The sequence below is a fragment of the Macrotis lagotis genome, chromosome 1, assembly GCF_037893015.1.
Source record: "Macrotis lagotis isolate mMagLag1 chromosome 1, bilby.v1.9.chrom.fasta, whole genome shotgun sequence".
Lineage (NCBI taxonomy): Eukaryota > Metazoa > Chordata > Mammalia > Peramelemorphia > Peramelidae > Macrotis > Macrotis lagotis.
The window spans coordinates 191,981,795-192,053,883 of NC_133658.1; the positions used below are offsets into that span (position 1 = coordinate 191,981,795).

Consider the following 72,089-nt stretch of genomic DNA (forward strand, 5'->3'; position numbering starts at 1 on the left):
CTATTCTTGATCAAAATTGAAGGTGATGAGAGAGAAATCATATCCTTGAGGAGAAAATAAAATATTAGAGATAGCAAAATTATGTGGTATAATAGACTTATTTTTTTAAAAAAATTAAAGGTAATAGCCTTTGGTTTTTGTTTAAAACCCAGATACAGATGGGATTCTCCTTCACAGGTAAACTAAAATTGTCCCTGATTATTGCATTGATGAAATGAGCAAATACATTAAGGTTGATCATCAGACCCATTCTGCTGTTAGGATGTAAAATGTTTTTCTAGTTCTGCTCATCTCACTCAGCATCAGTTCATGTAAGTCTTTACATGCTTCTCTGAAATCCATTCCCTATTGTTTTCCGATAGGACAATAGTGCTCCATAATGTACATATACCACAATTTGTTCAGTCATTCCCCAACTAATGGGCATTCACTCAATTTCTAATTCTTTGCCACAACAAACAGAGATGCTATGAGTATTTTTGTACAACTGATGTTTGTACTCTTTTTTATGATCTCTTCAGAGCAAAGACCAAGTAGTGGTATTGCTGGGTCAAAGGGTATGCACATTTTGTTGCCTTTTGGGCATAATTCCAAATTGCTCTCTATACCAACAATGTATTAGTATCACAGATTTCCCACATCCCTTCCAACATTGATCACTGTACTGTACTTTCTGGTCATATTGGCCAGTCTGAGAGGTGTTAGGTGGTACCTTAGAGATGCTTTAATTTGCATTGTTCAAAGTAGTAATGATTCAGAGCAATTTTTCATATGATTAGGAATAGGTTTGATTTCCTCATCTGTAAATTGCCTTTTTATATCCTTTGGCCATTTGTTAGTTGGGAAACGGCTTGTTTTTTTTTTTTTTTTTATAAATTTAACTCAGCTCTCTATATATTTTAGGAATGAGTCCTTTATCAGAAATACTAGTTGTAAAAATTATTTCCCAAATTAATACATTTCTTTGATATTGATTACAGTGGTTTTATTTGTGCAAATGCTTTTTAATTTAATGTAATCAAAATTATCTAATTTGTTTTTAATGATGTCCTTCGTGTCTTCCTTGTCATATACTGCTTCCCTTTCCACAGATCTGACAGGTAAACTATTCCTTGATCTCATAGTTTGCTTAGAAGATTATCTTTTAAGTCTAAATCCTGTACCCATTTTGATCTTATTTTGGTATAGGGTGTGAGATGTTGATCTAATCCAAGTTTCTGGACACTATCTTCTAATTTTCCCAACACTTTTTATTTAAGAGAGAGTTCTTAACCCAGAAACTGGACTCTGGGTTTATCAATCATCAGATTACTCTAATCATTTTCTATTGTCTCTTTTTCACCTAATCTAATCAATTCCACTGATCCACCACTTTATTTCTTAGACAGTATCAGACAGTTTTGATGACTGATGCTGTTTAATATAATTTTAGATCTGGTAAGGCTAAATCACCACCTTTTGCATTTTTTCATTAAATCTCTTAATATTCTTCACTTTTTGCTTCATATGAATTTGGTTACATGTTTTTCCTAGCTCTTTAAAGTAATTTTTTGGAAGTTTGATTGGTAAGGCACAAATAAGTAGATTAATTTAGGTAGAATTTTCATTTTTCTTATATTAGCTCAGCCTATCCATGAGCAGTTGATATTTCCTCAGTTTTTTAAAATCTGATTTTATTTGTATGAGAAGTGTTGCTACTTTGTCTTGCCAGTGATATAGATATATATAAATGCTGAGGATTTATGTGGGTTTATTTTATATCCTGCAACTTTGCTAAAGCTGCTAACTATTTCTAGTAATTTTTAAGATGATTTTTTAAAATCTTAATAAATTGAGTCCAGGATTTTTTTGTATACTCAATGTGTTCAGGAAGCCCAATATTTCTTATGCTGTATCTTCTGGATCTATCTAGGTCAATAGTTTTGCCATTGAGGCATTTTTCATTTTCTTCTATTTTTTCAGTTTTTTTTGCTTTTGTTTAACAGATTCTTGTTGTCTCATGAAGTAAATAGATTACAAAGATTCCATTCTTTTAGAGAAGAAGTTTCTTCATTTATCTTTTGCAACTGCTTTTCCCATTGGTCATTTCTATTTTTGAAGGAGTTTTCCAGTTTTTTCTACAATTTTATGACAATTAAGAAATACAGCTTAAGTTTCAAGAGTCATGAGTCATTGGGGTTGACTAGGTTGCACAGTGGGTAAAGCACTGGCCCTGAAGTCAGTAGTAGCTGAGTTCAAGTGCAGTCTCAGACACTTAGTAATTACCTAGCTTTGTGGTCTAGGGCAAGCCACTTAACCCCATTTGCCTTGCAAAACATTAAAAACAAAAGAGTTAAAAGTCATGTGGTCATTTCATCATAAAGTAATTTATAAATAACTATTTAACTGTGTGTCACCTGAAATTTTGATGTTTCATTTTCTTCTCTTCTGCCATATTGAACAATAGGAAACTCTCTACAATGCTCAAAAATGCCATTATTCTGAATGTCTCTGAGGAAACCTCATCTTTGACAACTATTGAAAAGAATAAAAGTCACTTGCTACTAAAATAGTTGCTAAATGGATAAAGTAGTTAACTATATGTATTAGTCACTTAAAATTGTACCAAGAAAATGTTAGTAGTCTATAAAATAAAAAAACTGAACAGAATTGTCTGGATGTCCACTAATCTCAGCAAACTGATTGACAGAGTGCTCCAAAGACTATGCATATATTTTGATTATCAGCCAATAGAGAAAATCCAAGTACTTGCCCACACTTGGTCCCCAAATAGAGAATATTTACAAATTTTCAGATGAAAGTCTAGTTGTTTCTTCATCTCCTTCATCTTCCTCCTCCTCTTCACAATCTCCATCTATTTGCTGTTCAAGTCCCTCTTTTGTAATCATTTTTGTAATCATTTCATAATAATTCCTATTTACACTAATATGGGGGGACCAGTTGTCCTCCCATCTGTCACTATCTCTGTCTGAATGGTGCTTTCCACCTTAGCCCTCAGTTCCATTATTTCCCAGAGTTCCTATTTTCTCCATCCTTGCATTTCTGTTTCTCACTGTCTCCTTTTCCCTCACTGTAAGATTTCTGTTGTTTTTGGCCTCAGATTACTCCTCTTTCTTTAAGACTGCTTTTGGTCCTTTTTACTCATGGATGTAGAGAGGCCAGAAGGAGTCAATGAAGCCCACAGTGGCAGTTAGATTCTGTAGGAACCAGAAATGGTGTCTTCCTCCAGTGATGAGCCAAATGATCAGGAACAATATGCAGTAAGCAATGACAAAAAGAAGGATGCTGGCTACAAAACAGCCTGCTGTGACACTGAGGTAATAAACCCCTACTTGCATCTCTGCTGGCCACAGGGGGAAGAGGGTCACTGCTACTACTGCTATCACAAGAACTAGTCCCATGGCAAATGTTTTAAAGTGGAGGTCATAATTCCACACATATACCTCATTTCTATCCTACAACATTTGGTCTTCATGTGGATCAAGTTCAAATATTTTTTTGGTTTCTTTTTTGGGTGTTCCTGATGTTTCCTCCTTTTTTGACTCTTCCTTTTCTCCATGTATTTTTTCTTTCTCTTCTTAGTCTTTTCATCTTTTAGATTTTCTTTCTTGCTTCTTTTTTTCCCTCTTATCCACTTTCTACCATTCCTTTTTCTTTCTTTGTCTCTTTGTCAAGTTTCACTTTCATCACCTTTAATGCTCAGTGAAAGAACTGTTTATTTAAAAGCCTATTACAAGAGGGAACCTCCAGATGGAGCAGTGGATAGAGCACCTTCCCTGGAGTTAGGAGGATCTGAGTTCAAATCCAGCCTCAGACGCTTAATAATTGCCTAGCTGTGTAACCTTGGGCAAGTCACTTCACCTAATTGCCTTGGAAAAACAAAAACAAAAAAAAATGCCTGTTATAATAGTCAACAACAGGCTCTCAGGTTATAAACAAAGCTTGTTCTCCTTTCTAGGCCTTTGCCCATTTGGAATCTAAAAGACAGTCTACTGCTTTTGATAACAAATTAATCGACTTGTTACCCATCATATTTGTGGATTTTGTGGGACAATTGAAGTGAAGATATGCGGCTACTACCTTTTCTTCATTGGATGGTTCTCCAACTTCCTTATTCCTCAGGGATTTCCTTTAGGGAGTCTGGCCAAGTTAGGATCCTGGAGTCCCTGGCATTCCCCAGACTGAAGGGCAGAAGGTCAGACCAAAGGGCTTTATCCTGGGAAGCAAAGTTGCATCCATGTTCTGGGGGCCGAGGCCTCTCTGTAAACAAATTGGGGGAGGAAGCATTGCTCAGGTGCCAAAGTGACTGAGGCCTGAGGTGGAGGTGAAGGGGGTGTCCCTTGAGCATGAAATGAGAAAGGAGAGGGGGAGAAAGTGAGACTGGATCTCAGAGAACAGCCATTAGGCAGAGGCCACCCCACCTCTCAGCACTGGAAGAGGGGTCAGGTCCTGGAGGACACCCTATAATTTGTGAGCTTTGAGCAGCAGAGCAGAGTGGGGGGTAGCACAGGGCCCCATGCACCCCAGACCATGCTTAACCAAGCCCATATCATATGACATGATCCCACTGGAGGGCCCCCTCCTGCAACCTTCAAGCTAACTTTCAATGGACTCCCCTTTCTATTAGCCTTCCTTCCTTTTCATAGGATCTTGTGTTGGGTGACTGTCGGGTTCACAGACTTTTGGTTTTGAGATACCTAGAGATTATGGTCACTGGGCTTTGTAACTCCAAGTGGGCCAACCAGTATGGGGTGCACAACACTTTCTCTAGAGTGTATGTGACCTTGATTTGTGGCCCAATCTCTAGGCCTGGGGGTGGGGGGGGGGGGTTAGCATCTGGATTAATTTAGCACAATGTGGGCTGTGCCCTTGTGCTATATATTTAATGTCCTTATTCTACTGAGAGAGAGCTGCAGTCTCCATCTGAGCCTGGGGGAGGGGGGGGGGCTTTTCAGTGCTTGTTCTGGGAAGAATCACTTTCTCCCACAAGGATGGAGTAGATGGAACTCAACTGGAAACTTGGGGACTCCCCTGAAAATATGGGGCTCACAATTCACAATCTTGGTCTTCCAGGCCAGTGGAACTGACCAGACTGATGTCTACCTGCCAGGCCAGGCTGGAGTGTTCCTGCTCTCCACTCCCACAGCCAAAGCTTCTGCAGTTGTTCTCAGGTTAGTTCTAGATCTCACCCCATCACCTCTGCACTGGCTCTCTGATCACTGTCCCTGGCTCACCCTGTTCCTCTGATACATACCTTGCTGGTAGATGTTCTTCTTCTCTATTCTTTGGATTATATAGATCCAAATTCTGTTAAGGGGCTGAATTCATATTAGTTCTGAAGGAATGCCAGGAGACATTAGGATAGTTCCTGACTTCCCTTCACCATCTTCTCTCCAAGTTAATTTTGAAAGGATACTTCCAGGGTAGAGACAAGATGGAAGTACAAAACTAGCCTGTTACTAAAGGCTTTCTTAAAGCTATAGATACCACCAAAAAATACCCAGTGAATAAAGTTCTCAAATCAAGACATAAAGAAGAATTTTCTTTAAAGATCTGTCTCTTTGAGAATAAAAGGGAAGTAAAGGACACCACAGGCAGGAGAGTGGGAAAGACATTGGGAGATACTTAGTCACAGAGCAATTCAAGTCTCAACTCAGTAAATTGACTTAACAGGAGGCCAGCAGAGAGGGTCCAAATCCCAGACAAAATCTGAGCCCTGGGAACACTGGGTCAACTGGCAGCACTGACTTGGGAACAAACCACTGCATAGGCAATAGCTGGACTGTATAGGCATCATCTTGGCAAGTGATCTGCAAGTCTCTAACAAAAATGCTTGGTACTAGATTCCCTGTACACCAAGAGTAGAGCTCAGCTATCAAAATGAGCAAAAAAATGAAAAAAGAGCACTAACTATAGAAAGATGCTATTCATATGGGTATGATGAAGTACTATTTCAGAAGAAGAAAGAAATAAAAAATTACAAATTAATCTCAAATCCAAAACCTAATAGAATGGCTCAAAAACAATTTTAAACATCAAACAACTGGGGAAGAAGAGAAATTGAATAATAGAAATGGGAGGCATGCAATAAAATTATAAATAGTTGATTGAAGAAATCAATCCCTTTAAAAATATAAATGATCAATTAGACAAAAGAATATAGCTCACAAAAAATAAAATTAGCCAATGAAAAAGTAATGAGACTTAATTAAAACTAAAATTAATCATTTTGAAAAGGAAACACAAGAGCTACCTAAAGAAAATAAAGTCATACAAATTGGACTTGAACAAATGGAAAGTAATGACTCTGAGAAAAAAATCTCCATCAGACAAAGCCAAAAGCTTATATAAATAGAAGAAATTGTGAAGTAACTTTTAGGAAAAACAAAAAATATGGAAAATATATTCAGGAGTGATAATTTATGAATTATTGGTCTGCCCTAAAATTTCAATAAAAAAGAGCCTGTAAAATATCTTTCAGGAAATTATCATATCTAATATCATAGCAAAAGAAGATAAACTAATTCTTGAAAGAATGAACAGAAACTCTAGAAAGAGATCCTAGAATAAAAACCCAAGAAATATTATAGTCAACTTCCAGAATTCTCAGTTGAATTAAAAAATACTTCAAGCAGTCAAAAAGAAGAAATTTTAAAATCAGGATACCATATTCAGAATTACACAGGATTTATTTCTTTCATAGGATCCAGAATATGATATTTTAGAGGGCAAGGGACCCTGGATTACAACCAAGAATTTGCTACTCAGCATATTCTTTCAGGGGAAAAGATGGATTTTTAATGAAATAGAAGACATCCAAAACTTTCTCAGAATAAAGACCAAAATTGAAAAGTAAATTTTATACACAAATATAAGACTCAAGAAATGCATAAAAAGATAAGTGTAAACAGGAAAAAAACAGTAGTCAAGGACATTAAATTGTATACATCCCTAAAAGGGAAAACATTATTTTTATTTCTTGAGAATTGTATTTCTCTTAAAATAGGTAAAGAAGTTCATTTAAGGAGGTGGAGTTAAGATGGCAGAATAAAAGCAAGTACTCCCATGAAATCTCCCCCCAGTCCACTCCAAATTCTTTCAAATAGTGATTCAAACCAAATTTTGACATGACAGAACCCATAAAAAGACTGAATGAAAAAAAAAATTTTCAGCCCAAGAAAATTTGGAAGATTCAAAGGAAGGGACTTTTGCACTGGGGTTAGAAAAGGCCAGCAGCATAACTGCCAGAATGAAATGATTACATCCCTGCAGGAGTAGATTAAGGGGTGCCTGGGCTTCTAGGAGCACCTAGGTCACTGGCAGTGCTTTCCAAACGTTTCAGCCCAAGAACATCTTGGAAGGTCAGCAGGAAATCTCTGCTATACCAGGATGAGGGGGAACCCAGTGCAGTGGGCCTCAACAGAAATGCAACCCCAGTGAATCAGGAACATGCTTTGGAAGTCACCTAGCAGATGCTTCCAGAATGCTCAACTCACAAATGTTAAGGGATTTGTTGGAGATTACTGAGGTCTCTTTCCTTTCCCTGAAGTATGAATTTATTGCTTTGACCATACTGAAATACAAGTCTCAGTTTGGGATAACTGTCCTAAGTAAAAGCGCAGGACAACAGAATTACAGCCTATAGTGGAGCAGGGACTTTCCTCACAGTTCTGGAGCAGAAAAGAAGCCTTGTGGTTACCCTCAAACCAGAGCACAGGCCAAGTGAGCAGTCAGAGCCTCTCATAAGACCATGGAAGAAATGAGAAATTGCAAGTCCCTTGGAGGGGTATCCCTGAAAACATCTGCAAAAATCCCCAAAAGTTTGATAATATGTCCTATACCCTAGAACCAGAGCTCCATCTTAAAAGAGTAAAAGTCAAGTCATAGATAGGGGGAAATGAGCTAACCAGGAAAAAAATCCAACCTCTAGAGGATTAAAGTACATACTCATAACATAACAAAGTAAAACTTCTGTGTCTACAACAATAAAGAAAAATAGGAATTGGTCTCAAGCTGTGGAAGTCAAAAAATTTTGAAAGTCAAATAAGGGAGGTATAGGAAAAGTTGGGAAGAGAAATGAAAGTGATGCAGGAAAATCCTGAAAACAAACTCTGCAGCTTAGTGAAGGATATACCAAAAAATACAGAAGAAAACAGCATCTTAAAAATCAGTTTGGTTCAATTAGAAAAAGAAGTCAGAAAGGTCAATGAGGAGAAGAATACCTTAAAACAGATTTGGCCAAAGGAAATGGAGATACCAAAGCTCTCAGAAGAAAATAATTTCTTCAAAGGTAGAATTGAGCCAAGAGAAATTGATGGCATTGTGAGAAATCAGGAAAAAAATAAAATAAATCCAAAATAATGAAAAAGTAGGAAAAAATGTGAAATATCTCATAGAATTTGTTCATGGAAAGGAATAACAGATCCAGTAGAGATAATTCAAAATTTATTGGACTACCTGAAAGTGATGATCAATAATAGAGCCTAGACTTTCAATTTTCAAGAACTTATCCAGGAAAATTTCTCTATCGTAGCAGCAGAAGATAAAAAAAAAATCAAGCAATCACCTTCTGAAAAAGATCACAAAATGAAAACTGCCATAGTAGCCTAGTATGAGAACTCCCAAGTCATGGAGAAAACATTGGAAGCAGCCAGAAAGAAACAATTCAAATATCATGGAGCTACAGTAAGATTTAGCAGCTTTAACATTAAAAGAGAATAGGGTTTGGAATATGATATTCTGGAAGGGAAAAGAACTGGAATTCCAACCACGAATCAACAACCCAACAAAAATGAAAATATATTGTCAGGAGCAGAAATGGATATTCAATGCAATAGAGGACTTTCTAATTTCCCTGATGAAATGAGTGTAGTTAAAGAGAAAGTTTGAATGTCAGGAGTGAAAATAAAGAATGGAGGCATGAATACTTGCAAGATGTCCCCCCAAACCACTCCAAATACCTTTCAATAATGACTCTAATCAAATTGAAGCATGGTCAAACCCACAAAAAGATTGAGTGAAAAATGTTTCTAGGGGCAACTAGGTAGTGCAGTACATAGAGCACTGGGTCTGAAGTCAGGAGGACCTGAGTTCAAATCTGGATTCAGACCCTTAATATTTACCTAGCTGTGTGACCTTGGACAAATCAGTTAAACCCATTGCCATGCAAAAGCCAAAAAGAAAGTTTCTAGTCTAAGACATTTTGGAAGATATGCAGAAAATGTTTGTTTCACCAGTGTTGGAAAGGGCCTATAGTTCAGTCCTACTGCACTGGAATGAACCAGCTCCAGTCATCCATCTGTGAGGTTTCTGGGTCCCTAGGGCACTTGGATCCATGGAAATTGTGGCAGTGTCCAGAACTCTCTGTCCAGGGACTACCAAGGACAATTGGGGAACTCAGCAGATAAACTCCACTGTACCAGAGTGAGAGCCAAGTCCAGTCCAGCACAGGTCTCAGTGCAGAATTAACTATGGGAACTAGGAGTATGCCTGGGGAACCACGCGGCAACTGCTTCCAGAGTGTTCAACCCATGTAAGGTAAGGGGATCAAGGAAGATTGTTGCTTTGTCTATTCTCATATCTAGGTTGCAGACTGGAGTCCTGCCCTCCCCGCCCCAAAAAGGATTAAAGTACAAGAGAGCTCAGTGCCAAAGCTGAGCACAGACTCTCTTCATGGTTCCAGGGCAGAAAGGAGAGTTCAGGTTATCTATAAACCAGAGCACAAACCATGAGATCCATCAGAATCTCTCATAAGACCCTTGAGGAATTGAGTTCCCAGAGCTGGCCCTGAAAATAACTTCAAAAACCCTTAAAAACTTGGGACAATGTGTCCTCCACCAATGAAGCTGGGAGAATGAGAAAACACAGAACAAAAAAATATGAACAAAGACATTTAATTGATCATATGGAGAATCAAAATACAACCTCATAAAATAACAAAGTCAAAGTTTCTGGATCCAGAACCACAAAGAAAAATATGAATTGGTATCAGGTTATGATAGAGCTCAAAAACTATTTTGAAAATCAAGTAAAGGAGGGAGAGGAAAAATTGGGAAGATAAATGAGAGTGAAGCAGGGCAATCATGTAAACTGAGTCAGCAGCTTACTGAAGGAAATAACAAAAACAATGAAGAAAATAGAATTTTAAAAACAAGTTTAGGTCAAATGGAAAAAACAGTCCCAAAGGCCAACAAGGAAAAGAATGCCTTAAAAATCAGAACTGGCCTGAAGGCAAAGAAGAAACAAATGCTCTCTGAAGAAAATAATTTCTTAAAGTGTAGAATAGAGCTAAGAGAAACTGATGACTTTGTAAGAATAGAAGAAACAATAAAACAAAACCAAAAGGATGAAAAACTAGAAGAAAATGTGAAATATCTTATTGAATAAACAACTGAACAGAAAAAACAGATCCAGGTAAGATAATTTAAAAATTAATGGACTACCTGAAAATCATGACTAAATCCCCAACCCCACCCCTCCTCAAAAAAAAAGCTAAACATAATTTTTTTCAAGATATAATCCCCCCCAAAAAAAATTGTCCAGATATACTAGAAGCAGAGGGAAAAACAGATATTGAAAGAATTCACTGATCACTTCCTGAAAGAGATCCAAAATGAAAATGGTTACAAATATTCTACCCAAATTTCTGAATTTTTTCAAGTCAAGGAGAACATATTAAAAGCACTCAGGTAGAAACAACTCAAATATCCTGAAGCTACAGTCAGGATTGCACATAATTTACCAGCATCTACATTAAGGGCTTGTAGGGCTTGGCATATGATATTCTGAAAGGGAAAAGAATTTGATTTACAATAAAAAATCAACTAACCAGAAATAAAAAACTGAACATATTTTTTCAGAGGAAAAAATGGATATTCAATAGAATAGAGGACTTTCAAACTTTTGTGATGAAATGATTGAGATGAACAGAAAGTTTGATTTTCAAGTATAGGCTCAAGTGAATCATAGAGGGAGATAGTAAGGGAAAATTATGAGGGAAATAATGGATTTGAACTGCTTGTGTTCCTTAATAGGAAGATGATACTGTTAACACACATGATTATTTCAATTTACTAGGGTAATTACGAGCATTTATAGACAAGGCACAGAAGGGTATTGAATTAAATATAATATATTAAAACCTGGAGTCAATTGATGACAAAGCACTGTATTGGGAGATAGGGAAAGAGAGGATAAATGGGGTAAGTTATTTTATATGGAAGAGGCAAGAAGTAGCTTTTGCAATGGAGTGGAAGAAGGAGAAGGCGAAAGGGCATGAGTAAACCTTTTTTTCTCATTGGAAGTCGCTCAGAGAGGAAATAATATACACACTCAACTGGGACTAGAAATGTCTTACCTTAGAAGAAGATTGGAGAGGAAAGGAATGGGAGAAATAGATGGGGCAGGGAAAGAATGTTGTTGATAGAAGAGAGGGAAGATTGTGGGAGAGGATATTTGGATTCAACAGACTTTTGAGGAAGGACTGGGTGAAAGGAACAAGAGAATAGAATAAATGGGGTGGGGGAATAGGATGGAAGGACATACAGATAGCAATAGCAACTGTGGGACAAAAAAGCAATTTCTCTGATGGACTCATGATAAAGAGTGCTTTCTAATACAAAGAAAGCACTGATGATGTCTGAATACAGACTGAAATACACACTTTCCTCACACATTATTTTTCTTGAGGCTTCTCTTTGAGGAATGGAAATTGTGTTTACTTTTACAATATGACTATTTTAATAATACTTTTCTTGCTTAAACGTATTTAACCTACACCAAGTAACTAGTTTGCTTAAAGGGGGGGGAGTAGCATGGGAGGGAGGAAGAAAATCTAGAATTTATGGATTTTGATGTAAATGGTAAGTCTTACTTTTGCATTTAGCTGGGGTAAAATAGGTAAAAAGAAAAAAGGAAAAATTAGTAAAAGAAAAAAAGTAAAATATCTTCAAAAAAGAAGAGAAATTTTTATCTTCAAGTATAGCACTCAGGTGAAGCACAGAGAGGGAAGATGGGAAGGGCAAATCAAGAGGGACTTAATGATGTTGAACTACTTACATTCCTGCATGAGGAGATGATACTGATAACTTATATGAACCTTCTCATTTATTAGGACAGTAAGAGGGAGCATATATAGACAAGGTAGAGGAGGGCAATGATTTTCATGGAATTAATGGGGGGAGAAAAGAATATACTGAGAGAAAGGAGTGGTATAATGGGGAAGTTATTTCACATAAAAGAGGCAAGGAAAAGCTTTTACAAGAGTGTAAGAGGGGAAAGATGAGGGGGAGTGAGTGAACTTTACTCTCATTGGATCTGTCTCAGATAGGGAATAATATAAATACTCAATTGGGTATAGCAATCTATTTTACCGTAGAGGAAAAAAAGGAGAGAAAAGGTAAGGGAGAAAGAGGGTGAGAGGGGATGTAGGTGATAGAAGGGAGGGAAGATCATGGGAGGGAGTAATCAGATAAAACACAATTTTGGGGAGGGAGAGGGTGAAAGAGAGTGAATAGAACAAATAGGGGTGAGAGGAGAATAGGACGGATAGAAATACTGCTAGCACTGGTGACTGTCGGAAAAAATTTTATTTTTGTTTCTCATTTCCCAATTGATGGATGATCAGGAGATATGAACAGTTTTGAGATGGGATTATCAATGCAATCTAAATATTTTTTGAACTGTTACCTCACTCTTGATAGGGGAAATATAGATTAAAACAATTCTGATGTACTATCTCATATCTATTGGATTGACTATTGGGACAGAAGGAGAAAATGATAAATGTAGGAGTGGATATGGGGAAATTGAGACATCGATGCATTTTTGGAGTAGCTGTGAAATGATTCAGTAATTCTAGAGAGTGGTTTGGAGTTTTAACAAAGGGTTAAAAAATCATGCCTACCCTTTGACCTATCAGTGTGACCAAGCTTATATTTAAGAAAAGAAGAAATATAGGAAAAATATTTAAATGCAGCCATATTATAGCAGCGGGGTGGTGACTGAGGGAATGCCCAGCTGGTAAGGGTAAACAAATGGTGAAATGTGATTGAGATGAAATGCTATACTTCTATAAGAAATGATGAATAGGATGCTCTCAGGAAAAACATGTGCATGAGTAGGTGTAATGGGAAATGTACCTTATAAAATGTAACAGCAATATTGCAAGATGATTAGCTATGAATGACCTACCTTTTGTCAGTAATGCTGTTATGCAAGAGAGCAAGCTTGGTGTCTGAATACAGAATGAAGGATATTTTTTCTTTTTTACTTTATTTTCTTGAGCGTTTTCTTCTTTGAGGGATGGAATTTATGTTTACTTTTACAACCTAACCCCTGTACCAATGATTTTCATAGTTATGCATTTTAAAATACACCAAGTAGCTTACTTAGTCAATGAGGGGAAATGCAGTGGGAGGAAGGTAGAGAATTTGGAACTCAAGGTTTTGGAAGTAAATGTTGAAACTTGTTTTTGCATGTAGCTGGTGGAAAAATTTTAAAGTCAGCAATTTAAAAAAACACACTTAGAAAAAAACGTATGGATAGGCAATAATCATGAATATGGTTAGCCTTTAGTCAATACCTATGGAAATGAGGGTTGAATGTAGTTGAAGGGATTATACTTAGAGGATGTGGGTATAAATGAGTCATGAAGATATGCTGAGAATGAAGACTAGGAATTTATTTAGAGGAAATAGATATAAATATGTCATGAATTGATGCTATTTATGAGAGTTCTATTTTCTATTGTGTTAGAGGGAAGGATAGTATTTAGAGTCTTTAAATAATTAAATTGTGAAATGATCTTGCTTTACTAGACATTTAGTTAATGAGGATTGAGCTATAAAAGGGAGCTTCAGAGACTGTACTTAGTGAGGCTAGACATAAATAGGTCATGAAATAATATTGATTTATTCTATATTGTTTTTAATAAGGGTTGTACTATAGGGACAGAGGGAGAAAGTGTACCTGATCCTTTAAAGTATGTTGTAGTGATATAATGGAAGTAATATAGGGAAAGAAGAAGAGAGTGTACTCAGAAGGACTGAGCTGAAATAGATCATAAGTCAATTATGCTTTAATTTGATTTTTTTAGCTATTATTAGTGGGAGTATATTAGATCAGGTGGGTATAAATGGTTCATGAAATGACTTTGCTTTGCTTGATACTTTAGCTCATGATCTCTGTATGTCCATAGAAGTACATGTAAAGAGAGTATGGAACAAAGTGATTATAATTTGGTATTATTTATCACACTTGAGAAGTGTTTTGTAATGGAAAAGAAGAGGGGAGAACACTTAGATAGGAACTATGAGGCAGCATTGCTTATCAATCCATCCATCAATAAATCAATCAACCCTTGAGAAAGGTACTCCTATCTGTCTAATAAAAGGAGTATAATTTGACAACAGGGTTTAGGGTATGAGTTAAAATAATAAATACCTGAAAAGAAGAATTTTACTAGGAATTGGCTTAGGCATTTGAGGATAAATAACACCGCATAAAGAGGTAAAAAGACCGATATAGTAGAGGGAAAGAAGAAAGGTTATGAAAACTTTGTAAACCCCATATTCATCAGATTTGGGCCAATTAGGGAATAAATAAATAAATTTCCAATTTGGTTTAAAAATCTATCCTATCTTATGCACCCAATGGGATAACATCCAAATTCTTAGAGAATAAGCTGAAAGAACTACAGGAAGACATAGACAGCAAAACTCAATAGTGGGAGACCTCAACCTCTCACTCTCACATCTAGATAAATCGAATCATAAAATAAACAAGAAAGAAATTAAGAGGTAAATAAATTGTTAGAAAAACTAGATATGATATACCTATGGAGGAAATTGAATGGGGATAGAAAGGAATATACCTTTTTTCTCTGCAGTATATGGCACTTATGCAAAAATTGACCATGCACTAGGACATAAAAAACTAGTGTTCTACTATAGAAAGGCAGAAATTATGAATACATCTTTCTCAAATCACAATGCAATAAAAGTCACATGAAATATAGCACGAGGGAGCTGTAGAACCAAAACCAACTGGAAACTAAATAACCTCATTTTAAAGAATGAGTGGATCAAAAAAAATTATATAAAAATTAATCATTTTATCCTAGATAATGACAATAATGAAACAATATAGCAAAACCTATGGGATTCACTCAAAGCAACTGTCAGGAGATATATTAAATCTTTAAATGCTTACATGAATAAATTAGAGAAAGAGGAAATCAATGAACTAAATATGCAACTAAAAAATTAGAGAAAGAACAAATATACCAAATTAGAAATTCTAAAAATTAAAGGAGAAATTAATACAATAAAAAGCAAAAAAATATTGAATTAATAAAGCCAAGTGTTGGTTTTATGAAAAAAATAATAAAATTGATAAACCTCTGGCTAATTTGATTAAAAAAAGAAAGAAAGAAGAAAACCAAATTGCTAGTATCATAAATGAAAAAATGTGAACTCACCACTGAGGAGGAAATTAAAGTAATAATTCAAAATTGTTTTGCCCAATTCTATGCCAATAAATTGGAAAATCTAAGTGAAATGTATGAATATTTACAAAAATATAATTTACCCAGGTTAATTGAAGAGGAGATTAAATACCCAAACAACCCTATCTCAGAAAAAGAAATTCCACAAGGATGCCCATTAACACCACTACTATTCAATATCACATTAGAAATGTTAGCTTCAGCAATTAGAAAAGATAAAGAAGTTGAAGGAATTAGAATTGGGAAGAAAGAGACAAAACTCATTCTTTACAGATGGCATGATGGAATACCTAGAGAATCCCAAGAAATCATGCAAAAATTACTGGAAACAATTAGCAATTTTAGCAAAATGGCAGGATATAAAATGATCTCTCATAAATCCTCAACTTTTCTATAAATGACTGGCAAGATAAAGAAGGAAGAGCTAGAAAGAGAGATCCCATTCAAAGTAACCTCAGGCAATATAAAATACCTGGGAGTCTATTTGCCAAGGCAAACTCAGAAACTTTTTGAAAACAATTATAAAACACTTCTCACACAAATTAAATCAGATTTAAATAACTGGTTAAACATCAACTGCTCATGGATAGATAGAGTTAATATAATAAAAATGACAATTCCATGAAAGCTAAACTACCTGTTTAATGCTCTACCATTCAAAATTCTAAAAAAATTAGTTTAATGAGTTAGAACAAGTTGTAAGTAATTTATATGGAGAAATAAAAAAGTCAATAATTTCCAGGGATTCAATGGAAAAAAGTGCAAAGGAAGGGGGCTTAGACCTTCCGGATATAAAATTATATTATAAAGTTTCAGTCATCAAAACTGTCTGGTATTACCTAAGAAATAGATTGGTGGACCAGTGGAATAGAATAGGTGCAATAGCAGGAAATGATTTTAGTAATCTGCTATTTGATAAACCCAAAGAGTCCAGCTATTGGGATAAAAACTCTCTCTTTGATAAAAACTGCTGGGAAAATTGGAAGTTAGTATGGAAGAAACTTACATTAGACCAGCACCTTACACCCTATTCCAAGATAAGATCCAAATTGATACAGTATTTAGACATAAGAAACTATATTATAAGCAAACTAGAAGATCAAGGAGTAGTTTCCTTGTCAGATCTATGGAAAGGGAAGCAGTTTATGACTAAGGAAGAAATGGAGAACATCATTAAAAACAAACTAGATAATTTTGATTACATTAAATTAAAAAGCTTTTGCACAGTCAAAACCACTGTAACCAAGATCAAAAGCAATGTGAAACTGTGAAACAATCTTTACAACTAGTATTTCTGACACAGGAATCATGTCTAAAATATACAGAGAATGGAGTCAAATTTAAAAAAAAAAAAAGCCATTCCCCAATTGACAAATGGTCAAAGGATATGGAAAGGCAATTTACAGATGAGGAGATCAAAGCAATCCATAATCATATGAAAGATTGCTCTAAATCATTACTTATTAGATAAATGCAAATTACAGCATCTCTGTGGTAGCACCTCACACCTCTCAGCCTGGCCATTATGACCAGAAAGGACAATGATTATTGTTGAAAGGGTGTGGGAAATCTGGGACACTAATACATTGTTGGTGGAGTTGTGAACTCATTCATCCTTTCTGGAGAGCAAACTGGAATTATCCCCAAAGGGCAACAAAAATGTGCATACCCTTTGATCCAGCAATACCACTACTAGGTCTATACACTGAAGATATGATGAAAAAGGGTAAAAACATCACTTGTACAAAAATATTTATAGCAGCCCTATTTATGATGGCAAAGAATTGGAAATCAATTAAATGTCCTTCAATCAGGGAATGACTTAGCAAACTGTGATATACACACACACACATGTGTGTGTGTGTGTGTGTGTGTTATGGAACACTATTGTTCTATTAGAAAGCAGGAGGGACAGGAATTCAGTGAAGCCTGGAGGGATTTGCATGAACTGATGCTGAGTGAGATGAGCAGAACCAGAAAAACACTGTACACCCTACCAGCAACATGAGGGTGATGATTAACCTTGATGGACACGCTTATTTCATTAGTGCAACAATCAGGGACAATTTGTTGCTGTCTGCAAAGGAGAATACCATCTGTATCCAGATAAAGAACCGTGGAGTTTGAACAAAGTTCAAGGAGTATTCCCTTCAATTTAAATTAAAAAAAACTGCTATCTTATTGTCTGATCTTGCTATCTCTTATATTGTATGTTTCTTCTTTAAGGATATGATTTCTCTCTCATCACACTCAATTTGATCAATGTCCAACATGGAAACAATGAAAAGAATGACAAATCACTTAAAATAAATAAAACAAAATAAATAAATAAACACATAAATACAAAAAATCTTTAATTAAATAAATATCTATCCTCTCCAACAGGGAAGTAAGGAGAACAATGGGAGAAAGGGAGAAAAGGGACTGATAAATGGGTAGTTAAAGGTCAAAGTAAAAGTGAAAATTTAAATTGAAAAGAAATGTTAAAGGGGAAACATTTGAAACAGAGAGATATAAACAGGGTAAAGAAAAAAAGAGCTTAGCAAACTATATTAAGCTTTAGTAGAATTAAGAAAATCATGGGTAGCAATCATGATCTCAGACAATAAAGAACAAAAATAAATCTTATTAAAAGCATTTAAAAAATGAACTACATATTCTTAAAATTACCATATGCTATGAAGTAATGTTATTAGGCATATATGTACCAAGTTGTGTCACATCCAAATTCTTTGAGATGAAAGTAAATGAATTAGAAGATATTGTCTATAATAGAGGAGAACCTCATTCTACTTCTCTTACAATTAGATAAATTTAAAGCAAAAATAAACAATAAGAAAGTTATGTAAGTGAATAGAATTTTAGGAGTCTTAGATATGATGAACCTTTGGAGAAAAAGGAATGGGTATAGATATAATTGTTTCAAATAGATTTTAGTTGATTTTTTCTAAGTTTCTCTAAGCATACCATCAGAAGAGTGAGAGATTTGCTTCCTCATTGCCAATTCTAATCCTTCAATTTCATTTTGTTCTCTTGTTGCTAAAGCTAACATTTTTAACACTATACTGAATAATAGTGATAATAATGGACATCTTTTTTTGATCCTGATCTGATTGGAAATGTTCCCAGTTTATTTACATTTTATATAATGCATGTGGATGATTATTATTTTAAGGACCATACCATTTGTTCTAATACTCTCATATTTTTGATAGGCGATCTTAGCATAGTCCTGGCTTCTCTCTGCCATTTTGGCCAGAAGTTCCCTCAATTTTATTTTTTTAAAGAAATTTTGCCCAACTTTGTTTTTGAGTGAATTATTTTCTATTGCATTTGACCAATTGTATTTACAAAGGATTTGTTTTCTTCTGTCATTTTTTTGTTGTTGTAAGATGCTGTTTTAAGATGTTATAAGATGTTGTTAATTTTCTCTTGCATTTCTATTCCCAATTTTTCATTTGATTTTTAAACTCCTTTCTGATCGCTTCTAAGAAATCTTTCTGGGCTGGAGACCAATTCATATTCTCTGCTGAATCTTCACACATAATTTCCTGTCTGTTCTCCTTTTCTGAGCTAGTATTCTTTTCTTCAAAGCAACATTCAATAGACCTTGCTTTGTGCTGGCCTTTTTTCATTTTGGGATGTTAGCTTTTCCTAGAGTATTGTGTTGGGAAAGGTACTGGTTCACAGATCTTTGATGTTGAGAAACCTAGAGACCTTGCTCACTGGGGTTAGGAACTGAAAGAGGCTACTAAGTGGACCAACCAGTAAGGAATACCAGTAGCTTTCTTTAGATTGCCTGTATTGGCTGGATCTGGCTTGTCCTGTTGCAACCCAGTCACTTGGCTAGGTTGTCAGGGCCCAAAATGCCAGATGCTCTCTTTGGATAATCAGGACTTGGGAAGTCCTTCTGCCCACAACCAGGTCTTGTGGCAAGGAATGAATGTGGGGACTGTTTCTGTGTTTGTACTGGAAAAAGCCAGGCCCTCCCACCAGAATATGGGGGGGGGGGGGGGCGTGTCTCCTTTGAGAATGCCTGCAGTTCCTCTGGGAATCCTTGGGGCTAGAGCTTGGGCCACAGTATAGCTCAGCCAAGATTGCCAAATGGTTTTTTGTGGACAGCCTTGCTGGAGTTCTTCCAGTCCACCTACCACACATATTCCAAAGGTTTCAGCTCCCACTGCTTTAGTTATCAGGTCAGTCACCATGTTTCATCTTGTTGCTGGTGCCCTGAGCCTGTCTGTTCTCTGCCAGGACATGCTCACAATCTCCTGTGACAGAGGAGCTGGAAGATGTTCCCATCTATTCTTCTATGGGTTGTATCAATTCAAAATCTGTTAAGAGGTTTGATTCTTGTTAATTCTGAGGGGAAGTCAGGAATTAAAACAGTGCCCAGCTTCGCTCTGCCATCGTGGACAGAACATGAATTGACTTTCTCAGTTCACTCAGTCTATGTCAGGAGTATTGCTTGAAGTAATTTCTTTCTGATTCTGTGACCACTTTCTACCACCACTTTACTTCTTCTTGTAACAATATTTTCTTGATTAGCAATCTAGTCATTTAAGGTGAATAAAGTTTGGTAAGATAGAGGATCAAATAGGACACTCAAGAAATGTTAAAAGACACAGCTAGAGAGACCTTCTAAGAAATTGTTAGATTGTCTATTAAGAATTTATGAGAAATTATAAACTCTAGTCCATGAAAATGCTACTGGATAAGAAGGTACAAATGGCTGGTTATCTGCCCTGGTAGAAGAAGTATCCACATTGATAATATCATAGTTCCTTTGAAATCAGTAATTTTATTTATGAATGAAATATTTATTGGGAAGGTTGTTTTTTATTTAATATAATTTGATATCACAGTTTATTTTCCTTTATGAAAATCCAAATGGTGTTTGTTCAGAGGACATACATAATTTCATGTTGCCTCTATTTTCCAGTAAATTGGAGTATAAATTTTGACAACACCTCCAAACAAAGAAACGAAGAGAAAACAACTACTACAGAACCACAACCATAACCACTATCATTTGCTTTATGTAAAGGTTATTTCTCTATGACCAGAGATAGTTTTAAGAGTGATTGTAGGGAAGAAGTACTACAGACGAGAAATACAGCTATTATTCATAGTAATACTCAAAAGTGACTATGCAGTCATACCATAAATCATTATTCTCCAATAATTCAGTCCAAATCTTGAGTTTCCAAGGACAAAAAATAAAAATCAAAACCAAACCAACACCTTTTGGTAATAAAACTGACAATAATGAGTTTCCTGCTTAGATAGACTAGTTACTAAAATGTTAGGCAGTTTGCACAGTTATTGGTAGATAGTAGGCACTTAATAAATGTTTGCTAACTGATTGACTTTCTTTTTTCATTATCTGAATTTTAGTCTAATATTAAAACGATTATTTTCTATAAAAATTCACAAATTGCCAATGAAAGCAGTAGTTTCAAAAACAAGAGAGCAATGTCATTAGAAAGCAATTGTGAATTGTGAATCTCAAAATTTGGTGCTTGGATTTTGTGTGTATGTGTGTTTGTGTGAATGTTCTTTTTGAATAAAAAAGAAAAAACAGAATCAGAAGAAAAAACAGAGAATCATATTTTACTGGATAATATAATGAATGCCTTAGAATATTGTACTGAAAAAGTCAAAAACAAAATCAATGTCTATCTCTTGAGGAAACAAAGAAGCTTATTAAATAGAAAAGTAAAACAAACATTCTCTAGAAATGTTATTTCAAAATGCAAATGCATCTGGATCATAGCTATCCTAGGGTTATTGTGAATGCTTAAGTTTTATATTAAAAATAATATTGTCTAGTGATATTTCCCTAATTAAACACATTTGTGCCCTTAAAAAAAAGAAAGAAAAAAATTATGTCAAGGGTCAATTGATGCAGGGGAAGATGAAGAGAATTTGAATATAACAAAGAATTTGGGTGGAGATTTACATTGACTCTTGAGATATAAGTTGACTTGAAGTAGAGAATGATGATTGTAACTGAAACAATTGTAATCTTAAAAGCTGCTTGGGGTGGAGACCTCCCCCCCCTTATTCTTATTGTATCATTGATTCATTGTTTAATTTAAAATTCCTATGCTGATCTCCTTAGGCTTTACCCTCTACCTAATTCCTGGTCTAGTCAGAGAAAGGGAGTTCACCTTTTGCCCTCTGGATGAGAGGCAAGACTAAAAACCTGAGTAGGACAGAAATTCAGGGCTGGGTCAGTCTTCTTTGACCAAGGTCCAGCCAAGGATGCTTGGCTGTTCTTTTCTCTCTCTCTCTCTCTCTCTCTCTCTCTCTCTCTCTCACTCTCTCTCATTCTCTCTCATTCTCTCTCATTCTCTCTCATTCTCTCTCACACACACACATGTGTGCATGCATGCCCTTCTCATGTTTTATAACCTTTTTAATAAATTTTTGTTTTATTTCCACCCATGTTTTCCCAGTCTGAATAATGCTTCCTCATAGGCAGAAATGAACCCAAGTAGCCAGCAGCTACAAATGATGTATCTATTTATTCCTCAAGTTGTGTGCGCTACAGTAAGGAAACTTCATATGGATCACAGTTTCTTTATTTTTCTATATAACTGTTTAAAACTTTTTAAAATGTCATGTTCATCTAACTTATTTTGGACAACTTAAAGAAAGGAAAACTTTAAAATAGAAACGTAAAATATATTATTGCCAGATTAGTAAATTGCAGTAAGGCAAAACAGATAAAAGAACAGTCTTGATTGAGATGTGTTCAAATCATCTTTCAAACACAAAGCAACTGGGTCTGCTAGGTACCGCAAGGTATAAAGTTCCAAATATAACAAAAACTTGAATTCAAATTGGGTCTCAGATACATCAGAATTGGAGATAGTATTTCACATTTGTATTTATTAAATGGCATCCATGGTTTGTATTATCCTGGGCAAAGCAGTCAACCTCTCTCTGTTTCCTCATTATTAAAATATGAGTAAGAGCTACACACTACCTCCCAGGGTTGTTAAGAGAACCAAATGAAATAATGAGTTTAAGGTGCCTGACACACACTGTCATCATCATCATCATCATCATCATCATCATCATCATTGATTAGTTTTCTGCACATCGCTTTGTCTCTCATTTCCTCTTATAAATTTTTAAGCCTCTAACTTAAAATTATTGAGGGAGTTTTTGTTTATCTAGGAGTTTTCCATACTGTGACATTTCAAGTCCAGAAAGAAGACAGATAAACAAAAACAATATAACTTAGCAAATCACACTACTAATACTTTGCCAATTGCGTTTTAATAGTTCTCTCTCAGATATTTTTCTAAGGCCATATGATATAACCTTCCTTCCTCATGGCTAGTTCCAGTGTGACCTTGAGATAGTCACTTAACTGAGGTGTTTCAATCTCCTCCTCTCTATAACAAAGGAGTTAGACAAGATGTACCTTTCAATTGCAGATCTCTGATGTTATGATCTTTCTTCAAAATTCCTGGAAATCCTAGGAGAGGAGTAGGGTCAGAATGTCAGCAAAGAGATAAAGTAGCCAGTCATTCTCTTCTCAAGATAAACTCCCAGCACTGATTTGCAATTCAATTAGTCTAATAATGCTCTGTGTAAGCCCAGAGTTGTTTTTAAAATTCTGGTTAAATAAAATGAGTAACTTAAAGAAACAGAAATCTCTATAGCCCCATGAGGTTGACTGCAATGTATGTTTTTTTTCCAAAATATAATATTATGAAATTATAATACATATGCTGTTAAGGATAAGAGGAAGAGGGATAAGCAAGGATAAAGTCATTTTTCCCCTCTCAAGAATTCATGCTTTATTAGTGCTGAATAATTCATCCTACCTAGTAGGAAGTAGCAATTGCTTTGTTGTATAGTTTAGTTAAAGAGAGAAAAAACTGTAATAAGAAATGGATAATTTATGAAAATTTTGATTATTTCTTTGTGTATATCCTTATGATGTACATGTATATTCTTATGATGTATGTGTATATTAATATATTTGTATGTATATACACGTTTACACATATGCCTACATACATATATTTTACATATGTACATACAGAAATATATATAAATATTATAGATACATAATCACATCTGTAATTTTGTAATTACATATTTGTATACATAAATATTTATATACATTTATATGATCATTTATGTGAACAAATAAACATAGACATAAACATAACCAGAGAATGTGGATTTCTGCTGTCATGGAGATGTAAGGAAATTAAAAATAAATAGATACCTTTGTATTTGATTTTTATAGTGCTGTAAGCAGGTTCAGACTGGAAAAGGCAAAAGAAAATCTTTCATTGTGGAGAAGTCCAAACCCTCTATACAGAACCAGATCCTGATAGAACTCTGTATTCTTTGCTAAAATGAGTCCTGAATAAGAATACAATGTATATTTTCTGCACTGACTTTCATCTGAAGTGGGAATAGATGAAGGGCATGTGCATTTTCTTTGGGGATATAGAGGAAGTCTTATGGTTTTCATTTCACCCTACTCCTGAGAAATGAAAACCTATCCTGAATTGCCTACATAGCTCTTCTCACATTCCCTCTCAACAAATTTTTTCTTCAGTCTTTCTTTTCTTCATCTTCTTCCTCCTCCCTTCCCTTCCGTTCCCTTTCTTTCTCTCTTTGTATATGTTGTGGGTTTGGGGGAAAATATTGGTCTTGAGAGTAGAAGATAAGGAAGAAGGATAAAAGGGAATGGAGAAGGATAAGGGGAAGATGAAAGAAAAAAGAGAAAGGAAGGAGCATTTTAAATACCATATGTTAATGTGATAAGAACTAATACAGAATATTAACTATGAGGTTGAGACTGATGTTTCCATTTTCTCTTAATGATAGCTAATGGTTTCTAGGCATATGGTCTTTAGTGAGAATTATTTTATTTCTCTCATGCTGAGTTTGTGATCTTTGATAACAAGTCCCTGTTATGAGAGTTGGAATCATTTCTTCATTGCTACTTAAATAAAATCTCAGTAGTTTGTTACTTATGATGATCAGTTTGATAAGGAAAACTTATAGCTCTTATGTCATAGTCAGCTTGAACAGCTAACAGAAGCCTGGTAATTTACTCTGGTCCAGAATGAAGTAAGAGTTAACCTCTTAGTTGAAGATCTAAGATTAGATTTAGATGTTCTGATTCTAATGTTGCTATGTTGTTTTCTGCAGGAAATACATAGCTATATATGTGTGTATATATGTATATGTATATATATTATTATATATATTATATCATATTGCTGTTCTCTTCTTTGAATATTTTGTATAAACTTATTACCAGTCATTAAGATTTGTAATACTGATGACCTCACATTAGCTCATCTCCCATATTCAATCTGATACCAAGGGCTATCAATTTTAGCTTCATGATATCTTGTTTACACCTCCTTTCCTCTCACCTGGCCACCACCCTGATACCTTGCTGGTTGGGATCCCTGCAATTTCAGTCCATTCTCCTTTCATCTACCAAAAAAGAACCTACTGATATATTTCAATTCCACCTCTTTCAAAAAGTTCCTTTGGTTCCCTTTAACTTCTCAGGTAAAATATAAACTCCTCTTTTGATATCCAAAATCCTTTCCATCTGAACCCTGACTGCCTTCCTATTCTTCTTACACCAGGTATACAGTTCTTCACAAACTACTTCATCATTAGATTGGGAGCTTCCCTAAGAAATGAAGTGGCTTGTTTTTATTTTGTTCTGTTTTCGTTTGTTTTTCCTTTCTTTATATCCCTATTAACAGAGTATCTGGTTTAAAGTTTGAACTCAATATATGTTTATTGACTGAGTAATTAACTTATAGAAAGAATGTCATATTGAGAGTAAGGAGACCTAAGCAGTGAGATGAATTTATAAAGAAGGTGAGATTAAAGTTTTAGTTTTTCAGTTTTAGTCTGGCAATTTTGAAGTATAATGTAACATAAAGAGACACTGCATTAAAGGTGACTTGCTAGCTGAATCTGGCTTAGAAACAAACTTTAGCGCCAAGATGGCAGAGAGAAGACAGGCACAGTTCTAAAGTCTCCTGATCTTTCCCCATCTGTGATATGAAACAAACCTCTTAACAAAAATGCAACCAACAAAACCCAGAAAGAAAAGCCATGAGAAAGAACATCTACCTTAGAATTTGTCTCCTGCAGCAGTGGGTGAGTCTGGGTGTAGAGGGCAGATCAGCCACGGATCAGCCTGATTAGGGCTGGATTGAAGCCCTAGGTGCCTGTGGGCCCCTAGTGACAGACCTGTTGGATCAGCAGTGGGGCTAGACCATGGGAGCTTAGTTCTACAAGGGAGCAGAGGCATTGACCCTCTGGAGCTTGCTGACCTGGATGAGGGGAGAGTTCTGTTGGAGGACAGCTATGGATACCATCCCTCTGCTCCTGGGTCAGAGGAAATCTTAACCCACACCTCCATTGCTGCTTAGGTCTCTTCCCAGAAAAAACAAAACAAAACACAATTACAGATTACTTCTGCTCCAGCACAGATGTGTGAGCAGAAGACCTTTCCCAGCTGACAATATGGAGAGGGTTGACCTCAGCCCTTGGTAAAGCCCACCACTGATTGAAGGCAAAAGAAATTAACAGCTTCCACCTCTCCCTTCAGGCTAAGGGAGTAGGCCTTCAATCAAGGTCACACACACTCCAGAGAAGGCAGCCAGAACCTCCTACTGGACAGCCAGGGAAATTACACTCAGTGAGTAAAGCCTCTAGGGATCCCATCACCAAAAGTCTGTGAACCAGCCCCTCCCCAACTCAAGGCCTTAGCAAAATGAAGAAAGGTCAGCAAAAAGGTGGATCCATAGAAAAATTCATGGAAGGAAAAGAGCATAATTCAGAGAGACCTAGAACCTCTGAGGAGAATATGATCTGGTCACCAGCACAGAAAGACTTCCTTGAAGAAATAAGGAAGGAGTTTAAAAATCAATTGGGAAATTTGGAAAAAGAAACCCAAGAGAAGATTAACACCTTGCAACAAGAAAACAAATCATTGGAAAATACAATTGGACAAATACAAAATGAGAATGAATCTCTCAGATCCTTAATTGGGCAAATGCAAAAAGAAAATAATTCTCTCAAAAGCTCAATTGGTCAAATGGAAAGTTCTTTCAAAAATAGAATTGACCAAGTGGAAAAGGAGTTGCAAAAGATAAATGAAGAAAACTCCTCCCCGCCAAAAAAAAAAATTTGGAGTCTGAGGAAACTAATGATTTTATGAGACAGCAAGAGCCTTTTAAACAAAATCAAAAATTAGAAAAAAATAGAAGAAAATGTAAAATACCTCATCAGCAAAACCACTGACCTCGAGAATAGATCGAAGGGGCAACCCGAGAATTATTGGACTTCATGAAAACATTGAAGTGAAAAAAAAAGCCTGGATTTAATATTACAGGATCTAGTGATGGAATATTGTCCTGATATCATGGACCAGAGGGCAAAGTGGTTATTGAAAGAATACATGGATCCACTCCAGAAAACAATCCTAAAATGAAAATACCAAGGAATGTTGTGGCCAAATTCCAGAATTATCAGATAAAAGAGAATATCTTGCAAGCAGCAAGAAAGAAACAACTTAAATACCAAGCATTCCTGGTAAGGATTATGCAGGACCTGGCTGCATCAACATTAAGGATTGAAGGGCTGGAATGAGATATCCTGAAGAGCTCTAATAACTCTCAAGAATTTTAACTCTATTAGATAGAATGTACTTAGCTAAACATGACAGATACTCAGAATTTTCTATGACTCAAATAGAATGATTTTAAAAACACTACCTCTTTAAAAAGGGGGGACAGGAAGGAGACAGGAGGAAGATGGGGATTGAATGGGGGTAAATCTCATTAAACTAAGAGTTACAAAATACCTATGGTAATAGAGGGGAAGAAGGGAGGAGATGAGCAACAACTGAATCTTCTTCTCATCAGACTTGGCTTAAAGTCAATTTACACACATGCTCACTTAATTTAAGAAACATGTAACTTTTCAAGTACTAAAAGGGGAAAAGGGAAGAGGGGACAGAGAAAGGGAGGGGGAGGGAAAAAAGCAGAACTAACAAAAGGAAGGAAAGGGAAAAAGTGAAAGGGGAAAGAAAGGGGAGGGGTGGATATAGAAGGGCAAACACACAGAAGGGGGTCCTATTCAGAAACAAAAAACTGGAGAATATGGATAAGGGGGGAAGGGGGGAAAATAGAGAGGTAAGATAGCATGGAGGACAATAAAGAATTAGTAATCATAACTTTGAATGTGAATAGGATGAACTCTCCCTTAAAACCTAAGTGAATAGCAGCATGGTTTAAAAACCAGAATCCTACAATATGCTGCTTACAAGAAACTCATCTGAAGAAGAGAGATAAATATAGAGTAAAGGTAAAAGGTGGAAGCAAAACATATTTTGCTTCAGCTGAAGTGAAAAAAGCAGGGGTAGCAATCCTTATCTAAGATAAAGCAGCTGAAAAAATAGATAGCATTAAAAGAAATAAATAATGAAACTTTATCCTCCTAAAAGGTACCATAGATAATAAAGTTATTTCAATACTGAATATATATGCATCCAATGGGGTGCATCCAAGTTCTTAAAAAAGAAGCTGAAAGAACTGCAGGAAGACAAAGACAGCAAAACTCAACTGGTAGGAGAACTCAACCTCCCACTCTCATATCTAGCTGAATCAAATCATAAAATAAATGAGAAAGAAATTAAGGAGGTAAAGAGATTTTAAGAAAAAACTTGATATGGTAGACTGATGGAGGAAAATGAATGGGGATAGAAAGGAATATACCTTTTTCTCTGCATTACATGGCACTTGTCCAAAAACTGACCATGTACTAAGACATAAAAACCTAATGATCAACTGCAGACAGGTAGAAATAATGAATACATCTTTCTCAGATCACAATGCAATAAAAATCATATGCTATATTGGGCCAAGGAGATATAGACCCAGAACCAATTGGAAACTGAATAACCTCATTTTAAAGAATGAGTGGATCAAAAAACAAATTATAGGATGAATTAATCATTTTATCCTAGATAATGACAATAATGAAACAAAACACCAAAACCTGTGGGATTCACTCAAGGAGTCTGTAAGGGGATATATTATATCTTTTAATGCTTACATGAATAAATTAGAGAAAGAGGAAATCAATGAACTAAATATGCAACCAAAAAAATTAGAGAAAGAACAAATTCAAAATCCCCAAATAAATATCAAATTAGAAATTCAAAAAATTAAAGGAGAAATTAATTAAAATTGAAAGCAAAAAAACTATTGAATTAATAAATAAAATCAAAAGTGGTTTTTATGAAAAAAACAATAAAATTGATAAACCTCTGTTCAATTTGAAAGAAGAAAACCAAATTGCTAATATCATAAATGAAAAAGGTGATCTCACCTTCAATGAGACAGAAATTAAAATAATAATTAGAAATTATTTCGCCTAACTCTATGCCAATAAATTTGATAATCTAAGTGAGATGGATGAATATTTACAAAAATGTAAATTTCCCAGCTGATCTGAAGAGGAGATTAAATACCTAAACAACCCTATCTCAGGAAAAGAACTTCAACAAGCCATTATTGAACTCCCTAAGAAAAAATCTCCAGTGCCAGATGGATTCACAAGTGAATTCTACCAAACATTTAAGGAACAATTGGTTCCAATTCATTATAAACTCTTTGTAAAAATAAGGAAAGACAGAACTCTGGTTAATGCTTTATATGAAAACAATATGGTGCTGATACCTAAACCAGGAAGAGTTAAAACAGAGAAAGAAAATTATAGACCTACCTCTCTGATGAATATGCAAAAATCTTAAATAAAATCTTAGCAAAATCATTACAACAAGTTATCACTGGGAAAATACGTTATGATCAAGTAGGATTTATCCCAGGAATGCAGGATTGGTTCCATATTAGGAAAACTGTTAATATAATTAATTGTAGCAACAACAAACCTAATAGAAATTATATGATCACATCAATAGATACTGAAAATGCTTCTGACAACATACAGAACCCATTCTTATTAAAAACACTAGAGAGTGTAGGAATAAATGGAATGTTCCTTAGAATAATTAGCAGTATCTATTGGGAACCATCAACAAGCATTAAATTCAATGAGGAGAGTCTAGAGGTATTCCCATTCAGATCAGGAATGAAACAAGAATGAACATTATCACTACTATTCTTCAATATTGTATTAGAAATGCTAGCTTCAACAATTAGAGAAGAAAAAGAAATTGAAGGAATTAGAATTGGGAAGGAAGAGACAAAACTCTCACTCTTGGCAGATGATATAATAGTCTGCCTAGATAATCCCAAGAAATCATAAAAAAAACTACTTGGAAACAATTAGCAATTTTAGCAAAGTTAAAGGATATAAAATAAACCCTCATAAATCCTCACATTTTCCATATATGACTAGCAAGATACAGCAGGAAGAGCTAGAAAAGGAATCCCATTCAAAGTAACCTCAGACTATATAAAATACCTGGGAGTCTATTTGCCAAGACGGACTTAGAAAACACTTCTCACACAAATTAAATCAAATTTAAATAACTGGGCAAATATCAACTGCTGGTGGATAGGTAGAGCCAATATAATAAAAATGACAATTCTACCAGAACTAAACTGCCTGTTTTGTGCCCTAACAATCAAAATTCCAAAGCATTAATGAATTAGAAACAGTTGTAAGTAAATTCATATTGAGAAATAAAGAAGTCAAGAATTTTCAGGGATTTAATGAAATTAACTGCAAAAGAAGGTGGCTTAGTCCTACCTGATTTAAAATTATATTATAAATCATCAGTCAATCAAAACTGTTTGCTATTGGCTAATAAATAGAGAGGTGGACCCCAGTGGAATAGACTAAGGGCAATAGCAGTAAACAATTATAATAATCTGTTATTTGATAAACCCAGAGTCCAGCTATTAGGATAAAAATTATCTCTTTGATAAAAACTGCTGGGAAAATTGGAAGTTAATATGGAATTTAAATTTAAATTTAAATTTAAATTAGACCATCACCTCACACACTTTACCAAGATAAGATCCAAATGTATATAGGATTTAGACACAAAACAACTATATAAGCAAATTAGAAGTTCAAGGACTAGTTTACCTGTCAGATCTATGGAAAGAGGAGCAGTTTATGAGTAAGAAAGAGCTAGAGAATATCACTAAAAACAAACTAGATGATTTCAATTACATAAATTAAAAAACTTTTGCACAGAAAAAAAAAAACACTGTAACCAAGGTCCAAAGAAATGTAGTAAATTGGGAAACAATCTTTACAACTAATGATTCTGACAAAGGACTCATTTCTAAAATATACAAAGAACTGAGTCATATTTAACAAAAATTCTTTCCCTAGTTGACAAATGTTCAAAGGATATGTAAAGGCAATTTATAGATGAGGAGATCAAAGCAATCTATAGCCATATGAAAAATTGTTGTGAATCATTAATTATTAGAGAAATGCAAATTAAAGCTTCTCTGAGGTACCACCTCATACCTCTCAGACTGACCAATATAACCAGAAAGGATAATGATCATTGTTGGAAGGGTTGTGGGAAATCTGGGACACTATTACAAATGGCAACAAAAATGACCATTTGATCCAGCAATACCACTACTGGGTCTATACCCTGAAGAGATGAGGAAAAAAGGGTAAAAATATCACTTGTACAAAAATATTCATAGCAGCCCTATGTTTTTGGTGGCAAATAATTGGAAATTAAGTAAATGTCTTTCATTTGGGGAATCCCTTAACAAACTGTGGTATATGTATGTCATGGAAAACTATTGTTCTATTAGAAACCAAGAGGGATGGGACTTCAGGGAAGCCTGGAGGGATTTGAATGAACTCATGCTGAGTGAGATGAGCAGAACCAGAAAAACATTATGCAACCTAACAGCAACATAAGGGTTATGATCAACCTTGATGGACTTGCTCATTCCATCACTACAACAATCAGGGACAATTTTGGGCTGTTTGCAATGGAGAATACCATCTGTATCCAGATATAGAACTGTGGAGTTTGAACAAAAGTCAAGGACTATTGCCTTTAATTGAGAAAATAAAAACAGATATCTTATTATCTGATCTTGTTTTCTCTTATACTTTGTTTCTTCCTTAAGGATATGATTTCTCAATCATCCCACTCAATTTGGATCAATGTACAACATGGAAGCAAAGTAAAGACTGACAAATTGCTTTCTGTGGGGGAGTGGGGGAGGGAATTAAAATTGCGGGGAAAATAGTAAAACTCAAATAAAATCGTTATTAAAATAAAGAGATATACAAAAAAGAAACTTTATGAATAAAATAATAACTGACATATTGTTCCATTCAGTTCACCAAATATCTGTTAAGCAGGTGATAGGTTCAAAGCAGTATACTTGAACTGGGTATAGCAAGAAAAAGTTGTACATTGACAAAGAACTGCATTTTGAATGAAAAAGACCTAGACTCTAATCTTTTTTCTACTTATTTCCTTCTGGTATCTTAATGAAGAAAGCTCAATTTGCTTGATCCTTAATTTCCTTTTCTATGGAAGGAGAAAAGCTTATATTATAGTTGTCAAATTTGCCAGCATATTACAAGGCAAAACCAAGTTCTGAATGACTGAGATTAAAATGTAATTGGAAAACATTTAATAAGATGTTTAAAATACAATTCTACTTAAATAATGCTAATTTTTGTCAATATGTAGCTCATAGTGCATCATTTCTATTTGAATTTGGTAAAATTTAGAATCTCTAAGGTTCTTTATCATATTTGACCCACAAATAACTTTCTTTGTATTAACTAATAATATTTCATTATAATTTCAAAATGAAACTATAACCAATATAGGGTTCATCCATAGACTATGAATGAGGAAATCGAATTTCTAAGAGGTCAAGTCACTTGACAAAGGTCTCACAACTAGTACATATTAAAGGTGAAATTTGAATTATAACTTTACTGCAACCAAATTGAAGATCCTTTTTATTATACATGCTATCTCTTTATGTAATGACTATTTATTGAATCATTTCAATGTTTTATCATTTATAATCACCATTACCTCACCATTACAATAAAAGTGTATGTTTGTGTGTATGGGTGGGTATATGTCCATGTGTGTTAATAGTTAATACTCTCATCTACTAATCTATTGTATATATCCCAAATTTCCTTTTTTTTTTCTCTCAGACACAAGAAGAGAAAACAATTTAAACTTTCACATTGATGAGAAGTTGAGGTCTAGAAGAATGAGATCCTACAAAACTCAAACCCTAAATTTTCAGTGCAGTTTTGGGTTATTAAAAGAAGAATATTACCTCTAGTTTAAGTCTTAAAGTCTTTTTCAAGTCTACTTTCCATCTTTGGTGTTCATCAAATTGGTTTAACTCTCACCTGTGGATAAAAGAAGCTGTTGTAAGTTTAGCAGCCACACTCCAGGAAACTAACTCAGCAAAGGAGCTGAATCAGACTGAGGGGGAAAGGAAGGAGCCTCAAACCCATTATTTAGATCGATCTCTCTCTCTGTCTCTCTCTCTCTCTGTCTCTCTCTCTCTGTCTCTCTCTCTCTCTCTCTCTCTCTCTCTCTCTCTCCCTCCCTCCCTCCCTCCCTCTCTTTTTTTAGTACCCCAATATGTGAGAGTCTTTCTGTAATGGAATGGGCAGATAAGAACAATTTGTTCCACTGATCTTGAAGTGTCTGATGCAAGTATTGTGGAGCACTTAGAGGTTGATTAGAAAGCAAAGAAATCAAGGTTGTTATCCACTATATTCTGAACCATTGCCATTTCTCTTGACTTATCTAATAACTAGATTTTGATGCTTCTATAAAAAGCCATAACAAATCTATACTTTAAATACAATTTAATTCCATCACTGTATGCTTAAGAAAACTGAGCACTGTACCAGTGCTATGCCAGAAAACTGACTTAGATTTGAATTGTCTTTGGAAGTTTATGAAGATCTCCTGGCAAGATCCTTTCTCAAGTTGGATTGCCAAGCAGTCAAACTCTGAAGGAGAGAGTGCAACACTGATGGGTTGACCATCAATTTCAAAAGTATGTTTGCCCAAAAGACTATTTTATGGAGAACTCAAGGAAAATGCTTACATGAAGATCAAAATAAACAATACTAAGACACTGAATCTCTCTCTGAAAAGCTTAGATTTGATTGTAAGAAATAGGAGACACTGGCAGTAGACCATCAAATATAGCATGTCTCTGACAAAGAAAGTTCTGTTCTCTGTAAGCAAAATGGAACTTCAGCAACTCTAAAGAAATATGAGATGCACAAATTTAGAATCATCTTGTCAAATGTTCATGTGAACTATTTGTACCTGATCTCTTCTAGTCTTCTAAGTTCACGTGGCTCTGATCAGTGATAGTGGAAACATTGTACCTTGACTCTAACATTGTGATGCCATTTTGAACATCACTTTGAGTACAACAATCAATCAACCAACCAACTAACCAACTTTATAGTATGGTCATAAAAAGTTAGTGATCTCAGGTTCATAGGCAAGGATAAGTTCAGATAACTTGTACTTCATAGTTGTATCACCATGTATGTGAGATTTATAATCAGAAATGCAAAACATTTTCATGACAAAAAGTTAGGAAAAATGGATATTTATCAGGTGATTCAGCAGTTATGCTCACATGTGCAGTCTAGACAATATGTATTAGAGTGCTACAGTTGATATGCTTTAGTTAAGATGAAATTAGCATTTTTCACTCATTAACACCTGCTTTCAAGCTGAACTCTGAGTTAAAATCATTCAAGATTCAGCCTCAAATTTGGCATATAAGGCCTCAACCATGGAGAGGCTTATTTTTAGGAACACTGGCAAATCATCTGCTCTGATTGGGGATGTGAGAAACCTTCTGTTACTTTGCATACAATATCATTTTTAAAAGTACAATTTATTTAAATACAATAACTCTTTTTAGAAACCACTAACCAATAAACAGAAGGCAATATAATCTCTTTGGTTGGCCATATTTCATTGACGTCATGAAAATAGTTGTGGGATCATAGTAAAGAAGCTTTTCAGTAAGATTGTTCAAATAAAATAAAAAAAAGAATCTTCCTAAGAATGTTGAACACTGATTTGAAAAAAAAAAAGAAAAATAATTTCCATTCCCAAGGGCAAGCAGATATACTCTTAAGTTAGTAATTTTTGTCCCGGGGGGATCATAGCACTTAAGGAAGTCAAATAATTACCTAGAAAATGTCCCTGGGAGTAGGATAGATTGAAGAACTGAATAATGCATTTCTTATACTTGATCTTAAAGTAATCTTTCAAGGTTAATTATTCACACATTCCATATTAAATTGAAAGTTTGTTGATGATCTAATTTTTGTGAAATATGTATGGTAGCATATGTGTGGATAAAGTGGTCAGCTGTAATTGATAAAGACTTTTGTTTTCATACTAGGCCTATACTCAGAAGAAATCATAACAAAATGGGAAAAGTCCCACATATTCCAAAATATTCATGGCAACTCTTTTTTGTAGAATTGGAAAAATTGGAAAAATAAGGAGATATGCCTCAACTGGGGAATGGGCAAACAAGTTATGGTACATGAATACTATGACATATTATTGTTCTATAAGAAATCATAAATGATGAGACTCTTAGAGAAGCATGGAATGAGTTACAGGATCTGATGCTGAGTGAAGGGAGTAGAACCAATAGAACAATGTACACATTAACAATGTTATGAGAAGATCAACATTGATGGAAGCAGCTCCTCTCAGCAGTTCAGAGAGCTAGGACAATTCTATTAGACCAGCTATGGACAATGTTATCCCCATCCAGAGGAAGAAAACCAAAACATAATAAAATAAAACAAAACAAAAAAGCAGCCCTTTAGAATCTGATGAAAACTTTATAAAAGTTAACTCTTATGCATATCTTTTCCTTAATCATAATTCCTCATACCTAAAATGACTGTAAACATGTTTATCAGAAATATATATAAAATTCTAACCTGACTGTTTGCTGCTGAGGAAAAGTGGGTGGGAAGAGAGAGTAGTGGGAAATTTTGTAAGGTAAAAATATAAATGCATATGGGTGAAAAAACAAACTACAAACAAATAAATAAATAAACAAATAAAAATAATTTTGCTTTCCTAGATACATTTTTTTTCCAAAATTGAAATTTTTACTGTGATTTTTAAAATTCTAACTAATTTTTCTGCAGCATAAATTCAAGAGTTTATAGAGTGATTATTTTCTACTAAGGAAATGTAACTATCACTTCAGAGCATGGGAAATAGCAGGCAAGGTAAGGCCAGCACCAAAAGAATAGCAACTTAAGTTTAGTCTGATACAAAAGGTTTAAGACTGTAACAAATCAAGGCAAAGAAGTAAATTGAAATGCAAAGAGGAACAAATGATTTCTATAACCCCAGTTATGTATATATGGTCATGGAAGCAATGGAAAATTAAGGAAGGAGGGAACATTTTGGGACCAGTCATACTAAAATTTAGATAGAAAATAAGACCTAGTAAGACTATTAATTCAGGAAGAAGCCGCTATATCAATTAGATTATCAAAAAAAGATGCAAAATACATATCAACCAAGATATGGAGGGAATAATAGGTATCAAAGTCTAGTATGCAAAATATGTCCAAAAAAGATCTCTGACTTGATTTTAGGCTTATCTGTGAATGTGTGTGTGTATGTTGTGTATGTGCTTGTGTTTGTGTTTGTGTTTATGTTGTGTGTGTGTGTGTGTGTGTGTGTGTGTGTTTGTATTTCTTTGGAACCATTAGATGCTGATTGATTATAGTAGGGTCAAGAGCAATGTTTTTGGTTATTTTTATTTTGTAGTTATGAGAAAGTGTCATTGTTGAATTAGTGCAGGGTTAGGGTTTTGTCAAATGATCAGATCTTATTCTTATAGAGAAACAACTATATGAGACTAGCTGAAATGATATTTTCTATTTTTTAGCTTTCAAAAATAATATAGTTGGGCCTATTATTATATATAATAAAAACATTTTAAATGCAATTAAGCTTGTGTTATGACTGGTCTGAAATATTCTATATTGGAATTTTATATATTGTAATTTTATCCTCATACTAAACTATAAGCTATTCAGGAAATTTATCTGAAATATATATATTTTTATAGAAATGTGTTTTCATTATACAGAAGGTGTTTAACCAACATTCATGTTATATGGGGTTCACTTATTTCAAAACTGTCATTTTATATCTCTTTCCTACTCCTCAAAACTGTCTTCCTTATATGATCCAATTCAAAAGGCCATGCATTTTTCTTATCATTTAAGTAATAATCTGTTTTTTCATCTGTGATCTTGCTATGAACTTCACTCATGAATGAGTTTTATCCTACATTAATATCCTTCCCAATTTTTGTGTATTTTCTCCCAGAATATTGGTGACCATTTTGCCTTAAACTCATAGAGTTGAGTATTTTTATCACACTAGTCTCTAATCTATCTCTTCTGTAGGTTAAAATGATTTTTAACAAACATTTTATTAAGTGTGTCCCTTGTGCAACACACTAGGTTAGACACCAAACATACCCATAGATAATGAATAGCCCCTGTGCTCAAGGAATTTATATTTTAATGAAAAGTTAATAGCTAGGATGCAGAATATGAACTGCCACAATAAAATCCAACATCAAACATATCTTGATGCAAAATTCTCATTGGCAGTTACTGTTTTCTTTGAATTGAATGTTTATATTTAATATAACCTGCATTTCCAAATGTATCCTACTTTTTTCTTATCCCTTAAAGGAACAAAGAATAAAAACAGCAGTAAAATATTTATAAATTTTGTAAAAATGGGGAATGAAAAGAAAAAAAATCTCAAAGAACATAAAAAAGAAATAAAAAGTTAAACAAAAATGAGGATCACAATTAGTCAAGTCAGAAAATATAAATATTTTACTGTTTCCATAGACAACTAAATGAAATGACTTTTCTGATCTCTTCTGTGGTGTCCAACCTTATTTATTATAATAATACACCATTCATAACATTTTATTTATATTTAATTTTTTGACAGTTTGGCAAATAGTACATAACTAAAATTTATTCTTTAATTGAATCCAGCGAGACAAAATAGTACAAGATGTTTGAGGAGAGAGTTCAGGTTTGTGGCATTTTAGAAAAAAAAACTTAAAATCACCAATTTCCCAGCAGTTCAAAAGCTCCTTTGTTTATCTTGCCACTTACAAGGACAACTGCTTGAGACTTGAAAAAATGAACAAACATAATTGAGAGCAAGAAAGAATTTTAGGAAATGATGCTGGATTAAAAATATATAACTAAAACTGGAATATCACTTATTGGTTATTGGGAAATGAATTTATGAATCCCATTGTAACTACAAGCTATATTTGGTTTTGTATATTTTGAATTATCTATGCAAAAAACTGTATTTTAGACTAGTGTTCCTAGATCATTCCAGGTGACTCTGAGCAGATACAGCTTATTTTCATCTGATCAGGTCTTAAGGGTTGAATATTCATTGGAATATGAGCACTGAAAAGTTAATTTGAATTTCCCCTAAATATTTACATTTTTAAAACAAATCATGAATAACTTTTTTCTTGTCTTGTTTCTGCTCCCCTTTCCATTAGGGTGAAGTGGTACACTATGAGAAATTAGCATGGGGAAAAAAATCATTACATTGTAAAAGACTGAAATGGGGTGGGAGATTTCTTCTAAGCTAAGGAGATATTTCTGTTTGGTAAAAGTGTGTTCCTAAAGATATTATAGAATAATAGGAATTAGAGACCTTAATCTATAGGCCGTGAAACTGAGGCCCTAAGAAATAAATAATTTGTCCAGAATCATACAACTAGTAGGAGCCAAAACTGGGGTTAAAATGTAAATTTCTTGATACTATGATGAATATTCACATTTTTCTTGTTATTGATATTATTGTTTTTATCATCACCATTGTTATTATTCTACGTGATCTCACTTTTGTTAAGAGAGGGAATAATCTATCATTTAGTTTTTTTTAAATTTTATTTGTAAAGATTTTTCTGCTTAAGATGAGACCAACATTTTCCCTATATCAATCAGGAACTAAATTTTGGAAAATTGTTATGGCAAAGTTGCAAGGATATTAAAAAATAAGTTGATACCTTATTGTTCTTTTTTTCTGCCTATTCTCCCCCTCTTCCTACCTGCAATGCAATAAGTAAACAAAAAGCACAATTAGTGATGCAAACAATTCTACATTAGTCATATTCCAAAAAGAGAAAGCAAAATTTAAAAAAAAATGTTTCAATCTATATTCTAAGTTCATCCTTTTTTTTTAACTGGAAGTGGATAGCAATTTTCATCTAGTCCTCTGAAATTCTGGCAAATTGTGATACTGATTATCCTTAAAATTTTGCAGTTGTTGTTCCTTCTCTGTTACTTCACTTTCTATCAATACATAGTTAAAATCAGATGTTTCCCCCCCTAAAACTCTCCACTAGAGCATTACTTACTACCAAGAGCATTACATTCACAATTCAATCATTCCTCAAATGATGTATATCTTTATGCTTTCAGATTTTAGGACTCTAAAAGAAAGATGCTATTTTGATATGATGGAAATATTACCCTCAAAGTGATATTACTGGGTCCAAAAGGCATTTTTTTTATTAGGCATATATGCACAAGAGATGGAGGCAAGATGGCAGAGTAAAGGCAGGGACTCATTCGAGCTTTCCCCTGAAATTAACTTTAAATGATTCCAATCAAATAATAGAATGGCAAAAATAGCAAAAAGATGGAGTGAAATAATTTGCCAGCCTGAAAGATGAGAAGATATCAAGAAATATCTGCTGCATCAAGGAGCAAGAGGGACACAGTCCAGCAGTGGTCCCATCAGGTCCTAGAAAACCAGAGGAAGCATCAAGATGACTGAATTCATAGCAGCAGGGACAGTTCCCAGACCTCAGACCACAGATGGTAAGGAGACTGGACAACGGGTCAGAAGATTTATAGACATCCCTTTGCTGGTAGTAGAGGCAGTACTCTATGTTATTGCCCATTCTTGGATTAAGTTTGCAGTCCTGAGTCTTAGTACCAGTGTGAGGAGGACCACAGGTACAATAGCTTTTTTGTCTACAGGAGAACAGGAACCCAGGTAACAGTTCAAGGGTTGAAAAGAGAGCTTGTGGTTACTCAGAAATCAATATATAGTACAAGAGATTAGTAAACACACCTCTCTCTCTATGTACCATTTTAAAAGAGACAAACACTAACATGTTCTTAGAAAATCTTCTGAAAACAGATCCACAAAAAGTCTAAAATTTGGGACCTTGCCCTCTCAACAGTAATAGAGCTCATGTTAGCATGAGTTAAATGTGAATAATAGAATATAAAATAACCAAACAATAGAAAAAATTCTTATCATAGAAAGATTTCAAAACACATATTCAGAAGAAGAAAACAAAGGCAAAATTACTTTATCAAAATCCTAAAAAAATGAGAAGTATGGGAAAAGTTGGAAAGGGAAATGAAAGTGATTTAAGAAAATCATGAATAAAGAGAAATTAAGGAGATATAATTAGTAAATGTGGCAAAAAATACTCAATGAAGAGGAAAAGCTCACTGTAGAAAATAAGTCCATAAAAGTTACAATTAAGTAACGAGTTTATGAGACATCAAGAAGGAATCAAGCATAATCAAAAGAATGAATAATAGGACAAAATGTGAACTATCTCATTGGAACAAAAAAAAGCAGACCTGGAAAATAGATCCAAGAGAGATAATTTAAGAATTATTGAACTACTTGAATCTCATGCTTTTTTCCCAAGAAAGAGCCTAGCTATCACCATTACTATTCCATATAATATTACAAATGTTAGCTACAGCAATAAAAGAAGAAAAAGAAACTGAAGGAATCGGAATTTGCAAAGAGGAAGCAAAGCTTTCATTCTTTGCAGATGATACACATTTTAACTTGGAGAACCTGAGAAAATCATTTAAAAACCTACTTGAAACAATTAACAAATTCAGTAAAGTGGCAGAATATAAATATAAAATAAAACTAGATATCAGCAGCATTTCAATATAGGAACAACAAGTCCAAGAGCAAGAAATAGAAAGAGAAATTACATTTGAAATAACTGTGGACACCATTAGATACTTGGGAATCTACCTCCAAGGGCAAACGCAGAAACTGGATGAACATAATTACAAAGCACTTCTCACCCAAATAAAGTCAGATTTAAAGAATTACAAAATGTCAATTGCTCATAGTTAGGTCAAGGTGATATAATACAAATGACAATTCTATACAAATTAAATTATTTTGCCAATGCCATGACAATCAAAATACCAAACAAATATTTTATTGAGTTAGAAAAAAATAGTAACAAAATTCACCTGGAGCAACAAAATTCAAGAATAGCAAGGGAATTGATAAAAAAATATAAAGGAACATAGCCTAGTTCTACCAGATCTAAACTATAGTATAAAGTGGCAATCATCAAAATTGCCTGGTACTGGTTAAGAAACAGAGTTATTGACCAGTGGATTAGAATAGGTTCAAAAGAAACAGTAGTAAATGATTGCAGTACTCAACTGTTTGACAAACACAATGACATTAACTTCTGAGATAAGTACTCACCATTTGACAAAAATTGTTAGGAAAATTGGAAAATATTATGGAAAAAACTAGGCAAAGACTTACATTTCATATCCTATAATAAAATAATGTCAAAAATGGGAACAGAATTTAGACATGAAGTTTGATACCACAGATAAATTAATACACCTAGAAATACTCTATCAGTTCTACAGAAAGGGAAGAAGTTTGTGTGAAAAAAGCTAAATGATCAATGTTGGAGAAGTTTTGGGACTATTGAGACTTTAATGCATTGCTGCTGGACTTGTGAACTGATTCAACCATTCTGGAGACAATAAGGAACTATGCCCAAAGAGCAAAAAATATGTCCAAACCCATTGACCCAGCAGTTCCAATACTATGCTTATATCCAGAAGAAATCGTACAAAAATGGGAAAAGTTCCACATGTTCCAAAATATTCAGAGAAGTTCTTTTTGTAGTGGCAATGAATTGGAAATTTGAGGCAATGCTCATCAATTGAGGAATGGCTGAAATAGTTATGGTACATGAATAATATTGTTCTATTAGAAACCATAAATTCTCAGACTCTAGAGAAGCATGGAATGAGTTACAGGATCTAATGCTGGGTGAAGGGAGCCCAAGTGATCATTCTACACATTAACAACAAGATGTCTTTTTCAACCTTGATGGAAGTAGCTCCTCTCAGAAGTTCAGAGGGCTTGGATAATCCTATTAGATTAGCTATGGACAATACTATCCCCATCCAGAGGAAGAAAAGCAAAACAAAACAGCACAACAAAAAAACCTTGAGAAACTGATGACATTTACCTTTAAAGAAACTGCTCATGTATTTCTTTCCCTTAGTCCTTAATCCTCATACTGAAAGTGACTTATATGTAAACATGTTTAACACAAATATGAATGTAAAATATTTACCTGAATGTCTGCTGCTGAGTGAAGAGGATGGGAAAGAAGGGTCGAAGAAAATTATGAAACATTAAAATGTATGCACATAGAGATAACGCATTTGCAAAAATAAAATATCAATTAAAAAGAGCCTAGATATAATCTTTCAAGATATCAAGAAACAAAAGTCATGATATTTTTGAACCATAGGATAAATTAGAATTTGAAGGTTTCTACCAGTCAGCTCCTATAAGTGATCCCCAAATGAAAACTCATAGGAATATTAGTCAAGTTCCAGAACTCCCAGACCAAAAAGAAGATATAGGAAACAGCCTACAAAAAGCACATTCAAATATTGTGGTAACTGTCTTAGAATAATTCAAGTTTTATTTAACATATTCATTAAAGGATCAGAGGACTTAAAATATGATAATCTGGAGTGAAAAAGATCTACGATTAAAACCAGGAACGACCTCTCCAGAAAATCTGAATATAATCCTTCATAAGAAAATGAATATTCAATAAAATAAAGGGTTTTCAAGCATTCCTGCTGAATAAACCAGAGCTGAATAAAAATTTTGATGCAAATGCAAGATGCAAAAGAATCATAAAAAGGTAAACGAGAAAGAGAAATCAAAAGGCATTTGACAAAATTTAAATGCTTAAAATTCTAAATAGGGAAATGATATTTATAAATTCTGAAAGTTCTCTTATTAATAGGGAATTTAAAAGGGTATTTATAGACAGAAAGCAGAAGTATGACTTGGATGTGATGGTACAAATATTTTTAAAATAAGGGATTAGAAAGATGAGTGCTCTGGGAGAAGGGGAAATGGAGATATAGAATGGGATAAAATTAAAGAAACTAGAAAGAGATTTTACAGTTAAGAGGAAAATGGGGAAGCAGGGAAAGGAACAAATGAAAATTTCAATCATCAGAATTATTTCAGAAAAGGAATTATACACACTCAATTATTTGTGGAAATCTAGCTTACCATATAGGAAACTAAGAAGGGAAGGGGACTAATATAAAGGAAGATAGATTGGGGGAGTTAAAAGACTGAAGCAAAACACCTGAGAATGGACAAATTAAAAAGAGTGAGAGAGTAGGATAAAAAGTGAGAATGGGATGGAGGAAAATAGCTACTTGTTAATCTTTACTCTGAAGAAAATTGCATTGTTGCCTAATACAGGATATTTCTCAAAAATAAAGGAAACGGAGTCGAATTTATATGTTGGAGATGTGGGAAATTAAAACACTAATATTCTACTTGTAAATTTGTAGATGATTCAACCATTTTACATAGTAATTTATATATATATATGTATATATATACATACATACATATATATATATATATATATATATATATATATATATATATATATATATCCAAAAGGCAATAAAACCACATATATCCTTTGACAGAGCAATACCACTACTAGGTCATATCCAAAAATATTAAAAACAAAAAGAAAATGGAAAATATCCTACATTTACAAAAATAATTATGACAGGGGAAGCCAGATGGCACAGTAGATAGAGATCTGGCCCTGAGTCAGGAAGACCTGAGGTCCAAATCATTTTCAGACACTTAACAATTACCCAGCTGTGTGACCTTGGGCAAGTCATTTAACCCCATTGTCTTGCAAAAATAAGAACAAAAATTAAAAACATAGTAATTATAGTAGATCTTTTAAGGGTGGTAAGTAATTGGAAACTGAGGTGACCATCAATTCAGGAATAATTACAATTGTGTAGAAATATTATAATCCTTTAAAAAAGTTATGAGCACAATGTCTAGTCAAGATGGAGAGAAACCAGGAACATTCTTATACTTTACTTAGTTTCTCTCAGAAATGACATTAATAAAGCCTCTTAACAGATTTTAGAGTGACAGAAGCCACTGAAGAATAGAGTGAAATATCATCCTGTTAGTTTTGTCATGGGTGGGTGTGGGTGTATACAGGACTGAGAACAGAAACCTAGCTCACCAGCAGCTGGGCAAGGTAGGGACTAAGAGACTTGATTGGCAGGGGGAGAATACCACTGGATGTTTTCACAATTTGTACTCATCTGTACAAAAGACTGGGAGAGGTCCAGCATGAGTGGCTGATTTGGAGGATGTGACTTAGATGGTGTACCTCTGGCATTCCCACTCTGGAGGTCCTGGCATTCACCTGTGCAGATAGCGTAGAGACTGCCCAGGTGTCTCTATGTTACCTAATGCCCAGGGAACGGCTGGCTGATATCCTCAGGAGAGATGGTCCAGAGAGCTTCTCTGGCATTCCTTATCAGTTGGTTCACTGAGCAACCCCCTGATTTCCTTAAATTGAAGTCCCCAGGATAGTGAACAAGGTTCTAGAGTTCCTAACATGGAAGGTCTGTAAGTGGGTCCATCCTCGAACTTGGTATAGAGCTCAGTAAAAATTTCCAAAATGAATAGGAAAGGTCAGAGAAAAACAGGATGTATTGAACATTACCGTGGAGATAAGGATGGACAAAACACTATCTCAGAAAAGGATAGTGGGCAAGTATATGTACCTCTCATATATGTAAAGATTTGAAGGACAATATGAATTGGTCTCCAATCCAGAAAGATTACTAAGAAGAGCTCAAAAAGTATTTGAAATATCAAATGGAACAATTGGGAAAAGAAATGCAAGAGAAAATAAACATCTTGTTCAAAAAGTGACAGTAGAGAGAGAAGGGAATGGAATCAAGAAAACAATGGGCACATTACAAAATATTGTGAAATATAACAACCACGATGGAAGTAGCTCATCTCAGCAGTTCAAAAAGCTAAGACAACTGTATTAGACCAATTATGGACAATGTTAACTCCATCCAAAGGAAGAAAAACAAAATAAAACAAAACAAAAATGACCCTTCAGAATCTGATGAACACTTTATAAAATATTATCTCTTATGTATCTCTCTCTCTTAATCTTAGTTCTTCATATCAAAAATAACTAATCTGTAAATATGTTTATCAAAAATACATGTCTACAATGCTAATATTGCTGTTCCAGGTTGAGGATAAGGGGGATGGAAAGGGAGGGTGGAGGGAAATTTTGAAACTTAAAAATTTACTTGTGCATATGGATGATAATAAAGAAAAAAGTGACGGAAGTAAACAAATTCTTTAAAAATAAAATTTTGAAAAATGCAAAAAGAAAGAGTGTAGGAATTGTATTCAAATACAAAAGCTCATAGAAGTGCTTAAAAAGAATTTAAAAAGCAAGGAAGAAGGCAGCTAGGTGGCATGGGTGGCCAGGCGACACAGTGAATAGAGCACTAGTCCTGGGGTCAGGAGTACCTGAGTTCAAATCCGGCCTCAGACACTTAATAATTACCTAGCTGTGTGACCTTCAGCAAGACAATTGACCCTGTTGCCTTGCCAAAAAAAAAAAAACCCTAAATAAAAAAATACCCAGGAAAAAGAAAATGAAGAATGGAAAAAACAAAATGAGTCATGCACAAAATTTATGAAAAATATCAACTTCATTGAAAGTAATAACAGCATGTACACCAAAATTAACCATGTACTATGAAACAAAAATCTAAACATCAAATGCAGAAAGGCAGAAATAATAAATGCACACTTCTCAGACCATGATGCAAATAAAGGGTCAGGGAAAGATAAACCAAGAACTAATTATGCAGGGGTTCAACCTCCGTGGGGTCCTTGGAACCTGACAGGAGGGATAGAGTCAGCAAAATGAGTTGAGTCAACAAGCGGGTAGAGGCAGGAGCAGGTTGACTAACTTTCAGCTGCTTGGATTTACTTTTATAGCCTCAGAATCATGTGTGTTTCAAGCAAACAAGTTAAGATCATTTCCTTGGTTACAAAATTGTACAATTTTCATCATCATTCATATAATTCGTGTGGTTACAAATTTTAATCATGTGATTACAAGGTTAATTAATAATCATATGTTTAATTGATTTCTTATCCCTATTCAGACCATGATGACCTCAACCTGTTACCTTATTTATTACTACATTGTATACTTGTTAATTCATTTAAAGTTATGAATTAAGCAATTCTTTTAATGGAAATTTTTTTATATTTTCTGTGTAAGTAATGTTTTTTGATACACTTCATTAACAATCTATAGTGAGGGTCTTTATGCTTGTCCACACATCCATTAACTCTTACAATAACCAATTTTTCTTTCAGGACTTGTTGGTAGAAACCAGTCTCTGTGACTTTTTTATTCTTTCCCATGAAACTAAGGCTGCTGGAGTTCACATATCATTCAACTGTACTAATTATTTTCTCACCATCTTTTACATATATTCCTGTGTATGATAAGGGGGGGCAAAACTATTAATTTCCCTGGAATTCTATCTGACCCATCTTGTATCTGTATTCCCTGTATATATTCTGACATCTCCTTGGAATTCCCAGTGTTGCGTTTTCCAGAGATTTCATAATATTGAAGCCTTTTGTATGGCTCAGGGAGAGGCAGTCCTGTTAAATTTGGACAGAGTTTACTATCTGTTTTATTCAAGGAATTTCTCTGAAATCCTTCCTTTATAGTCATTCCACTATTAGGGTGAGTGAATATTGCAATCAATAATAAACCTATAAATATTGCTATGTATGAAATCCCTATATGTATTGAAGAAGGAAAAGTTGTTCCATCAGGCAGTGTGACTGCCTTGAGTCTTCTTGCTGCAACTGTGTCAAACAGCTTAGAGACCCTGGCTCCCAACATATTTAGAAATTAAATAACTTTATATTAAATAATGGGTGGATGAAACATCAAATAACAGAAATAATCAATAATTATACCCAAGAAAATGATAATGATGAGACATCATGCCAAAGTTTATGGAATGCAGCCAAATCAATTTTGATGAGAAACTTTATATCTCTAAATGCCTATATGAATGAAATAGAGAAAGAGATCAATAAATTGGGTATGCAAATAAAAAAGCCAAAAAGAACATATTAAACACCCCCAATCAAATACCAAATTGAAAATTCTGAAAATCAAGGGAGAGGTCAATAAAATTCAAAGCAAGAAAACCACTGATCTCATAAATAAAACTAAAAGTTGATTTTATGACAAAGCCAATAAAATATACAGACCTTTGGTTAATCTGATTAAAAAAAAAGAAAGAAGATAACCAAATTACCAGTATCCAAAATAAAAGGGTGAATTAACCACCAATGAGGAGGAAATTAAAGAAATAATTCAGAGCTAATTTACCAAACTATATTTCAATAAATTGGATAACTTGAGTGAAATGGATGGAGATTTACAAAAATCCAAACTGCCCAGTTTATTGGAAGAGGAAATGAATTACTTAATAATCCAATTTCAACAAAAGAGAAAAGAAATAGAAGAAATCATCAGCAAGCTCCCTAAGAAAACGTTTCCAGGTACAGATGGATTTACAAATTAATTCTACAGAAATTTTAAGGAATTAATTCCTATACTACATAAACTATTTAAAAAAATAAGAGAAGTTCTGCTAAACTTCTTTTATGATGGCAACATGGTTCTGATAACTAAAGTAGGAACAATCAAAACAGACAAATAAAATTATAGACTAATCTCCCTAATGAATATTAATGCAAAAATCTTAAATAAAATTTCAACAATGAGACTACAGCAAATTTTAATAGGATAATACAGCATGATCAGGTTGGATTTATTACAGGCAGGCGAGGATGGTCCAATATTAGGAAAACACGCAACATAAGTAAACATATCAATAGTAAAACCAACAGAAATTATATGACTATCTCAATAGAGGCTGAAAAAGCCTTTGATAAAAAATACAACATCTATTCCTATTAAAAACACTAGAAAGTTTAGGAATAAGTGGAAATTTCCTTAAAATAATGAATAGTAACTATTTAGAACTATCAACAATTATTATATCTAGTGGGAACAAATGGAGCATATCTAACAAAATCAAGAGTGAAACAAGGATACTTATTATCACCATTACTATTCAGTATAGTAGAAATGCTAGCAGTAGTAATAAGAGAAGAAAAAGAAATTGAAGTAAACAGAATTGGCAGTGAGGAAGCAAAACTTTCACTCTTTGCAGATGGTATACTTAGAGAACCTGAGAAAATCATCCTAAAAAACTACTTGAAACAATAAATAAATTCAGCAAAGTAGGACATAAAAAAACTCACATCAATCATTAACACTACTATGTATGAATAACCAAAACCAAAGAGTAAGAGATAGAAAGGGAAATTCCATCTAAAGTAACTCTAGACAAAAGTATTTAATGGGAATATACCTCCCAAGGCAATCCCAGAAACTGTATGAACACAATTATAAAGTGCTACTAAGCCAAATAGATGATAAAAATGACAATACTACACAAATTAAATTATTTATCCAGTTCCATGCCAATCAAAATACTAAATAATTTTCTTACTAAGCCAGATAAAAATAGGAACAGAATTTATCTGGAACAGCAAAGGTCAAGAATAGCAAGGAATGGACGGCTAGGTGACGTAGTGGATAAAGCACCGGCCCTGAAGTCAGGAGTACCTGGGTTCAAATCCGGTCTCAGACACATAATAATTACCTAGCTGTGTGGCCTTGGGCAAGCCACTTTAACTCCATTTGCCTTGCAAAAAAAAACCTAAAAAAAAAAGAATAGCAAGGGAACTGGTTACAAAAAATAAATGTAAAGGAAAGAAACCTCTTGAAAGAAATTCTATTAAAACAACCCAGAAAAAGAATCTCAGAGAAGAACACCTACCAACAAGGTCCATCTCAGGGGACCATGGATGAAACAGGAAAGGAGAGCAGAGGGCAAGTACAGACAAAGCAGAGAGGTGAAGCCAGGGGACCAAAAACCCTGGAGGCTTTGGTGAATGGCTGTCTCAGGACCAACTTTAGCCACAGAGTTTTAAGCCAGGGAAGTGGAGGTCTAGTGAGCCCCAGGCAGATGGGAGGGCAATTTCCAGCACAGAGAGTTGCAGAGCATGGCTGGAAAATGACCAGCTGGGTGCTAGACCTGAGTTCCACTCTTTTAATGGAGTGCTCTTCTCAGAGCAAACAGGAACCACTCCCCCACCCCCTCAGGGATCAAACAAAAGGCTCAAGCTACACATGAAAAGGTTAAAAAAAAGGTAAAAGAAAAAACTGTTATCCAATAAGATGAAACTGGCTATATCCCTACCTGGGAGAAAGATTCTCATAACTCTTGAGCATCCTAAATCTTTAGAGAGAATATATTTAGGCAGAAGTGATGGATGCTCATGACTTTTCTATGACTCAGATAGAATTATTTAAAAACAATACCTCCTTAAAAAGGGGGACAGTAAGGAGATGCGAGGATGGAGGAGACTGAATGGGCTAAATCTCATTTCATTAAGAGGTACAAAAGACCTATTATAATTGAGGGGAAGAAAGGACAAGCTGAGAACCACCTGAATCTTTCTCTCATCACAATTGGGTAAAAAGTAACTTATACACACTCAGTTAAGTTAAGAAACTTATCTTACCTTTCAAGTATTAAAAGGAGAAAAGGGGAGGGAGGCCAAAGGGGGGGGAGAAAAGGGAAACTAACAGAAGGAAGGGAAGGAGGAAGGGGAAAAGGGAAAGGAGAAAGAAAGGGGAGGGGTTTGATGTAGAAGAGCAAAAACACTGAAGGCAGCAGTATTCAGAAACAAAATACTGGGGAATATAGATAGAGTGAAAAAGGGGGAAAATAAAAAACAGAGTGAAGATAGCATGGAGGTAAATAAAGAATTAGTAATTATAGCTTTAAATGTGAAAGGGAAGAACTCTCACTTAAAATGTAAACAAATAGCAGAATGGATTAAAAACCAGAATCCTACAATATGCTGCTTAAAAGAAACTCATTTGAAGTAGAAATATACATATAGAGTAAAGGTAAAAGGTTGGAGCAAATATATTTTGCTTCAGCTAAAGTGAAAAAAGCTGGGGTAACAATCCTTATCTCAGACAAAGCAGTTATATATATATATATATATATATATATATATATATATATATATATATATATATATATATATGTGTGTGTGTGTGTGTGTGTGTGTGATTAAAAGAGATAAGGAAGGAAAGTGTATCCTCATAGAAGGTATCATAGATAATAATTTCAATACTAAATATATATGCACCAAATGGTATAGCATCCAAATTCTTAGAGGAGAAGTTGAAGAGCTACAGGAAGATAGAGACAGTAAAATTCTACTAGTGGGAGACCTCAACCTCACACTCTCAGATTTAGATATATCTAATCATAAAATAAAGTAGGAAGTTAGTGGGGTAAAGAAATTGTTAGAAAACAGACATGATAGACTTATGGAGGAAATTGAATGGTGATGGAAAGGAATATACTTTTTTCTGGAGTACATGGGACTTGCACAAAAATTGATCATGTACTAGGGCATAAAAACCTAATGATCAATTGCAATAAGGCAGAAATAATGCATCTTTATCAGATCATAATGTAAGAAATACCATATACAATATTTGCCCAGGGATATATATATATATATATATATATATATATATATATATATATATATATATATATATGTATATATACCCAAAACTAATTGGAAACAATAAATTCATTTTAAAAGATGAGTGGATCAAACAGAACATTATAGAAAAATTAATTATTTCCTCCTCGATCACGACAATATGAAACAATATAGCAAAACGTATGGGATACAGCCAAGGCAGTTATCAGGGGAAATATTACATCTTTAAATGCTTACATGAATAAAGGAGAGATGGAGGAAGTCAATGAACTAAAAATTCAGCTAAAATTAGAGAAAGAAAAATTAAAAACAACCAATAACTATCAATTTAGAAATTCCAAAAATTAAAGGAGAAATTATTAAAATTGAAAGGAAGAAAACTATTGAACTAATAAATGAAAACAAGAGTTGGTTTTATGAAAAAAAACAATAAAATTGATAGACCTAAGGTCAATTTGATTTAAAAAAAAAGAAAGAAGAAAACCAAATTGCTAGTATTATAAATGAAAAAGGTGAATTCACCACCAATGAAGAAGAAATTGAAACAATAATTTGGGATTATTTTGCACAACTCTATGCCACAAAATTTCATAATCCAAATGAAATGGATAAATATTTACAAAAATATTAGTTGCCCAGGTTAAATGAAGAGGAAATTAAATAGAAAAAATAACCCAATCTCATTTCACTCACTTAACCCCATTCGCCTTGCATAAAACTAAAAACAAAACAAAACAACAAAAAAAGAAATGTTAGCCTCAGCAATAAGAGAAGAAAAAAATTTAAGGAATTATAATTGAGAAGGAAGTGAAAAAACTCTTACTCTTTGCAGATGACATGATGGTATACCCAGACAATCCCCAAAAATCATTTTACAAAGTACTATAAAGATGCAGGATATACAATAAACCCCCATAAATCCTCAGCATTTCTAGATATGACTAGCAAGATGCAACAGAAAGAGCTAGAAAGATAAATCCCATTCAAAATATCCTCAGATAATATAAAATACCTGGGGATCTACCTGCAAAATAGACTCAGAAATCTTTTTGAATACAATTGTACAACAATTTGCACACAAACAAAATCAAACTTAAATAACTGGGCAAGCAACAACTGCTCATGGATAGGTCAAGCCAATATAATAAAAATGACAATTCTAACAAAACTAAACTACATATTTAGTTCCCTACCTATTAAAATTCCAAAAAAATCACTTTAATGAGTTAGAAAAAATTATAAGTAAATTCATTTGGAGAAATAAAAAGTCAAGAATTTCCAGAGATTCAATGACAAAAAGTGCAAAAGGAGGTGCTTAGCCCTATCAGATCTTCAATTATATTATAAAGCATCAGTCATCAAAACTGTCTGGTTTTGACTAAGAAATAGAGTGGTGGATCAGTGGAATAGACTAGGTGCAATAGCTGGAAATGATTATAGTAATCTACTGTATGATAAATCCAAAGAGTTCAACTATTGGGATAAAATAACCTCTCTTTGATAAAAACTGCTGGGAAAATTGGAAGTTAGTGTGGAAGAAACTTAGATTAGACCAACACCTCACACCCTATACCAAGATAAGATCCAAATGGATACAGGATTTAGCCATAAACAACAATATTATAAGCAAAATAGAAGATCAATAAATAGTTTACCTGTCAGATTTATCGAAAGGGAAGTAGTTTATAACCAAAGAAGTAATGGAGATCATCATTAAAAACAAAGTAGATAATTTTGATTACATTAATTTAAATAGCTTTTTTTCATTAACAGACATTACAGACAAACCACTGTAGCCAATATCAAAAGAAAGGTAGTAAATTGGGAAATAATTTTTTACAACTAGTATTTCTGACAAAGGACTCCTTTCTGAAATATACAGAGAACTCAGTCAAATTTTCAAAAAAACAAGCCATTCCCAATTGCCAAATGGTCAAAGTATATACAAAGGGAATGTATAGATGAAGAAATCAAAGCAATCCATAATTGTATGAAAAATTGCTATAAATCATTACTTGTTAGAGAATTGCAAATTAAGGCATATCTGAGGTACCCCTTCACATCTCTCAGACTGGCCAATATTACCAGAAAGTACACTGATCAATGTTGGAAGGGATATGAGAAATCTGGTTCATAAATACATTTTTGGAGGAGCTGTGAACTCATCCAATCTTTCTGGAGAGCAATTTGGAGTTACACCCAAAAGCCAATAAAAATGCGCTTATCTCAATCCAGCAATGCCCTGAAGAGATCATGAAAAAGGCCCTATTTGTGGTGGCAAAGAATTGGAAATTAAACAAATGTCCGTTAATTTGGGAATGGCTTAGCAAACTGTGTTATATGTATGTCATGGAAGACTATTGATCTATTAGAAACCAGGAGGGATGGGAATTCAGAGAAACCAGAATGAATTTGAATCAACTGATGCTGAGTGAGATGAGCAGAACCAGAAAAACGTTATATACCCTAACAGCAACATGGGGGTGATGATCAACCTTGATGGACTTGTTCATTCCATCAGTGCAACAATCACGGACAATTTTAGGATATCGGTGATGGAGAATACCATCTGTATCCAAAGAAAGAATCGTGTAGTTTGAACAAAGACTTTTATTTACAAAAAAAACCTTTATCTTATTAAGCAATTTTGCTATTTCTTATATTTTATTTTCTTCCTTAAGGCTATGCTTACTCTCTCATCACATTCAACTTAGATCAATGAATACCATGGAAGCAATGTGAAGAGTAACACACTCCCTTCTTTGCATGGTAGGGGGAGGGAAGCAAAATTAGGGGAAAAATTATAAAACTCAAATTAAATAAAATCATTTTTTAAATAATGGTTCAAAACTAATTGTAGCTAATGGCTATAATAATCTGGCTCATAAACCCAAAGACATTAGTTTCTGAGATAAGAACTCACTATTTGACAAAAATTTTTGGAAAAACTGGAAAATAGTATGGCAAAACCTAAGCATAGACCCACATCTTATACCCTATAAACAAAATAAAGTCAAAATGGGTACAGGATTTAGGCACCATACAATTAATAGACTAAGAAATACTCTATCAGATCTATGGAAAGGGAATATATTTATGACCATGGAAGAAATAGAGTATATTATAAATTGAAAAATGATTTATTTTGACAATAAAGTTTTGCACTTATAAAATCAGTGCTGCCAGAATTAGAAGGAAAGCAGAAATCTGGGGAAAATTTCTTCACAACTAGGAGTTCTGAAAAATTTCTCATTTCTCTAATATATAGAGAATTGCATCAAATTTAGAAGGTTATAAGTCATTCCCCAATTGACAAATAGCCAAAGGATTTGGATAGAAAATTTGCAAATGAAGAAATTAAAGCCCTGTAAAATCATGTAAAATTTGCTCAAAATCATTTTTGATTAGAAGGATGTAAATTAAAACAACTTTGAGGTAACACCTCCCACCTAATAGATTTGCTAAGATGTGAAAAAGTGAAAATGATCAATATTGGAGAGGTTGTGGGAGAATTGGGACAATAATGCATTGTTGGTGGAGTTGAGAACTGATCCAACCATTCTGGAGAACAATATGAAACTTTGCTGAAAGAGAAGTAAAACTTCACACCCTTTGACCCAGCAATTCCAATTCCAGGCCAGGCTTATAAACAGAAGAAACCATTAAAATAATTGGGAAAAGTATCATATTTCCTTAAATACTCATAGCAGCATTTTTTTGTAATGGTAAGAATTGGAAATTGAAGGGATGCTCATCAAGTGGCGAATGGTTAAGAAAATTATGATACATGAATATCATGGAATACTATTGATCTTTAAAAAAACCACTAATGGTCACACTCTAGAGAAGCATGAAATGACTTACAGGATCTGATGCTGAGCAAAGGCAGCCGACCAAGAGATCAATGTACACATCAACCCATTGTGATTTGAACAACCTTGATGGAAGTAGCTCCTCTTGGCAGTTAAGAGAGCTAGAACAATCCTACTAGACTTCCTATAGACAATTATAAAGAGGAAGAAAATAAAACAAAACAAAAATTCTTCAGAATCTGATGAACACCACACTCACTTAAAAATGTCTTACATATTTCTTTCCTTTAATCCTTATTCCTTATACAAAAAATGACTAATCTGTAAAGAGGTTTAAAACACATGTGTTTGTACAATATTAATCTGACTGTTCACTGCTGAAGGGAGAGGGGTGGGAAGGAAGGGGTAGAATGAATTCATGTAATTTAAAAATATACATAGGCACATTGATGAACGCTGGGACACTTTCATAAAATGTGTTTGGAAAAATAAAATATCAACTAATAAAAAAATCATAAAACAACTCTAAAAAAAGATTTAAAAACCGGTTAGCAAAATTCAGTATAAAAATAGGCTTTCTTCTGCCAAACCAGTGGGAATTAACTGATTCTGATCACTAGGCAAATGGATGCAAAAACAGCTCCTTTTCAAAATAAAATTAACTAAAAAGAAAGGGAGATGCCAAGGTTGACTGAAGAAAATAACTCTTGACAAGCTAGAAGAAGTAAATGACTCCATGAGACAAGAATCATTTAAACAAACTTTAAAAAATATGAAAAAGGTAGAAGAAAATGTAAATTACCTCACTGGGAAAATATGACCTGAAAATAGATACAGAAAAGATAATTTAAGAATTATTGGGGGAAGCTAGGTGGAGCAGTGGATAGAGCACTAACCCTGCAATCATTTGGACCTGAGTTCAAATCCTGCCTCAGACACTTAATAATTGCTTAGCAATCACTTAACCTCTGCCTTAGCTAATTAAAAAAATTTAAAAAGTAATTATTGGACTAATAAAAACTTTTTAGTACTGGCTGAGAAATAGAGTTGTATCAGTGACAATAGCAAGAGTAGTAAATGACTATAAGCTGCTGTTTGATTACTCCAAAAATTCCAGTTTCTGGGATAAGAACTCACTCCTTATAAAACTAGCTGGGAAAATTTTAAGATAGTATGGGAGGAACTAGGCATTGACAAACAGCTCACAATTTAGACCAAAATAAGGTCAATATGTGTACAAAATATAGATCATAAAAGGGTATATCATAAACTATTGAGGAGAACAAAGAATAGTATACCTGTCCAATCTATGGCAGGGGAAGCAATTTATGACCAAAAAAGAGATTAGACAATATCATAAAACACAAAATGATTTTTTGAATACATTATATTGAAATGTTTTTCCACAAATAAAACCAATGCAACTAAAATTAAAAGGAAGGCAGCTATTTGGGAAACAAGTTTTTCAAATTCTGTTTCTGACAAAGGATACATCTCTAAAATATGTAGAGAATTGAGTCAAAATTATAAGAATGCAAATCATTCTCCAAATGGTAAATGATTAAAGAATATGACAACAGATGAAGAAATTCAGGCATGAATTCTAAAATTCTAAATTCTAAATTCTAAAACAACAACAACAACAACAACAAAACATCCATATCCCAAGAAGAAACTATGGAGTTTAAGAGTAAACCAAAACTTACTATCGTGAATTTTGAAATGTTTTCTTAAGTGTTAATGTTTTTGTTTTCTGTCTAATTTTCCCCCTCTTTGATTGGATTCTTCTTTCACAACATGATTAATATGGATTTGTGCTTAGCATAATTATAAATGTGTAGCCTACATTAGATTGTTTTCTGTCAGGGAAAGGGGGGAGGGAAAGGAAGGAAGGAGAAAAATGAAATTTTAAACCTTGCAAAAATGTATGGTTTAAAATTCATTGCATGTAGTTGGAAAAATAAATAAATAAAATATTTTTTAAAATGATGAACAGGATGCCCTTGTTTTTTTGTGTGTTTGTTGGTTTTTTGCAAGGCAATAGGGTTAAGTGTTCACACAGCTAGGTAATTATTAAGTGACTGAGGTAAGATTTGAATTCAGATTTGAATTCAGATCCTCCTGACTCCAGGGCTGGTCGACTAGTTGCCCCCAATAGGATGCCCTTGTGAAAACATGAAAAAGTTGCAAGAATTTAACCAAAGTGAAAAAGAAATAAGTGAAATGAGCAGAATCATATAAACACTGTACACAATAACAGTGATATTGTGATGATCCACTTTTTTTCTTGTTTGCTTGTCTGTTTTTGTTCATTGTCTAACTAGCATGGAAATGTGTTTTGTATTACAATATGAGTATAACCTATGTGAAATTTCTTGCCTTCTCAATAGGGAAAAGAAAAAGGAGGAAGAAAATTTGAAACTTGAAGTATGAAAGGAAAGAATGATATATATATATATATATATTATATAATATATATATATATATATATATATATATATTTTTTTTTTTTTTTTAAAGGCTACAGCACCCGGTATTCCCAGGTGGTCTCCCATCCAAGTACTAACCAGGCCCGACCCTGCTTAGCTTCCGAGATCAGACAAGATTGGGCACGTTCAGGGTGGTATGGCCGTAGACAATATATAGATTTTTTAAAAAAACCTAATGAGCAAATTAAAATTTTAAATAATGACTAAATTTAGTTTTCACTGTTATAAATACCAAAATTAGCTATAAAGCACATCTTAAGAAAGATGCTATTAGAATCCAGAGTAAGAACAGATAAATAAAATTGTATATACTTATTTCTGTATTATTTTAGTCTTCTTAAATATGGGTGTAAAACATCTTAAGTACAGAGAAGGAAAAAGCATTTTACATGATAGTTTTATTATGTTAAAAAGTATTATAAATTTTCATAGTAGATTTGTACTTTAATGTAAAATCATCTTTGTTGTACATTTTGTGAAAATTATTGTTTTATTCCATAAATTGAAACAAATTGGACTTGAATAACATAACCATATAGGCATGGTACCTTATTGCTTTCTAGAATGGTAGGAATAACTCACATCTCCAAATCAGTGCATTAATGTTCCTGTTTCCATCACCATTAGACATTTTTTGCCATCTCAAACAGGTATGTGTTTGAGGTATTATTTGCAAATTTTTTTAATTCTCATTCTCTTTTTATTTGCTATTTAAAAAAATTCTATATGATTATTGGGAGCACTGGTTTCTTCCTTTTAAAACTGTCTATCCATATCTGTTTTGTTTAGTGATTGAAAAATTGCCCTTATTTTGTTTTTTATTATTTTTGCAAGGCAATGTGGTTAAGTGACTTGCCTAATGTCAAACAGGTAATTATTAAGTGTCTGGATTTGAACTGAGGTCCTCCTTACTCAAGGGCTGGAGTCTACTCACTGTGTAAACTAGCTGCCCCAATGGCCCTTATTTTTATAATTTTTTTATTATTTATATAAATTTGATTGTTCCCTACATGTTTTAGCACTAAGATTTTTATCAGGGGAACTTCTGGCCAAGATGGTAGAGAGAAGCTAGGCCCTTTGCTAAGGTCTCCTGGTATTCCCTCAGAATTAATATGAATCATGCTTCTCAATAGAATTCAAATCCACAAAGTCCAGAAGGAGCAAAAGAGAAGAACTTCTACCAACAAAGTCTGTGTCAGGGCAACTTGGTTGAGATGGGGGCAGATAGCAGAGATCCAGCTCAGGGGGTGCCAGGGTGAGACCCAGGACTAAACTCAAAGCATCCTCAGAAGCCTTGGCCTTGTGAGCAGGCAAGAGAGTAGTGCAGTGGGTGGAGGAACTCCAGAATTGGTGTCTAGCTATCTATCTGGTCAGTTCTGATGGCTTGGAAGACCAGGGTCATGAGCCCATATTTTCAGCTGAGTCCACATATTTCCAGTTGAATCCCCCTGTCTCTGTGAGAGAAAGGGTCTCTTCCAAGACCAAATAAAGTAGCAATCTAACCACCCCCACCCCCACCCTCAACCTCTACCAGGCTCAAGTCTAGGCAATAGATCTATCTCAGTACAGAGATTAACTAAAATGGCCCAAGGACACAGCCCACATTGCTCAAAGATAACTCAGACCCTGTTGCTTCCCCCCCATCCCCCAGCCTAGAGAGTGGATCAAAATCAAGCTCACAGATATTCTAGAGAAAGCCTCTAACACCAGGTATTGACCAGCCCACTTGGAGTTCCTAAGCCCAGGGAGCAAAACTTTAGGGTTTTCAAAACCAAAAAATCTGTGAAGCAGCCCCTCCCCCAACACTTGATCCTAGGAAAATGAAGAAAAACCAGTGACAAGGGAGGTTCATTGAAAGCTACTTGGAATCCAAAGACCTAAACTCAGAGAGAGCCAGAAATCCTAGGGAGAATATAAATTGGACTCCAGCCAAGAAAGACTTCTTAGAAGTGACCCAGAAGGAGTTTAAAAATCAATTGGAGAGGCAGTTAGGTGATGCAGTAGATATAGCACCAGCCCTGGAGTCAGGAGTACCTGAGTTCAAATCTGATCTCAGAAACTTAACTGCCTAGCTATGTGGCCTTGGGCAAGCCACTTAACCCCATTTGCCTTGCAAAAACATAAAAAAAATACAACTGGACAAATGCAAAAAGAAAATACTTCTCTCAAAAATGTCAATTGCTCAAATGGAAAACCCCTTCAAAAATAGAACTAACAAAGGTTAAATGAAGAAAATTCCTCTCAAAAAAAATAAGAATGGAATCTGTGGAAACTAATGATTTCATGAGACAAAAAGAATCTATTTAAAAAAAATACAAGGAAATTTAAAACCAGTGACCTCAAGAATAGATCTAGAAGAGACCAGTTAAGAAGCAATGGGCTTCTTGAAAACACTGAAGAAAACAGAAAATGCTTAGACTCAACATTACAGTATTTAATGACAGAAAATTGCTCTGACATCATGGAACCAGAAGGCAAAATTGTGATTGAAAGAATACATTGATACCGTCCAGAAAGAGATGCCAAAATGAAAACACCAAGTAATATTGTGGCCAAATTCCCAAAGTATTATAAGAAAATATCCTGCAAGCAGTCAGAATGAAACATTTTAGAAATCAAGGAAGGATTGTGCTGCACCTGGCTGCACCAATATTAAAGAGTTGACAGGCCTGGAATGTGATATTCTGAAGAGCAAGGGAGTTTATAATGCAGCCAGAAATCCACTATCCCCCAAAACTGAGCCTTTTTTTCTAGGGGAAAAAAAGGACATTTAATGAAATATTAGACTTCCAACATTTCCTGATGAAAAAAATGGAGCTAAATAGAAAGTTTGGACTTCAAACAGGAGGCTCAAGAGACACATGAGAAGGGGTGGCTAGGTGGTGTAATGGAGTCAGGAGTACCTGGGTTCAAATCCAGTCTCAGACACTTAATAATTACCTAGCTGTGTGGCCTTGGACAAGCCACTTAATGCTGTTTGCCTTGCAAAAACCTAAAAATAAAAGAGACATATGAGAAGTTAATTAAATAAGAAGGGAAAAGGGAAAAAAACTGTTATCCAAAAATATAAAACTGAATATATCCTACCTGGGAGACAGATTCTCATAACTGTCGAGAAGTGTAACTCTTACAGAGAGAATATGCTTAGTCAGAAGAGATGAACAGTCATGACTTATCTGTAACTCTGATAGAATGATTTAAAAAAATATCTACTTAAAAAGGGAGGCAGTTAAGAGATGAGAGGATGGAGGAAATTGAATGAGGTAAATCATATTATGTAAAGAGGTACAACAGACCTATTTCAATAGAGGGGAAGAAGGGAGGAGGTGAGAACTGCCTGAATGTTACTCTCATTAGACTTAGTTTAAAGTTAAAACATACACACTCAGTTAAGAAACTTATCTTTCAAAAATTGAAAGGCAAAGGGGGAGGGCAGAGAAAACACAGAAGTAACAGAAGAAGGAAGAAGGGCAAAGGCAAAGGGGAAAGGAAGGGGATGGGTGTTGTATATAAGAGAGCAAACACACTGAAGGTAGGATCCAGAAAGAAAGTATTGTGAAATGTGAATAATATATGAAAAAAAGGGGAAAAATACAGAGGGGGAAAATAGCATGGAGGGCAATAAAGAGTTAGCAATTCTAACTTTAAATGTGAATGGGATGTATTCTCCCATAAAATGTAAGTGATTTGCATGCTGAATTGAAAACCAGAATCCTATAATATGATGCTTAAAAGAAACTCATTTGAAGTAGAGAGATACAGATAGAGTAAAGGTAAAAGATTGGAGCAAAATACATTTTCTTCAGTTGAAGTGTAAAAAGCAGGGGTAGCAATCCTTATCTCAGAAAAAGCCGCTAAAAAAAATAGATCCTATTCAAAGAGATAAGGAAGGAAATTATATCTTCCTAAAAGGTACCATAGACAATGAAGCAATGTCAATATTAATTATGTATGCAAAAATGTCTTATTGCCTCCACATTCATAGAGAAGAAGTTGAATGAGTTACAAGATGAAATAGATAGCAAAACTCTACTGGTGGACATCACAACCTCCCACTCTCAGATTTAGATAAATATAAGCTTGAAATAAACAAGAAGGAAGTTAAGGAGGTTAATAGAATATTAGAAAACCTAGACATGACCTTTGGAGGAACTTGAATAGAGATATAAAGGAATATGCTTTTTTCCCCTTAGTACATGGCACTTACACAAAAATTGGCCATTTACTAGAGAATAAAAACTTTATAATAAAATGCAGAAAGACAGAAATAGTGAATAAATCCTTCTTAGATCATAATGCAATAAAAATCACATGCTATAATGGTCCAGGGAGAGATAATCCTAAAACGAATTGGTAACTAAATAACCTCATTTTAAACAATGAGTGAATCAAACAACAATTTCTTGAAAGAATTAATGTTTTCATCCTAAATAATGACAATAAGGAGACAATATACCAATACTTATGTGATACAGCCAAGACAGTGGTCAGGGGATATATTATATGTTTAAATGCTTACATGATTAAGTTAGAGAAAAAGGAAATCAATGAACTAAACATGCAACTAAAAAATTAAGGAAAGAACAAATTAAATTCCCCCAATTAAATATCCAATTAGAAATACTAAAAATTAAAGGAGAAATTAATAAAATTGAAAGCAAGAAAAACATTGAACTAATAAATAAAACCAAGAGTTGATGTTATGATAAATGAATCAAATCGATAAACCTCTTGCTAATTTGATTTAATAAAATAAAGAAGAAAAGAATTTACTTGCATCATAAACCAAAAAGTGATCTCACCAAGAAGAGAAAGAAACTAAACTATTAATTCAGAATTATTTTGCCCAACTGTATGCCAATAAATTTGATAATCTAAGTGAAATGGATGAATATTTACAAAACCATAAGTTGCCCAGATATAAATGAAGAGGAAATTAAATAGCTAAATAACCCAATCTCAGAAAAAGAAATTCAACAAGCCATCATTGAACTCTCTAAGAAAAAAATCTCCAGGGCCAGATGGATTCACAAGTGAATTCTATCAAACATTTAAGGACCAATTGGTTCCATTTCTACATAAACTCTTTGGAAAACTAGGCGAAGACAGAACTCTGCCCATCTCTTTCTATGACTCCATTATAGTGCTGATACCTAAAGAATACAAAAGTAAAGGCATAGAAATAAAATTATAGACCTATCTCCCTAATGAATATAGATGGAAAATCTTAAACAAAAAAACTTAGTAAAAAGATTACAGCAAGTTATCACTAGGACAATATGCTATGAACAAGTAGGATTTATCCCAGGAATGTAGGATTTGATCAATATTAGGAAAACGGGGTTAGTATAATAAACAATATCAATAACAAGTCTTTGAGAAATCATATGATTATCTCAATAGATGCTGAAAAAACTTTGATACCTATTCCTACTGAAAAGAGTAGAGAGTATAGGAATAAATGGATTGTTCCTTAGAGTGATGAACAGTACCTATCTTAAAACACCAACAAGCATATGTAATGTGGATAAGCTAGTGGCATTCCCAGTAAGATTAGGGGTGAATCTAGGATGCCTGTTATTAGTTTCAGCTATAAGAGAAGAAAAAGAAATTGAAGGGATTAAAAATAGGAAGAGAGAAAACTCTCACTCTTTGCAGATGGCATGATTATATACCTAGAGAATCCTAAAAGATCATCTAAAATACTACTTGAAACAATTAGCAACTTTAGCAAAGGAGCAGCATAAAAAAACGAACCCTCATAAATCCTCAGCGTGCGCGCACACACACACACACACACACACACACACACATATATATATATATATATATATATATACATATATTTGTATATATATGGAGAGAGAGAGAAAACTGAGTCAAATTTATATAAAAACAAACCATTCCTCAATTGATAGTCAAAGGATGAGAAAATCAAAGCAATACATAGTCACATGAAATATTGCTCTAAATCTTTACTGATTAGAAAAATGCAAATTAATGCATCTCTGAGGTACCACTTCACACTTCCTGGACTGACCAATATGACCAGAAAGGACAATGATCAATGTTGGAAGGGATGTGGTAAATCTGGAACATCAATGCAGTGCTGGTAGAACTTTGAACTTATCTAACCTTTCTGAAGACCAATTTGGAATTTTGCCCAAAGAGCAATAAAAAAAAGCATACCCTTTGATCTAGCAATACCACTACTGGGTCTCTACCTTGAAGAGATCATGAGAAATGGTAAAAACATCACTTGTACAAAAATATTCATAGCAGCTCTATTTATGGTGGCAAGGAATTGGAAATTGAGTGAATGTCCATCAACTGGGCAATGGCTGAACAAATTGTTTTATATGTACTTTCTGGAACACTATTATTCTATTATAAACCAGGAGGGATGGGGATTCAGAGAAGCCTGGAAGGATTTGCATGAACTGATGCTGAGTGAGATGATCACAAACAGAAGAACATTATACACTATAACAGCAACATGCTTATTTTATCAGTTTTGACATATCCCTGATAGAGAATACCATCTGTAATCAGAAAAAGAATTGTGGACATTGAACAAAGACCAAAGGCTATTACCTTTAATTTAAAAAAAAGAGTTTTTTATGTGATAATGCTATCTTTTATATTTTGTTTTTTCCTTAAGGGTATGATTTCTCTTTCAACACATCCAATTTTGATCAATGTATAGCATCCAAATACTGTAAATACCATCTCATTGCCTCCTGTGCAGGGTGGGGGGAGAGAAGCAAAATTTGTGGAAAAAAATTGTACTATTCATAATTAAATAAAATTAATTGTTTTCAGAAAAAAATGTTTCCTGAAAAAATTCTCCCCAATTCTGGTTTTTATTCTAAATTTATTTCAATTGGACTATTAACAGAAAAACTATTAAATTTTATTTAATAAAAATATTTTATATTCCACAAAACTAACCAGCTGATTTGTTTATGAACTCATCTTCTATTCATAGAACTGACAGGAAATTTCTTCACTGTGCAATATTGTCCTTACTATCCATCAAGCATAATCATATACCAATTTTGTTTTTGTTTTTGTTTTTTTTTTTGGTTTTTGCAAGGCAATGGGGTTAAGTGACTTGCCCAAGGTGCACAGCTAGGTAATTATTAAGTGTATGAGGATGGACTTGAACTCAGGTACTCCTGACTCCAGGGCCGGTGCTCTATCCACTGTGCCACCTTGCTGCCCCATATATCAATTTTAATGTATTATAGGCATACCTTGTGAAATGTTCACATTTATTTTTCCACATTCCCAAAAAGTTTTTCTTAGTGCGTCTTCATTCCAAGAACTGTGATTCTGGGGTTTATCTAAAGAAAGTTATTGTATTCCTCTTATTCTGTTCATAGTGTACTTAATTATTTCATTGTTAAAACTCTCTGTTCCTTAATCATTATTTAACTGGCATAATTATTGATGATTTCTGGTATGGTCTGACATTTATGTTGTGACCTATTTCCTACCCATTTTTTTTATTGATTCTTCCAGATTTCTTTGCATTTTTTAAATCCAGATTGTATTTTATTATTATTTTGGTATAGTTGCCAAAAGCAATTTTTGTAACTTATTTGGTATAGATCCAGGGAATATAGACATATTTTTTATATTTGTTATATAACAATAATTAGTATTTCTGTAGTTATTTTGATCTGTCTCTATATATCTTATAATATTTTGTGTTTTTATGTACTTCTATATATCTTGCTTAGTAAACTCCCAATCATTTTATATTCTCAATTTTTATTTTGAATGGAATTTCTATTTTTTCTGTTGTTTGCTTCTATTTGACAATATAAATATATTTATAATTTTATAGTTTTCTTTCATATACTATAACTTTGCTAAAGTTATTGTTTAAATTACTTTTAATTCATTTATCAATTGGGGATTATTGCTTTGACTCATTTTTCTATATATTTGAGAAATGAGACTTTTATTAGAAAAACATGCTGTGATGGTCCCTCCTAAATAAGTTTCCTTCTTTATTTCTTACTTTGGCTATATTAATTTTATTTGCAAAAAACATGTTTATTTTAACTTAATGTAACCCAAATTATCCATTTTAACTTCTCATAATATTTTTCTATCTATTGTTTGATCATGATTTTTTTGTTTGTTCTCTGCTGATCTGATAGTATACAGATGGCACAGTGGAGAGCAAATTTATTGACAACCCCATTCCAAATGTTCACAGAGACTATTTGACCTCATTTGTGCTAAAGTCTTCCAAGCTTGCATTAGTCTGATGAGATAAAATTTTATCTTTAACAAACATAGTAAAGCTATTTTGGTCCTCTTAGAGAAGCAGGAATAGCAGTCAATCAGCTTTATGACCCTAGCAAGTCACTTAAACTTGTTTGCCCCAATTTCTCATTGGTATGAATAAAAAACTGGCAAATTACTCAAGTATTGTTGCCAAGACAATTCAAATTGGATCATACACTGTCAGATACAACTTACAAAGCACTGAACAACAACAATAAATCTGACAGAAAATTGTGTCCCATGCTCTCTTAATTTGCTTATAATATAACTCTTTGGATCTAAAGCATGTATCTATTTTGAGGAGGAATTCAAATTCAACTACAAAAGCTTACTAGATTTGTGACACTGGTCAAGTTAACAAAGTTTTCCTTTGCCTTAGTCACCTCATCTGTACCTTTTCCTTAAGGGTTATTGTGAGGAGCAAGAGTGATCATTTTCTGTAAGTATGTCAAATCTTTATTTTTATTTAATTTATCATGATCTCAGACAATATGAAAAGCAAAATTAGATGTAAGAACGACACAAACAGGGAAATTTTAGATGTTTTCAAATCATTTTTCCATTGTTTGGGTGTTGAGTTTCTATGTCACCAGAGTACTTATATATTCTTTTGTTATTTGTTCATTCTTCCAGTCAATTACTTGGATTTGGAATTTATATTAGTTTTTGGCTCTTTTCATTTCTCAGAAGGTTATCTGATTTGAACTTTTTTTTTTCAATGCTTTCAACTGTTTTCACTTTTCAGCCTGTAGTTGACAAATTTTTGGTTCTTCCAAGGTGGTATGTTCTAGGAAGAGATCTGTTTAATGTCTTCCTGGTCAGAACTCTTCAAATTTATAACTTAGATTTGGGTTGGTTGGATTGTTTGTGGTAGAGTTTCAGTCAGTGGACTCATTTACTGTTAGTCTGCTCAGAACAATGATACTATCTCATTCCCCTTTTATGTTCTTTTCCCATTCTGTTTTTTTTTATTGAAGGTTTATGTAAGGAGTTAAATTTAGACCCAAGTACTCTGTATACTCTCAGGCTCAGGGCCATACATTTAAATTTTGTAATTTGTTCCTTGCTTTATCCACATTCAGGAATTCTTCTACTCATGACTCAACCATTCCTCAGTACTTTTGAAATGTCACCATGAAAGGTTAGTGTATTGCCCAAAGCATCTTAATTATCCAGTAAGACCAAGGTATTTTTAAAAAATCTTATTAGACAGTAGGAGATTTGAATTAAAAGGATATATTTAAAAATTAATGAATATGTAATAGAATAAGAATACATTTTACAATTTTCTTTATTTTCCTAGGCAACCTAACATGTTGTTTTAAATACAGATGTTTAAGAACTAATATATTGATTATTTCTTTGTTTACAGTTTTCAATTTAAAATTTACTCTATTTAATTTTATAATGAACAAATTATTTTTCCCTTCTGCTTTTAATAAAAAAGGAAAGGAAAATAATAAGAGAGTAAAGTAAAAAAAAAGAAAACCTTCTAACAAATACATAAGTAAAGCAAAACTAAATTTTTAATTCGTTTTGTCTCAAATTACATATGTTACAGTCTCTAGACTGAATTCTTCAATATCAAGAGATTAGAATCATGTATCATCATGAAATGTATAATCTATTACTTGACATAAATTGATAAGAGTTCTGAATTCTGTCATAGTTCTTTTTTCTTTACAGAGTTTTGGCTTTAACTCCCCTTTCCCCTCAATTTCATTTTTTGTTGCTGTTGATTAGTAATTTTCAGTCATGTCCAATTTGTGAACCCCACTGGACGTCTGTGTGTGTGTGTGTGTGTGTGTGTGTGTGTGTGTGTGTGGCAATAATACACATGTGGCTTGCCATTTCCTTTTCCAGGACATTTTACAGTTGAGAAACTTGACACAATAAGTTTAAATGACTTGCCCAGGAAGATAAATTTCTTGATTCTTGATGCCAATTAACTTCAAATTTCATTGTCACTCTTTTACCCCATTCAGTAGTACTAGATATATTCAGTGCCACATGGAAGAAATTTGTTGAATCTAGATGAATTGTATGATTCAGGATTACTCTACATTTTCATTGTGATCAGTTTCCTTCTCAAAGGGTATGCTATACCACTTTATATCTTTCTGTATGCATTCTTTCTTTCTTTCTCCCAATATCCAAGGGATGGTTTTCCAAAGGTATTGGATGGCTATACATTGAAGGCTTTAACTGGAATAGATTGACTTATCTGACTACTTGGTGCTTGCTAAAGAGAAGACTTTGCATGGTACTATAAAGAATTTCCATTTGTTTCTTTGTGAAATAATGAACAAATAAAATTAATCTACTTTTGGAACTTTTTGTTTTATTTTGCTAAAAATACAAAAATATTTTCTAAGATTATTTAAAAGATTTTTAGCTTAAATCAAGACATTTAATTATAGTCCCACAATATTGCCAGCAATAGCTCTGGTGTGAGTCTGGACATGAATTTCTGAGAGTCAGGTCACGTAGAAAAACATACCCAAGCACAAAAGGTTGGGAAGTGAAAATCTACCAACTTTATTTTTGGAAACTCAGACTTTTTGTAGGAAAAACTTATCTCAGCAAAAACTTATCGGGGCAGCTAGGTGGCACAGGGAATAGAGCACTGGTCTTGGAGTCAGGAGTACCTGGATTCAAATCCAACCTCAGACACTTAATAATTACCTAGCTGTGTGGCCTTGGGCAAGCCACTTAATCCCATTGTCTTGAAAAATCTGAAAAAAAACTTATCTCAGGAATGAACAATTAAAGGAGACCCAGTTTCACAATTTCCTGGGTAAATTTACCATATTTGTTCTTAGAAATCTACATAATTCTCTATCAAAGAAATGTTTTACATCACCTTTACAGGCACAGATTATCCCAGGTCAGGGTTCACTGGTGAGCCAATAAATCCATACAGTGAGCAATAATCCATACATACCTCTGTTGAAGAAGATCACCAAGGATATGTGAATATCACTCCCAGGGGCTGGCCCTCTACAGATTCCCCCTTCTTGGGAATGCTGAAGCTTTAGGTGGTGTGTTAGGACATCTATGTTTTGCCCCAGTGACAAAAGGAATTTAAGACAAATAGGCATAATACACAATATCAATAATAATTCAAAGATACCAGGATGCATTCTCACTAATAGGTTCATAAAATGAAAAGGATGGACCCTATTAACTAATTTAAACAAATTATCAATACCTGAGTCCATTTCCATTCTAGGTGCCAATGCAATATCATTAACAATTTTATGCAAATGATTCACATCCATAGTTATAAAATCATTATGCCATATTTCATTCAAATAGCCTGTTATATTATCCCATGGAATAAGTGAGGTATTATAGTTAAAAGGAGTAACACTAATAGCAGAAAATCTATAACCACATTGCAATTGTCCCTTGTGTTCATTACAGAGTTTTGTAATGCATTATTCAAATGAGAAAGATCCTCATTAATTCTCTCCTGAGCATTTTCTGGTAATTCTTGAATATATTTAGGTTCCAATTTTTTCTTTATTCCATATTTATACAGAAATAGTCAGGAAAGTGATTACTACAGTGGCAGCCACAATACTTAATATCCCAAACACAAAGCAACTAACACATCTCTTCTGCCTAATTTTCTTTAAAGATTTTTTTAAAGAACTCATCAGCAGGAGACACATACCAGTCTTCTACCTTGGTGGGTATTATAGCAAATTTGGATTGTCTTATAATGAAAACAACATCATCATCCAACAATTCCTTATTTATACATGCTTGAATAGTGCAATTGTAACAGTTAACATTATACCCCCTTTTTTCTCTGATAATATTGACATCTTTGAAAGATCCTATCAAGAAGGCATTATCTGATCTTGTATATGCAGTCACAGACAAATTCTTTTCTGCATAAGATATTTTGTCCAACATCTTATTCCATTTATATACTTTAGCTCATCTATAGCTGCCATAGCCTTCCATATCTCTGAATTAGCTATCCCTATTTCTGAGTATATAATTGGTTTAATACAGCCTGAAATACCTCATGGAATAACTCTATCAGGAGAATTCCACCCTTGTAGCAAAATAGAGTGATCATCTATTTGGGGTATTACAGGTAACGCAGGGTGGAAAACATTCATTTTTGCAACCCCAAGCATATAAATTTAAACAAGGAAATTCTGAAGGAAATATCCCTATTTCCTTAAAACTTTCTACAAATGGAACTCCTGATATTTCTAAGGTCCTAAATATTCCCATGTTATAAATATTTGGAAGAGGTGAATGTTGAATTTTCACATTATTTAAACCAGAAAAATTATGGTTAAAATTTTCTTCTCAGCATCTCTTCTTTGATATCTCTAGTAGGAACTTTGTTATATCCCAAATAATCTGCAGCTTCCCCACTCAAAAACAATTTCAGTCATACTCTCTCCCCATTGTAAAGTAATGACCTATGAAGGGTTTTGAACATAAGTCCAATATTCAATTCCTTTTACAGTTACCCAAATTGTTCATGAGTAATGTAAGTATCATAAATTGTTCCATAAGTCCATGATGAGTTCTCCTCTGGTCCTTTCCTTTTCATTTTCTTAAGTGTAAATTATTCATTTTCTGTATTACTTGATTCATCTGGTCTGCACGGTCTAATGTTTTTCCGGTACCCATACAGTTTCTCCATCTGTGGACAAAACAGAAGCATATCCTTGACCCCAGGTTAATAATGGATCCAGTCATTTCCATTGTTGATGTCTTAGGATCCTTCCACTTAACCATGCCCTTATCTTCATGTTGCATATCCTTAAAAACGTCTTTCTGCAGGTGTTAATTGTTTATCATTCAATATTAAAAAAATTCATGGTATATAAGGCAAGATTTACTCTCCTTCCTTGTTTCCCCTTTGTCCCTATATATTCCCCCTTCTTTTGCACTTTGAGAAATCTCTTAAGATCTTTATGTTTTCTTTCTACTAAAGCTTGACCAATGAGGTTATAGGGAATACATGTAATGTTTTATATCGTAATACAGGCAGAATTGTTTAAATGCCATAGAAGTATATCCAGAGCCATTATCTGTTTTTGATGGATTTTGGTATCCCTGCAATAGCAAAATAATGGAATAAATGATCAATTATACCTTTTGTACATTCTGAACTTCGTGCTGTTGCCATTGTACATGAACCAAATGTATCTACAGTAACATGAATAAATTTTATTTTTCCAAAAGATATATAATGAGTCACATCCATCTGCCACAATTCATTAGGAACTTGGCCTCCATGGTTCTTAGAATAATTTGGAGGAGTAGGTAAATATGGAATTCATTGTTGACAGGATATTACTATATTCCTTGCTTGCTCTCTGGTGATTTTAAATTCTTTCCTTAATAAAGAGACATTCTAGTGAAACTTTTTGTGACACTGCCTAGCTTGCTCTTCTACTAAGCTTATAAGAAGTGGAAGGGTTAATTGATCAGCCCAATGATTGCCTTCATATATGGGCCCAGGCAATCCAGTATGTGAATGTATGTATTCAATAAAAAAGATTATATCTATCTCTTATAACTTCTTATAAATCTTTAAAGAGTTGATATAATTCTTCATCAGTGCTATGTTTAATAAAAGCTGTTTCTATGTATCTGACCACATGATAACTGTACTTACTCTCTGTAAACATGTTAAGGGTTTGTGGCTGTTCTATTAATACAATTAATTGGGCATGTAATTCATTCTTTTGTTTTGATTTAAAAATTATTTTTTAATTGTATTTATAATTGGACCTAAAGGTCTAGAATAAGGTCCATTACATTGTTTAAAAATTTCAGGAAACCTAGAGTGTCACAACTTCAGATATTTTCCCTCATTACCTCTACAGAGCAGCCAATCGTTAACTCCAGACTTTGACATCATTACAGTAAAATAACTTATGTTAATAAAGCTAGATCATAAAACTTTTCAACATCATGCTCATCAGTAAATTGCCTAACTATGGGTTACATAATTTTCAATCTCTCAATCATTTTTCAAAGCCACTCACATTTATTCAGTATTATTGGAACTAACTGCAGCTAAGCTATAACTTTCCAATTTCTTATACAACCTTCTTGTAAGTTTACCATTTTTGCTTCTTTAAAATTAAAAATTAAATTCTTAAATTACACGAAGAATAATATTTCCCTGCTGACATCTCATTGTCTTAAAGTTAACCTTATAACTAAATATGTTACACATAAATTTCTTTCACATCTCTGTTTTATAAGCTATTTTCCTATTGTTCAAATATGCTCCTAATTTCAAAAAGAACATATTCTCCATGAATTTAGTTATATATATATATATATATATATATATATATAATTTTAAAAAATCAATGCAGTTTTATATATATATATATAATAATTTCAAAAAAAATCAATGTAAAACTTTTGCCAATGCCAGGCTTACAGGATCCATATATAATTTCTTCTTAAATAACAGATATTAAATAAGTTACTTTGATTTTTCATATAAATATTCCCTTTAAGAAACACTAGGTTGAAGAGCACAGCTTTTCACAATCTCTGAGCCAAACGACTTTGAGAAATATAACCTTGTTGGCAAGGTATTCTCCAGTTTTCTTATAACAAATCTTTACAAAGGTGATGTATGACACTTCAATTCATCCATTGCTTGTTACTGTAACACAATATTAAAGTTTCAAAAAATTGCCTGAATCTGTTCTTATACAAAGTTTACTAATTATATGTACCATATTTCAGTTTAATGTATATTACCTTTATTTGCTAAAATTCTGTAATACATAAAATTTTCTAAAACAAATGTTTCTAAATTCCCTTATTATGATTACAAGATTTCCTTTAAAGTTCTCTTAATAATCTTAAAAATTCCAAACTCATATTCAAAATTAACTTAAATTATTTTCCTTTTAAAAATATCAAAGTTTGCAAATCCTTCTTATCTATATCAGTGCTAT

The 72,089-nt window shown here is 33.8% G+C and overlaps 1 non-coding gene and 1 pseudogene across 1 annotated transcript; both read right to left on the reverse strand.

The window, feature by feature from the left end:
• Positions 1-2,780: 2,780 nt before the first annotated feature.
• On the reverse strand, positions 2,781-22,616 carry LOC141520692 (translocation protein SEC62-like; annotated as a pseudogene).
• Positions 22,617-56,852: 34,236 nt separating this feature from the next.
• LOC141510399 (5S ribosomal RNA) lies at positions 56,853-56,971 on the reverse strand. The gene has a single exon (XR_012474893.1). It is a non-coding gene; the product is annotated as a 5S ribosomal RNA (ribosomal RNA).
• Between the last annotated feature and the right edge of the window lie 15,118 nt (positions 56,972-72,089).